Raw genomic sequence first — 72,089 nt, forward strand, 5'->3', positions numbered from 1 at the left:
AACACGTACAAACTCCAAAACACATTTCTAGCATGAACTGAACTTCCAAAGCCGAGCTACTAGATCACTTAAATTACACAATTGAAAGCATGTGTGTATTGTTTGTGTATTTATACACAGGCACTCATATATATATTCAAATAATTTTAAAAAAAAGTTCATTTACCTGTTATTACCACACACCAAATCCGGTCGTTGGTACTTGCTGGCTTGTGTAGCCACAAGATAACAAAGGCTCAACACTGCGCCCAGCATCCTGGAGCACTTCTGTTGTCTTTTGTACGTGTTTTGAGTTTTTATGTGCTTCTGAGTTTTTATATGCTTCTGAGTTTTTACGTGCTTCGGAGTTTGTACGTGTTTTTACGTGTTTTGGAGTTTTTACGTGTTTTGGAGTTTGTACGTGTTTTTACGTGTTTTTGGAGTTTTTACGTGCTTCAGAGTTCGTACGTGATTTGAAGTTTGTATGTGCTTTGTCTCTAGGGGCCACCGTAAATATACTTTTATTTATTCACTCCACATAAAATGTAATAAATAAATCATATAATACAAAAATCAACTATTCACATTTCAACTTTTAACTATTTAAATTTTCAGCTTTTTCCTTTCACAAATTTAAAGTGAAAAGAACACAAAACACTGCAAACCACAACACAATTAAATATAAATTATAATATGAAAACTAAAAGAACATGCATATTCTCTGTCATATGGACCTGCATGAATAAACTTTCTCAATCCTTTATCATCTGCAACCGAAAATAGTTGTGGATGATTACTATACCTTTCTAATGTTGTTGTCCCTGCCTCTCTTTCTCTCTCTCTGGCTCTGTTCCTGTGCTACTGAGTGTAACTACCGCCCCTCCCCCCTCTGCCCAGCATAAAGCACAAGGCTCGCGTGCAGTGTGAAGCGGAAAAAAAGTGCGAGAGAGAGGCTGAGAGAAAGAAAAAAAAAACAAAACCCCACGTGACGGCTCGCGATAAGGAGCCGGCTCGCGTCGTTCACGTCAAAGAGCCGGCTCTAAGAGCCATTTCGTTCGCGAACGACCCATCACTAGTGCGAGAGAGAGGCTGAGAGAAAGAAAGAAAAAAAACCCACGTGACGGCTCGCGTCGTTCACGTCAAAGAGCCGGCTCTAAGAGCCATTTCGTTCGCGAACGACCCATCACTAGTTAGTCAAATGGTCGTTTGCCAAAAGTATCACCGTATCACAGGTCCTCATGTGTCTTGTACCTAGTGTTTCTTTTTAGGTTTGTTATTTTTCAAATTCTATATTTATTAAGTTCTGCAGCTTGTTTGCACAACAAGGCTAAATAATTATATAAACTTTTCTCAATCTAAATATTGTACTTTGGTAGAATTAAAAAATAAGTGTTGTGCAGGTCTATGATGATTTTTAGTGCTACTATCATCTAGTTCTGATTCTGGTTCTGTCTTGGTTAAGTCCTCAGTAGTCCTGATTTTGAACTGTTGTAGTCCTGTTTTAATTCCGGATCAGTTCTGGGTCTGGTTGAATTGGGGTTTAGTCCTCGTGTCTTGATACAGCCCCGACTTTGTTCTGCCTCGCTGCTTAATTAAAAAACTAGTTTAAGGTGTCCTGCACATGTGACATATATTTTTCCCTATATGAAGTCATTCTTTTTTGAACAAAACTCAAAAGGCCCTCCAAGGTTTGGAGGCCTATCTCCCCCTACCACCACTTCCCCTGCCAGTGGCGGACTCCCTCAGACATCGGTGCGTTGGTGGTTCTTTGTGTCCGGGGATGGGCGTCCAGGTACACACCGGCTCACTCCTTGGCGGCCGCTTATCGGGGCCTGGAGCCTGGGGCTCGCTCGGGCCACTTCGGAGGTGGGGTGCCCCCGGCCTCTCGGCCTGGGGCTCGGTCACTCAGGCGCAGCTGGCTGCCGGTGGAGCTCACGGGCGCGTCACTGCAACTCCCCCTGGCTTCTGCTCCGCGGCTGCTGAGTGAGCCCTCATCTGGGACTCTCCTCAGCTCTTTCTGGGACAGTGGCGCGGCTGCCCCTCTGTTGGTCTTCCTTGGTCTCTTGTGTTCTGGGGGCCTCTGGATGTCTGGAGTTTTGATCTCCTCCATACCTGCTTCATGCCCTGGAGGACGGGGCTGTGGCCCCCCCCCCACACCCTCTAGCAGATCATTACATGAAGGAACCTTTTAAAAAACAAAAAACAAGCGCGTCCATGCTCACAGGTGTACACACGGGTGATCACACACACAAACTACACCCTTTTTGGCTCCTACCTCAAAGCACACTGTGTTCTGTTGATCTTATGTGCTGCACAATAATGTTTAACATTTAGTATTTACTGTCATATTCCCATATATCATTGTGATGTTGTTTATTCTATTACTCTTGTTCTCTTCTGCTTGTTTTCTTTTTTCTTTCTCAGCAGGTGACCCAGGTGATTGATATATGCATTTTTTTTTCTTTTTTTCTTCTTTTTTTTCTTTTTCTGATCATTCTGTTGGTTTTTGTCTTTTGCCCTTCTCCCCCGTCCCTCTTCTCAGCTGTTTCTCTTTCCCTCTTTCTTTCTCCCCTTCTTTCCTCCAGTCAAGTCTGTCCCGTATTCAGTAAGTGAAAATAAAATAAACAATAAAAGGTGAATCAAATGGACCATTACGGCAAGGCTGGGATGGTCAATTTGGTAAAGTAAATCTGTTGGGCATCTTTCTTTGCCTTTAGACAATAATTCTGATGCAAAAGAGCCAAACGGGACAGGCCAAAAAAACAAAAAAAAACAAAACTCAAAACAGAGCCAATTAATCTTTCAGTCATTTCTACCCCCCCCCCCCTAAAAAAAAAAAAAATCCCACATGCATACTACCCTTCAGGGCTAAGCCCCGAGTGTTTCAAATGTCTGGCTCCGCCTCTGCTTTAGGGTACCAAAGGCGACCTCCTCCAAGCCTTCACCAAGTCTAATTAGACAGGTGAGAGAGGACAACAATGAGAAAACCATTTGTAGAATATAACCACAGAACTGTTGAGACTATTCATCACAATGCAGGTTTACATACATGGTGGTAATCTTCATTTCCATGTAATGTGATAATCATGTTTTCCATTAAAGGCTGAGGCTGACAGGTGCCCTATACTGGAGGTAATCTCTTTATTTTCCCTTTTATTTAAATTGTTGATGTAACTGAATTAGTAATTATAATCACAGGCAGCACCATCAGGGCAGAAAGAGGCATTATTCAGTAGTGATATCGATTCATTAAAATCCTGAATCGATTTTTTTATATAAATGTATTTTGCCCAAAATTCCAGAATCTCAGGTGAAACGTCACAAAATTTTGACAACCACCAAACATTTAAAACCGTAAATGAGAGCAGGTACACGGCTTCTGCACAAAGACGTAAACACAGAGCGCGGACCCGCAGATCAGAATCAGTGACACGTCGCCTTTCTCACCCGACGGCACGGACACGGTCGGGGCTGAAAGGCGACAGCTCGCTGACTCTGATGTTTCATAAGTTGATTAATGATTTTCTTTTGTTTTTGATGTGCTGCAGAATATTTTTATAAAATCCAGAACAGGAAAACCACCTTCATGTTTTTCTGTGTTTATCTTCAGCTGCTTTGACACAAAGGCCTCTGCTGTGATGCTCACACCTTTGATAAAGTCTCGAGAGTGTTAGCTTCCTTTTTATAGATACAAAAAGATGTAAATGTACTGATCTGAATTATAATATTTCTGACTGTCTGAGGCAAAATTTCCCAGATTCAAATCGAATCGATTCTAGAAATCAGTGACGATACCCAGCCCTAAATGTAATGTATGTTCAGTCCTCATATTTCTGAAACTTGGTGGACAGATTTTGTATTTTCATTATTGTTGCCTGACCCATATTTTACAGTTACCAGCATGTGTCCTCATCGACATATTGGAAGAGGTTGTTCTACACGAAGGGGATACAGCCATCTGCAAACTGGCTCTGGTGTGCTCCATGTTCAGAGACCTTGTGTCTACTGAATATTTCAGAAGACGGGCACACTTCAGGGGGCTTCACAGTAAGGGCTTCAGTAAATTATAAAATCATATGTACATTTTTTTTTGCTGTTGTCACATTTTTTTCACTGGCAGAATGTAAATGTTTGTGTTTTTGTTTTTTGCTTGTGCTTTACACAGGCATCTGCACATGGAGCAGCTTCTCGGAAAAGTACAGAGAACAGTACTTTAACATGTACACAACTGAGATCTGCCTTCAATGTGGAGATCATTACAAACACTGCCCCCGAGGTATACAACACTGTACAATCTTATATTGCTGTCATTACAAACAATGAAAATCTCACTGGTGCATGACATGATGAAAACCATACCTTGGAGCCCTTTCTTCTCTCTGTTTGATTTTTGTTTTTTTGTATTACAGGATATGTTGGTACAGGTAAAAAAGGACAACCACGGGCATTTTATTCGGTGGCCCCTAGAGACAAAGCACGTACAAACTCCAAAGCACATTCCTAGAGTTAACTAAACTTCCAAACAGAGCTATCTAGATCACTTAAATTACACAATTGAAAGCATGTGTGTATTGTTTGTGTATTTATACACAAGCACTCAAATAATTTAAAAAAAAGTTCATTTACCTGTTACTACCACACACCAAATCCGGTCGTTGGTACTTGCTGGCTTGTGTAGCCTCTAGGTAACAAAAGCTCAACACTGCGCCCAGCATCCTGGAGCACTTCTGTTGTGTTTTGTACGTGTTTTGGAGTTTTTACGTGTTTTTACGTGTTTTGAAGTTTGTACGTGCTTCGTCTGTAGGGGCCATCGTAAATATACTTTTATTTATTCACTCCACATAAAATGTAATAAATAAATCATATAATACAAAAACCAGCTATTCACATTTCAACTTTTAACTATTTAAAACTATTTAAACTATTTTTCTGCTTTTTCGTTTTAAACAAATTTAAAGTGAAACACAAAACACTGCAAACCACAACACAATTAAATATAAATTATAATATGAAAACAAAAAGAAGACATATTCTCTGTCATATGGGCCTGCATGAATAAACTTTCTGAATCCTTTATCATCTGCAACTGAAAATAGTTTTGATTTGATTTGATTTTATTGATTAGCATTCAAATATCTCAGTGAAGACAGAACAAAGATCTACCACAAAGCAAGAAAGCACGAGACAAGGCTAATCAAAAGGTATTGGCTGAAGCATTTGCTTATTACGCCAACCCTTTTAACAAAAGATCTTTTTGCATGCAGCTCCTGTACACAGGGCTCGAAGCAAAGAATAAAACAAAGCAAAAACAAAACAAACAAACAAACAAGAAAAACAAAAAAACTTTCCACCTTAGATAAGTAACTACATCAAAGCAAAAGAATCAAGAGTTTGGTTTTTTGTTGTTTGTTTTTTGTGGACGATTACTATACCTTTCTAATGTGACGTTGTTGTCCTTGGCTCTCTTTGTCTCGTCTGTGCTACTGTCAGTGTAACTACCCCCTAACCCTCCCCCCTCTGCCCAGGGCAAAGCAGGGTTTTAATAGTTTTGCAATTTTCATTAGTTTTTATTTTTATTTAGTTTTGACTTCAGATTTTCAATTTTATATCAGTTTTAATTAGTTTTTACCAATTGTTTGCTAGTTTAGTTTTTATTTTTTTGAAAATCCTTAGTTTCAGTTTAGTTTTGATTGTGTTTGCAATAATTAAGTGTAACAAAATCCCAGTTTCATCATATCAGTCATGCTCTTCTGCTTATCCTTGGGTATGTTGCTATTCCAGCTACCATACCCTGCACCCTGCACAGGTCTGTCGCAGGGCTAACACGCAGAGACAGACAACTCACATTCCCACCTATGGGTTCCTTAAATAAATAAATAAATAAACAAAGGCAGATGAACAACCATTGATACCAGGCAACTATAAAATTTATATCTTGGCCCCAATGAGACTATTAACTCTTGCAGCACCGGGTGTTCGTAATTTTGGTTCAAGTGAATTGATAAACTTTGTGAAGGCAATTGACTCACACAGTTATGTAGATGTCCCCGTCCTGTTGTCTCGGGATGCATCACGCTGCCTTGCCTGGGTTAGCTTCTGTTTTCTGGGATGAGGGTTGAGTGTGCTCCCTTACCTTCTGAAGGTAAGCTAGGTTAGCCTTCTTGTGCGAACTTTTCAAGTGCACTTTAAGGTTTGTGGGATTTTTCCCCTTTAGAAATGTCCCTCATAATTTGTCTCTTTCCACTACAAGACACTTGCTTTATCCAAAACACAGTCATATTCAAAGTAATCCCAAATTGGACTCTGGCGCTTTCTCCCGACTTTTCTTGACATGATTCTGCGCGTGGACGGAGCAGCAACACAGACGACTCAACTAACGTGCTGCCACCTGCTGGCATAATTAGACAGCAAGAAAAAATCTGGAAACTAAACTTCATTTTCACCCTTAACTATTGTATGACACGCACACATCAATGAAAACTAAACACATTTTTGCTATAAATTCAGTTAATTTTAGTTAGTTTTGTGAACACTCATTACAGTTTTAGTTAGTTTTCCTTTTTTTGTTTTTATTTTTATTTCCGTTAACGAAAATGTTTTTTCACTTCTAGTTTTCATTATTTCGTTAGTTTTTGTTAACGATAATAACCTTGGCACACAGCACAAGGCTCGCACGCGGAGTGAAGCGGGAAAAAAGTGCGAGAGAGAGGGTGAGAGAAAGAAAAAAAAAAACAACAACCCACGGCTCGCGATAAGGAGCCGGCTCACGTCGTTCACGTCAGAGATCCGGCTCTAAGAGCCATTTCGTTCGCGACCGACACATCACTACAGGAAACTAAACAGCAGTGACGTTTGTAGGGATACTGAAGTTGGGCTAGCTGGTATATAATGATGTGCTATGTGATCGCTAGCGACACAGCTATGTTAGCATAGCATAAACAGTGAAGCTGGAGGATGAAGCTGGATGATTCATCGGGAAACTAGCGGATGATACCGTGGAGACAAAGACTATCACAACGTTTCCCAACCAGAAGCCGTGGGTGGATAAAACTATCCGCGACGCTCTGAGATCCCGCACCGCTGCCTACAACACGGGACTCATGACGGGGGACATGGACCCGTACAAAGCCGCGTCATATAACGTGCGGAGGGCGGTGAAAGAGGCGAAGCAGCGCTACGGGAGGAAACTAGAGTCACAACTCCAACAGAGTGACTCTAGGAGCCTGTGGCGGGGACTAAGGACAATAACGGACTATAAAGCACCAACAACCGGTATGACGAACGCGGCCGTGACTTTGGCAGACGAGCTGAACACTTTCTATGCTCGCTTCGAGGCTGCAGCTAAGGTCTCCAACAATGCTAGTGTTAGCGGCGCTAACGGCTGCAGACAGGAAGATACTGCCAGCACCGGAAACGTGCTCGTCATCTCCGAGCATGAAGTAAGGAGAGCCTTCAAGAGAGTGAAGACCAGGAAAGCAGCAGGACCAGACGGCATCCCAGGTCGTATCCTAAGAGACTGCGCATACCAGCTAGCTCCTGTGTTCACTGAGATATTCAACATCTCTTTATCTCAGTCGGTGATCCCCACATGCTTCAAAGAGTCCATCATTGTTCCTGTCCCGAAGAAACCCCACCCTGCTTCTCTCAATGACTATCGCCCTGTAGCCCTCACCTCAGTAGTGATGAAGTGCTTTGAACGCCTGGTCAGAGACTTCATCATTTCTTCACTACCAGACACACTGGACCCACTACAGTTCGCTTACCGTCCAAATCGTTCCACAGACGATGCCATCTCTCATCTCCTCCACACATCACTCACTCACTTGGACACTAGAAGGGGGAATTATGTTAAAATGCTCTTCATAGACTACAGCTCTGCATTTAACACCATAATTCCCTCCACACTCACCACCAAGCTGGAGCATCTGGGACTCAGCTCATCTATGTGTCTGTGGATCTCCAACTTCCTAACTGGCAGACCACAGGCAGTAAGGATGGGCGGACATGTCTCAGCCTCCACCACTCTCAGCACTGGAGCCCCCCAGGGGTGTGTTCTGAGCCCCCTGCTGTACTCTTTGTACACATATGACTGCGTGGCCACTACCAGCTCCACCACCAGCATCAAGTTTGCTGACGACACCGTCGTGGTGGGCCTGATCTCTGATAACAACGAGACGGCCTACCTGAAGGAGATTAGGAATCTGGAGAACTGGTGCCAGAGGAACAACCTCCTTCTAAACGTCAGTAAGACAAAGGAGCTGATAGTGGACTTCAGCACTAAGCAGGAGAGGAACTACCAGACCCCCGTCATCAACGAGTGCCCAGTGGAGAGAGTGGACAGCTTCAAATACCTCGGAGTTCACATCACGCAGGACCTGTCATGGTCCTGTCACATCAACACCGTGGTGAAAAAGGCCCGACAGCGTCTCTACCACCTCAGACGCTTGAGAGACTTCCAACTGCCCTCCAAGGTGCTCAGGAACTTTTACTCGTGCACCATAGAGAGCATCCTGACGGGAAACATCTTAACCTGGTTCGGGAACAGCACCATGCAGGACAGACGAGCTCTACAGAGGGTTGTGCGGTCAGCTGAGCGCACCATCCGCTCCGAGCTCCCTGACCTGCACTCAATCTACAGCAGGCGGTGCTGGACCAAGGCCAGGAAGATCGTGAAGGACCTCAGCCATCCCAACAACAGACTGTTCTCTCTGCTGAGGTCAGGAAAGCGATTCCGCTCCCTGAAGACCAACACAGAGAGACTGAGGAGGAGCTTCTTCCCGCAGGCGATACGGTCTCTCAATCACACCACCACACAGTACTGACCCACACATATGGTTCTTACACACACTGGACTTTCTGGACTTTGGTTTTGCACAGCACTGGTCACTATATTCTTCATTTCCGGTTAATACTTGTACAGCTGCTGTTATTGTGTATATATTTATTTATATTTAGATTTCTTCATACATTCTTATATAGTTCTATATTGTGTATTGTGTATTTTGTTGTACAGTTATTTTATTTTCAACTTTAATTTATATTTTATTCCTTCCTAGTTAAATTTACCTTTTTTAATTTTTCATATTTATTTCCTATCTTATTCATAGCCTTTTCCTTTTTTGTTCTCTTTAGGTCACGAGCAGTTGTCCAAGCATTTCACTACATATCGTACTGTGTATGACTGTGTACGTGACAAATAAAATTTGAATTTGATTTGAATTTGAATTTGATTTGAATTTGATTTGAATTTGAATTTGATTTGAACGCTAACACTTTTCCACTCGATAAAAGTTAACGTGAAGGTTCCTGATGGTTAGGGACAAATGCAATCGCATGGCAGGATGCTGTAAACGGACCAAACTTCAGTCAGGAGAACAACTGAGATAATCCATCCACAATACGAGGTTAGTCATTAATATACTGCAACAACATGGGAATAGAGCAGCTGTGATAGAATACAGCATTAATGAATCAATGGTACAGAAGTGGAGGAAGCAAGAAGAATGAGTTTAATAAAGTTTGATTTATCTGACTGCTTTGTTTTGCTTAATGTGCCTTATAATCCCGTGCACCTTATAGATAAGATAAGATACCTTTATTAGTCCCACGAGTGGGAAATTTCATTATGGTCCGAAAAATACGTATTTGACTTTTTTATTTGGCACACTGCAGTTTAATGTTGCAAAGCACCTCTTTTTAACTTCAGTGGATATTATACATGGTTATGCTCAGGACATGTCAGCCCATTTCTACTGGAACTGTCAGCAAGGAATTTGCATTTGCACTGTTAAATTTTTATATAGCTTTAATGCACATAAAAAACAGCTGCTTGTTTAAGTGAAAATAAATGGATGATGATGATAGAGTTGTGTTTTGTCTCGCGTCAATTATATCGTCAGTTATATCGTTATCGTAAATTTTCAAATATATATCGTGATAAATATTTTTGACCATATCGCCCTGCTCTAGTTCAGAATGAGAGATTCTGAAGTGTGATGGAAAAACTGGTAATTACAAGAATGGAAAGGCAAATAGAGATCACAAAACGTCCACAGTTCCTTCCAGATCCAGATGAACACAGTGAACAAATTCAGTTTTTAATTTCGTCACAACATGCAGCCAATACACACACAGAAATCCCAGAAACGGCTGCAGCCGTCGCAGACTGCGACAGTCTACGGTGCAGTGCAGCAGAAGTCTGTGTTTGAGAATCTGGGACTGAAAATGAGCTCTGAAGCTCTTAATGTTGACTTAATGCAGAGCAGCACAAACACACTCCCTCCCTCACCACCTCACAGGGTCACACTGATCGTTGTAACAACCACCAACACACGCTCAGTCCGTCCATTTCATATGCACCGGCAGACACAACCCACTCAGGCTGCTTTCGTTTAGTGTTTGGAGATGTCACTCCTGTCGATGGCTGGGCGACTCATTGCACCTGAGACTCACACAGATTTACAGTGTTTCAACAAAACAGAAAAAAAACAACCTTGTGTCTTGGATGTGGAGCAGAAAGTTAGGTATGTCCTCCCTATACGTGGCCAAGACATATTCAAGCATATCCAAAACACACTTCACATTCCCTGTGCTGAGCCACTCTGGCAGCTAAATGAAAGCGTCTAATGCTGTTTCTCGTGTTTGTGCTGCTGGACTTGAGTAAAACTGGGTTGTTTCACATGAGCTTGATGCTCCAAAGTAACACACTGCAGTTCTTCTCAGTTGCCGTACACCAGAAAACTGATTTTTCTATTAAGAAATCTTTCTTGTAAAAGACAAACTGTGAGAAAAATGTCACAACCTGCCTTGAAATTGCCCATTTTGTCAAAACACCTTCAGCAATCTTAAAGAAAATCACTTCAATAAGCAGCAACTACAGCAATGAAGAAGAAATTTGGCTTTTGGCATTTTAACTTGATAAAGAAATAAAAACTTTGCTGATCTATTTGGTCTTTGACTTTCTGTTTGTGTAATAAATACTACCACACATAAAGTTCTCGCATTAGGTCTGAGTCGAGTTTTGGCAGCTGCCATGTCTTTTCTGCTAAAGTTAGAAGTGATCATGTTTGAAGAGCACAGTTATGAAAGCTCAGCTGTTGCAACTTGACTTCTGTTTCAAAAAATCTGTAGACGTACGGAGTGTGTTTCAAAAAAGTTAAAAATGGACATCAGTGACTTGACCCTGCATTCTATCTGAAGGCCACCAGATGGCGATAGCCATGATAGCAAAAAGGCTCGTGGTCCGACCTCTGTAAACACTTTACTGCTGAGTTTATGGTCTCAGTCACTGGTTTCAGTTTGCACTGAATGACGAATAAAGTCTGTTTCATAAATCTGGATCACGCTGTTTTAAAACTGACGAGCTCACCGGACAACAAGGAGTCACACCCTTCCCATCACATCAGATTTTTTTTATACCAAGACAGTAACAGTGAAAATGCTTCATGACGAGACTTCACAGACAAGTCAACAGTAGCTACATCCATCTTTTTATACAGTCGGCCGCCTTATGTTTAAACCTTCTGTGTGCGTGGAGTGGCCAACCAGAACAAAGTGGGCTTAAAGGGAGGTTACCTAAAGCAGCTTGTTTCATAACAGAGTAAATTGAGGCAGATAAATGTGGATTAATTTGACCTACAATAATAAATATTTTGGATAAAATATGGAGGTGGGACCTATATCAGAATAGGTCCCCGTTAAACATGAAAATCTAATTTTCTGTTTGTCAAAATGACTTCATTTTGATACCACCAACCACTAAGTATCATAAAACACCATAACTTGGGAAAACAAAACTCATATCTACATGCATGAGTTCTTATTTTTATAGCACCATACAGTCCACACAGACATCAGCGGTCGGTGTAGTTACAGCAGCGTACTCACTTTCTGTCCTGGCCGAGGTCCCGTCTTCTCCTGAGCGTTTGGGCCGATCATACACAAAACCCCAACACATGTCAGCCCCGCACAGGACTGACAGGGTCCACACAAGCTGAGGACACAAAGTACCGACATCAGTCATTCATACAGTCTACAGGCTGCATCTTCCAGTGGTGCTCAAGCTGGGATTTAAGAGTTACTCTTCTGCTACAGATATTCATGGCAGCCTACATTCACACTCCACCTGCAGTGCTCCGCCTGAGATCTTAGTGAAAGGGTCATGAGGTTTATTCATCAGCGAGCAAACAGTGCAGTGGAACAGCAACATGTCACGTATTTGACTTCAAGCACTTTTCATTTGCAAACCCCGTTTTCACCATTGACTGACTTGTTTGCACTGGCTGCTCATAAACGAGCTTCAGAAGTTTGTGATGCATGAAAGCTTTATTTGAGCTGGTGTAACACAAACTGCAGGTTTCCCCCGTGACCTGCGAACACCGCGGGGTGCTGAGCTCAAAGTGGAGAGAGACCACCCCTCAGCTGCATCACAATCGCCTGATAGTTTGACAGATCTGTGACCTTTCGGAAATGACAGAAGAGTCCACAATTGTTCTGCAAATGCTCATCAGCAGGGAGGACACCGGGGTGTAGAGGTTCCACGCAGAATAACGCAAACTACCAAGAAACACGCGGTCTAACGCGTCACTGCACGGGGATTTACGCACAAAACATGCAGATTTTTCGAAAGTCAGCTGCAGTTAAAACTCTTGCACATGGACTCTTACCAGTTTGTGCAGCAACATGTTCCTCTGTGCGTCCTCGGTGTTGCACCGCGCTGTAGGTCCGTGAGTGACTGATGCTGACTCTCCACACCGAAGGACCACCGGAGAGGAGGACCGTTGAAGAGGAACAGCAGCGAGGGAGGGGGAGGTGACTGAAAGGAGCGGACAGGATTCTGATTGGTGCAGCTGTGGAGGAGGGCTCCGGGCTGAGACAGGAAACGTCTCCACAGCCACTGAGCTGCGGTTAGCTCCGACTGAGAGTATTTACTCACAGGACAGTAAGGTGCTTAACACTAGGAAGGCCCAGGCTTCTACCTTTCTACCTTTAAAACCCGGAGAGCAGCCAAATGGCTGGTAGGCTTTTAGCTAAGCTTTAGCTTCAGGCAAGTGGAAGCTAAATTGGCTAGTCATTCATATGTAAATTGGGTTGTTACCTGGGAATTCTGGAGGGAGGGGAGTGGGGGTGTGTGGATGAGGGGGTGGGGGAGCTGCTAAAAGCGGTGAGCTTCCTTTTGTTTCATCTTGATGCATTCTCAATCATCCAGGGAAACAAATCTCCAAAAGTCACCAACTTGGAGTGTTTCAGTTTGCCATCTTAGGGAGAAATCAACACACATGGGTGTATGTCCTTTGTTGCTGAGATTTATTGATAAAAACAGTACAAAAAATCAACCATTTGTACACATTTTTACAAATAATTATAAAAAGTGAGTGAGTACATTTCAACATTTTCAGCAATCACTCACAATCCTGGCACTGCCATGGTATCTGTAGTCTGCATTTACCTTGGCTTGGCTTCCTGATCAATTGTCCACTACCAAAAGGAAGCCAAGCCCTGTGATCACACCTTGTTTTGTTGTAAAGGGTGGCAGGGCTTGGCTTCCTTTTGGTAGTGGAGCATTGATCAGTCGTCCATTGTGGCATCAATGTGATCACACCTTGTTTTGTTGTAAAGGGTGGCAGGGCTTGGCTTCCTTTTGGTAGTGGAGCATTGATCAGTCGTCCATTGTGGCATCAATGTGATCACACCTTGTTTTGTTGTAAAGGGTGGCAGGGCTTGGCTTCCTTTTGGTAGTGGAGCATTGATCAGTCGTCCATTGTGGCATCAATGTGATCACACCTTGTTTTGTTGTAAAGGGTGGCAGGGCTTGGCTTCCTTTTGGTAGTGGAGCATTGATCAGTCGTCCATTGTGGCATCAATGTGATCACACCTACAAAGTTACAAAGTTTTCAAAGAAGAACTCAAGCCACTTCTTCTATCTTGCTTCAACTGGACTCTGAATCAGGGAATAGCTCCACCATCATGGGGAGAAGCTATTATAACAATCTTACCCAAAGAAGGAAAAAACAAAGAATACTGCAAGTATTGTAGAGGATATCTCAGAGATGGAAAAAATAACACTCAACATTAGACTGATGGGAGGTAAATACGACAGACTATGGAGGAAGTGGAAAACATTCAGAAGTGACACAAATGAAATAACATAATAGGTTTTCTTTTTTTTTCTGCAATGTGATAAATGGAGAAAGATATGTAAACTCCAGACTCTGTTTGTTTATATGTATGTCTGTTTGTTATTTTCTTTACTGTATGTCCACAATGATAAAATAACCTAATAAAAATCAAAGTAAAAAAAAAAAAAAAAAAGGTAGTGGAGCATTGATCAGTCGTCCATTGTGGCATCAATGTGATCACACCTTGTTTTGTTGTAAAGGGTGGCAGGGCTTGGCTTCCTTTTGGTAGTGGAGCATTGATCAGTCGTCCATTGTGGCATCAATGTGATCACACCTACAAAGTTACAAAGTTTTCAAAGAAGAACTCAAGCCACTTCTTCTATCTTGCTTCAACTGGACTCTGAATCAGGGAATAGCTCCACCATCATGGGGAGAAGCTATTATAACAATCTTACCCAAAGAAGGAAAAAACAAAGAATACTGCAAGAATTATAGACCCATTTGTATGTCTGTTTGTTATTTTCTTTACTGTATGTCCACAATGATAAAATAACCTAATAAAAATCAAAGTAAAAAAAAAAAAAAAAAGGTAGTGGAGCATTGATCAGTCGTCCATTGTGGCATCAATGTGATCACACCTTGTTTTGTTGTAAAGGGTGGCAGGGCTTGGCTTCCTTTTGGTAGTGGAGCATTGATCAGTCGTCCATTGTGGCATCAATGTGATCACACCTTGTTTTGTTGTAAAGGGTGGCAGGGCTTGGCTTCCTTTTGGTAGTGGAGCATTGATCAGTCGTCCATTGTGGCATCAATGTGATCACACCTACAAAGTTACAAAGTTTTCAAAGAAGAACTCAAGCCACTTCTTCTATCTTGCTTCAACTGGACTCTGAATCAGGGAATAGCTCCACCATCATGGGGAGAAGCTATTATAACAATCTTACCCAAAGAAGGAAAAAACAAAGAATACTGCAAGAATTATAGACCCATTTGTATGTCTGTTTGTTATTTTCTTTACTGTATGTCCACAATGATAAAATAACCTAATAAAAATCAAAGTAAAAAAAAAAAAAAAAAAGGTAGTGGAGCATTGATCAGTCGTCCATTGTGGCATCAATGTGATCACACCTTGTTTTGTTGTAAAGGGTGGCAGGGCTTGGCTTCCTTTTGGTAGTGGAGCATTGATCAGTCGTCCATTGTGGCATCAATGTGATCACACCTTGTTTTGTTGTAAAGGGTGGCAGGGCTTGGCTTCCTTTTGGTAGTGGAGCATTGATCAGTCGTCCATTGTGGCATCAATGTGATCACACCTTGTTTTGTTGTAAAGGGTGGCAGGGCTTGGCTTCCTTTTGGTAGTGGAGCATTGATCAGTCGTCCATTGTGGCATCAATGTGATCACACCTTGTTTTGTTGTAAAGGGTGGCAGGGCTTGGCTTCCTTTTGGTAGTGGAGCATTGATCAGTCGTCCATTGTGGCATCAATGTGATCACACCTTGTTTTGTTGTAAAGGGTGGCAGGGCTTGGCTTCCTTTTGGTAGTGGAGCATTGATCAGGAAGCCAAGCCCTATATATATGATACAATCTCACTACACTTAGCCTAATCCTTCATTGCCCTGAAGAATTCTGTGGTGTACGGACCTCCTCTCCAAGGAAAGAAAATGCAGAGAAGACTCACCACTCAGCAGGCCTTGGAAATGATCCTGAGGGAAGTCGACCCTTGTGACTCGGATGGAGAAGACCTACAAGTTCAGCCGGATTCGGACTCAGAGCTGTCTGATCAGTCTTCCGGTTAGTTGCATTTCATGTTATTTCCTATTTCATTTCAAATAAGTAAGTGGATGTAGTTTGTAAGTAAGATATTTCAGACATTATTCTGATACAGAGGAGGAGATACTGGACCTTCCCATTGCTCACAATTTGAATTTGTTCACACTGCAGATGAGGAGACTGCTTCTGCACCTAAAAAGAGAGCTTGTTTGGGGACTGAGACAGCGAAAGATGGCACAGTGTGGCGTGAAGAACAGGTGGGGACCTGTCTCCCTTTCACCCCAATAGAAGCGTACGCTGCAGATGGAGAGCCAACGGCTAAGGCCAGGAGAAATATCACGAGTCGCCTTCGGAGCTTCCTGTGTTTCATCACTCTTGACATGCTTCGTAGCATTCAAGAATGGACTGTTCAACATGCACAGCAAACGGAGCATGTTCATTGGTTCATGGACCTCCCTGAACTAATGGCATTTATTGCAATTGTCATCTTGCGGGGGGTTACCAGGGTTCCATCTCTAAATGACTGCTGGTCAGCAAACCTGGGAAACCCACAGATAATTGGAACTATGGCACGAAACCGCTTCAAAGAAATCATGCAACACCTACGCTTTGATGACAAGTCCACCCGCAGTGATCGAGCAAAGACTGATAAGTTCGCTGCAATTTCCAGTTTGTGGGGATCATTTGTCACCAACTGCATCACGTGCTACAACCCTGGTCTACATATCACCGTTGATGAACAGCTTTTCCCATCAAAGACTCGGTGCAGTTTCCTGCAGTATATTGCAAGTAAGCCGGACAAGTTTGGGATCAAGTTTTGGGTGGCTTGCGACCTAAAATCCAAGTACATTTGCAATGTCTTCCCATATCTTGGCAAGGACCCCAGTCGTCCCACTGGGGAGAGACTTTCTGAAAATGTAGTAATGAGGCTGATGGAACCATTCCTAGACAAGGGCAGAAATGTTACCACGGACAATTTTTTCACATCGCTTTCACTTGCGCAAAAACTTCTTAGACGGAAAACCACCATCCTCGGCACAGTCAACAAGATTCGCAGGGAAATTCCTCAATCCACTAGACAGACAGATCGCAATGAATTCACCACTCAGGTATGTTGCAGGTCTTTTCTGGTTCTATGTTTATGTGTTTCATTGTGTGTAAAAGTGCTATGGAAATAACAATTTATCTTATTTCTTAGGTGTTTTCAACCTCTGCTGCCACGCTGACGGCGTATGCGGCCAAACGGAAGAAGACAGTCTATATTCTTAGCAGCATGCACGGCGTGGTTCAGACTGATAACACTACCAAAAGGAAGCCAAACACTGTCACCCTTTACAACAAAACAAAGTGTGGCGTGGATGTGATGGACCAGATGGTTCGGGAGTACACTGTCCGCAGAGGAACACGGCGCTGGCCAGTTGCCGTGTTTTATAACATGATTGACATGGCAGCACTGAATGCACATGTGCTGTATCAAGCATGCTCCGGGACGAAGGAAAGACGGGTGGACTTCCTGGTGGAGCTTGCAAGGGAGTTAGCTCACTCTCATGTAGCTGCGAAGAAGGCAAGAAAAGAACAGTTGCCTTTGACACAACCCTCCACACCGAGCCCTGGAAAAAGAGCCATGTGTCAGGTCAAACACAATTGCAAGAACAATCATGCCACTGTGCGATGTGTTCACTGCAACAGATACACATGTGGTAAATGCAGACTACAGATACCATGGCAGTGCCAGGATTGTGAGTGATTGCTGAAAATGTTGAAATGTACTCACTCACTTTTTATAATTATTTGTAAAAATGTGTACAAATGGTTGATTTTTTGTACTGTTTTTATCAATAAATCTCAGCAACAAAGGACATACACCCATGTGTGTTGATTTCTCCCTAAGATGGCAAACTGAAACACTCCAAGTTGGTGACTTTTGGAGATTTGTTTCCCTGGATGATTGAGAATGCATCAAGATGAAACAAAAGGAAGCTCACCGCTTTTAGCAGCTCCCCCCCCCCCCCATCCACACACCCCCACTCCCCTCCCTCCAGAATTCCCAGGTAACAACCCAATTTACATATGAATGACTAGCCAATTTAGCTTCCACTTGCCTGAAGCTAAAGCTTAGCTAAAAGCCTACCAGCCATTTGGCTGCTCTCCGGGTTTTAAAGGTAGAAAAGCCAAATGGCTGGGCTCTGGGCCTTCCTAGTGTTAAGAAACACGACAATTATTTTTATTTTTTACAGTGTATCAATAATCTCTATCTCTTGGCTGCCGACACTCGTCTATAGCCAAACCGCTTCTGTAAAAGTGAAACTTGACTAAAGTTCGGGCCCTGAAACTGATGCTGGGTCAGTTCCAAGATTTTTACTTGAAATTAGAAATGAATAAAATATACGCCGAAGCCTAAATTTAACCAAAAGTTCATTTATGAATTCATTTATGTTGTCGCGGTTCGAATTTTGAGGAAGAGACATACGACTGAAAGTCCATAGTGGGTCAACACAAATGATTTTATTAAAACACATACATGTGGTGAAAATGGGGTCTGCAAAACATCAGGCTCCATCTCCCGCCTGACAATAGGTGGGTGTGATATTTATACTTATGATGACCAGTAACTCCGTCACCGCAGATGAAAAACAACATGCCTGTTCCAGTAATTCTATGTCAGATATTCTTAAACAGAACAGTTCCTCTCTCAGTTCCTCCACCGCCGCCCAGATGCATCCTGTTATTACACTTTTCTAGACTTAGACAACACTTGCAATCAGTTTACCCAGACAGGCTATGTGTCTGTGTCGTTAAACACCTGAAAGGCCCTGGGGACCTTTTGTGGCTTTTGCATTTTTCGATTCCAAGCCATTTGCACTGTGTTTAATTGAATATAGCCAAATTCTCCAAAAAAAAGTTTGGTATAATTTTATTTCAAAATTCAAGTCTGACTTCCTTAAGCCCTTAAAAAATGCACCCTCTAAAGGCCCTAATGGACCAAAACGTCCACCCCCCAAAAAGTGCAATAAAAAGATTATATATTCATATTTTTTTCCACTTTAAATTGGTCAGTCTTTTAAAACTACTTCTCCCTGAAATATTCATATAAAGTTTTAATTACATTTTCGTTGTTTTAACCCTTTAAATCCCAGGTTTATTACATGAGCGCCCTGTTTTTTTAGGCCCAAAAAACAAAAAAACTTAATATTTTCAAAAAAAAACATTTGAAGTAATATTCGTTTGTTATTATAATTAGGCCTTTGGATGGACTAAAGATTGGCACCAACAGTCATTTCGATCGCCTTTTATTTTTTTTGCAGGAGCGCATTTCATAAAATGCACACACTATCGGTCCTAATCGACCACACCCAAAAAAGTGCTATAAAAATTTTATATATTAATATTTTATTCCACTTTAAATTAGCCAATCTTTTAGACCTACTTCTCCTTGAAATATTCATGTCAAGTTTTAATTACATTTCGCGGATTTTAACCCTTTATATCCCGGTTTCGTCACATGAGCGCACTGCTTTTTTTGCCCCAAAAAACATAAAACTTGAATATTTTCCAAAAAAAACATTTGAGGTAATATTCAATTGTTATTATAATTAGGCCTTTAGATGGACTAAAGATTGGCACCAACAGTCATTTCGATCGCCTTTTCTTTTTTTTTTTCAGGACCAGAAAATGGTCTCCAGACGGCAAATGCTCCTCCTCTAGGCCGAAAAAAGTGCATGTTCCCGGGGTAAGTCGCGACGATGACCGGGGCACGATGACCGGGGACTCCTTTTTCCAGCACACACGTTCGATACCACGTGACAAAAAATACGTCATTTCCTGTTGACTAAAAAAAAAAAAAGCACCCTCTCATGGTCCTAGGGACTGAAAATGGTCCCGCCAGATCAGCGGGCGAAGCCGCTGCAGCACGCCGGAAATGAGGCTTCGTTTCCCGCAGGTCTGTTACGGCAGCCCGCTGTTTTCCAGCCCGGGGTCAAATGTGGAGCAAGGGCGCCACCCGGTGGACAAATAAAAAATTACAACTCTAAGGCCAATAGACCAAAACGAGACGGAGACATAAGTAATCACCAGGACATTAACGGTAATAATTCTGCAGTGAAAAATAGCGTTTATAATGGAAGTCAATGGGACGAAAACGTCCACTAGGGCTCTAAGAGGATGTGTATTGTTAGCTTAGCCACTGAAGCTAATTTAATCTAAGTGCATGACCTCCCTCTAGGTCATCTGTTACCAGGCAAACTCCAGTGCAGCAGGCTGCTAAATGCACACAGGCAACATGTAGTAAATTATACTGTAAACATGTAGGCAACCTTTCAATAGCTGAACTTTGCTCCATTGATCGGCCAGACATCACGCTGCCCGTAGCTTCAAACCATTAATTAACTTAACCGAGCTTCAACCCTTTAATTATGCAATATGTGTGTAACATGATTACAGTTGCACCTGCAATGAAAGATTATGTGCTTATGCTAACACCTGAAATACAGACTTTAATATAACCTCACCAGTTTCAATAAATGTGTCAATGAAATGATAACAATGATAAATCATAAATGATGCAACAATAATAATAAGGATTATGAATAGTAACAGTAAAATAATATTTCATCTCGACAATGTCAACACTCGCTTCAAGGTGCTTTACATGGTGAGGTAGAGGGCTTACGTCCATCTTGCAAACCGCTTTTCAGAGATCTTTGCTCACTTCCAAAGAAATGAACAGTCTCTAAATTTTAAAGTAGTTTCCTTTAAATGGAGAGAGAATGTCAACCACAAATCCAGAAAAAGCGCATTATGTTAAAGTAATGATTTGCATGTTCATCCATCTTCATCCGCTTTATCCGAGGCCGGGTCGCGGGGGCAGCAGCCTAAGCAAAGAGGCCCAGACCTCCCTCTCCCCAGCCACCTCCTCCAAGGCGTTCCCAGGCCAGCCGACAGATATAATCTCTCCAGCGTGTCCTGGGTCTGCCCCGGGGCCTCCTCCCGGTGGGACATGCCTGGAACACCTCACCCAGTAGGCGCCCAGGGGGCATCCTTGTCAGATGCCCGAACCACCTCAGCTGGCTCCTTTCGATGTGGAGCAGCAGCTGCTCTACTCTGAGCCCCTCCTGGATGGCCTAACTTCTCACCCTATCTCTAAGGGAGAGGCCAGCCACCCTTCGGAGGAAGCTCATTTCTGCCGCTTGTATCCGCGATCTCGTTCTTTCGGTCACTACCCACAGCTCGTGGCCATAGGTGAGGGTAGGGACGTAGATCGACCGGTAAATTGAGAGCTTCGCTTTTACACTCAGCTCCCTCTTCACCACGACGGACCGGTGCAGCGTCCGCATTACTGCAGCTGCAGCCCCAATCCGTCTGTCGATCTCCGGCTCCCTTCTCCCATCACTCGCGAACAAGACCCCGAGATACTTGAACTCCTCCACTTGGGGCAGGAACTCATGTTTGCATGTCATTGAGTGAAATAAGTATTTGGTCCTCCGGCAAAACAACACAAACAACACTAACAACTCTTATTGGCAAGCACAGGTTTGCACACATCTCAGGGGGGATTTTGTTCCACTCTACAGAAAATCTTAATCCTTTAGGTTTCTTGGCTGCTGCTTGGCAACTTCAATTCAGTTTTATTTATATAGCACCAAATCACAGCAACAGTTGCCTCAAGGTGCTTTATGTTGTAATGTAAAGACCCCACAGTGCTACAAAGAAAACCCCCAACAGACGAGCCCCTTCAAGCGAGCACATGACTTGAACTCAAAGCTTCCCTCTACAATTTTCTGCAGGACTGAGATCTGGAGAGTCTGGAGCCACTCCGTGACCTTAATGTGCTTCTTTGACCACTCGGAAATATTTTTATATCACTGCTAAGCTGGAAGAACCATTCAAGGCCCATCTTCAGTGTTCTGGCTAAGGGACCGTGGTTTTACGATACACAAGTCCCATCTCTTATCCCCTACAGGGCAACATGAAGTTGTCCTGTGTCCTTAACAGAGAAACAGTCTCAAAGTGTAATGTTTCCACCTCCATGCTTTACTGTGGAGGTGGTGTTTTTGGGATATACTCAGCATTTCTGTTCCTCCAAACACGATGATGCCAAAGAGGTCTGTTTGGTTTCATGTTCCCACAACACTTTCTCCTCTGAATCACATTGTCACGGTCCTGGGTCGTTTCACCCAGCGTTTTGTGTTTAGTATTATTCTTTTATGTTCTAGTTTATTCTGATGTTGGTATCCTGTGTCCTCCCCCGGTGCTCTGTTCGTGTCCCTGACTTTGTCCTGTTTTACTCTGAGGGTCTGTCTCTGTTGTGTCTAATCAGGTTCAGCTGTGTCCTCCTTCAGTGTGTCATTCCCCTCTCTCTCCCTGCATATTATGATTTCAGCTTTACTAGTTTTTTCCAGTTCAGGTTTATCTTAGTTCCTGTCCTCGCCACCTCCGTTGTATTATCTTTATCTGTATTATCGCCTCATGTAAATCAAAGCTCACCCCTCACGTCTATGTCAGTCCCTGCATTTCGGTCCTTTTTTTCACAACACCACACGACTGCTGCTGCAGCTGCGACACACGTTCACTGGTGAACGTAAGATGAGCCTGCGCACCTGCCTCCTCAACAAGCTCCTCTGGTGCAGTTAGTCTGATTCACCACATTTCTCATGATCGTCCTCACACGAGGCAAGATCTTGTAGAAAGCCCCAGACCGAGGCTGATTGATGGTCACTTAGCATTTCTTCCATTTCTGAATAACTGCTCCATTATTATGTCAGTCATCTCACCTGCTCATCGAGCTTTTTTGCTGATGGCATCGTAGCTCATTTCAGCCTCCTGCAGGTCTACGATCTTATCCCGACCTCCAGCTCTTTGGTCCTACCGACGGTGGAGGAGAGGTTGGAATGGCAGAAACTGACTGGACTGGTGCCTTATACACATATCAAGCTGAGATCGGGAATAGCTCTAAGTGATTGCTTGTAATGTGTGTGCAACACAGGCACACAGACCTGGGGAGGAACAAATCCTTATTTCACTCAGTGACATGCAAAACAGTTCAGAACAAAGTCTTTTTTCTTGATGCTTGGCTGATATTCTGGCTCCATTCAAATAAAACTACAATAAAAAATTACACTGATCTCTTATAAAAGTTCATCTTGTAGTTGGTACGCTCTACATTGTGCTGCAGCCCATTTGCATTTGACAGGTTTTGGACTCGTACAACTGTCATTAACTCAATGAAAACACTACAATCCCATCAAGGGAATTTCCAACCTCCTGACAGGCTGAGGAGGAGGCTTCCCACAAACATTCACATGTACACAATGAGGAAAGAACGGCAACATTTGAAGAGTGACACAATCTTTTTCTTTTATTGTTGGATTTCGGCATGGTGAGGTGAACCAGAAGATACAAAAACCGTTTTTGATGACAGAGGGCTCAGCTGTTTATCTAAATGCTGAATGACTTCTGTTCTTCTCATTGGTTAAAACCACCTAATCAAAGCTAAGACATGATGCCAGAGTAAACCCAGCCACGAACGCTGTTTAATGCAGTTACAACGTCTGTGGATACCAAAACATATGCAATTAGGAAGCAAAGTATAAAACACGCACGCGCGCGCACACTACTCGAGTTTCAGTGGTGCAGTGCAGTGAAATCCATCAGTTTAATGTCTCTGCACGCCGTCCATGCAGAATCCACAACACGAGCCGTCACTTCTCCCCTCAGCAGACGCTGAATGCTGGGATTGAGCTGTGGGGTGAGGCTGTTTGTGGAGAGAGGTGTGTGTGGTTGCACGCCCCACACAGCCTGGAAGTGGTGTACGTGTGTGTGGTGTAAGGACACAGGGAGGTCTCGGGAGGGTTTACCTGGATGACATCACAGCCTCAGTGGAAGTTTCCCCGGTGTCTGTGCCGAGGACTTCGGTTCTGAGGCTTACACTGCAACAGCAGAGTTCCTGTTCATAATACTACTGAGGAATCAATGTTGAGTCCAGACATGGAAGCAACGGAGGCAAGTGTGCTGTTGCATGCCACATGCAAGCCGTTAACCCAGCCGGCGCCAACAGCAGCTGGAGAGCGCCAGCCTCTGGACGCTCAGTCGGACAGAGAGGGCGAGCGCAGCGACCTGCCGCTGGCCGGGCTGTTGCTGTAGGTGTGCGAGTTGTCCCGGTCTCGGTCCTTCTCCTTGTCCTTGCTCTCATGTTTGTGCTTGTGCTTGTGCTTGTGCTTATGCTTCTTCTTCTTCTTCTTATGCTCATGGTGATGGTGGTGGTGATGGTGGCCGTGGTCGCCTCCATGCTTAGAGGATGAGGAGGTGGTCTCTTTGGGGAAAGATGGCACGGGTGTGGCAGGCATGGACAGCAGAGCCTGTTCAACAGATGATGGCTCTTTACCTGAGATGAGAAAGACAAGTGTCAGATTTAAAGCTGGGGTGTGTCAAAGGCCTGTTCGTTGCCACGCTCTGATAGCTGGCTACCTTTCTTTGGTCAGGTAGAGCCACTCGTGCATCACTAGCAATACAGCGAAAAGCAGGTTTCTTTTAAAAACAGTGCAGTCAGGCAAACGTGATAACCACTACACGACAGAAACTGCTGTCGGTCTTACGTGCTGCACAATAATATTTAGTGTTTACTGTTATATTCACATAGATCATCGCGATGATGTTGTTTATTATGTTGCTCTTTTTTTGCTTGTTTTCTCTTTTTTCTTTCAGCTGATCCAGGTGATCGATATTTGTGTTTTTTTGTCTGTTTGTTTTGTTGGTTTTTGTTTTTTGCCCTTTATCACCGTCCCTCTTCCCCGCTCTTTTTCTTTCCCTCTTTCTTTCTCCCAGTCATGTCTGTCCCGTGTGGAGCAAGTGAAAATAAGATAAACAATAAAAGGTGAATCAAACAGACCAATACAGCGAGGCTGGGATGGTCCATTTGGTAAAGTAAATCCGGCATCTTTCTTCGCCTTTAGACAATAATTCTGATGACAAAAGAGCCAAACGGGACAGACGGGAAAAAAGAAGAAGAAGAAAAACGTGCAGTCAGTGCTGTGTGCATAGCCCCAAATACACAACAGTGCTTTGACAGTTTTCCTACTGCCGCCATCTTTGGTAACTCGAGGCTGCTGTGGCTGCTTCAAAATCTGAGTTGAGTTACCAGTTTAAAATTCTGACTGGGAACCTGCAAATATTGACCTCATTTGTTACTCACTCCAAGTTTATTTGCAGAGCAAGTTTACTTTCTACAGAAACCCAAAAAGGTCAGGTTTCTGCAGGTTTCTATTCCCTGGCTGGACTCAACCCAAACCAGTGGCCCGAGCTCCCCTTTAGGTTCAGATTAAGGCTCTTCAGCCATCAGTGGATGTGTTTAATAATGCCCCAGATGTCCTGTCGAGGTGGCTCTTCTATGTTCTGCCATGTGTTTATGGAGTGGCTGTTTGGTTCCTCCAGTGTAGAGGGATGAACAGTGAAGGCTTCTACTGCTTGGGTTTGGATTTTGACCCAGGTATCATCCATGTAGCTGTACCAGTGGTTAGGCTCTGTCCCTTTGAAGAGCCCAGAGCTTCACTTTCCACTTCCTCCTTGTGAAGCTTGGCTACAATGGGTGATACTGGAGATCCTGTGGCACAGGCATGTTTTTATCTGGATTCAGCATAACGTTGCAGAGCTTGTTGGAGAAGTTAGTGGAGTGTTTGATGTGATGGGGTGTGTTGCCCACAAGTGAAGCTAGGCTGGTGTTTGCAGAAAGTTGTAGGTGGCTGAGTTTATATTGCTAACGATGGCTCTGAGTGGAACTCCACAAGGGTTGAAATACCTGGTACTCTTCACCGTGTTAGAAATAACGAAGCCTCGTGGATGCGAGGGGAAACGTCTTCAAGACATTTAAGGAAGTCCAGTCACTCTTTCCAAGCGCCTTAGCCTCCTATTCACTTTGTGTTTATACACCACTGCATTTATAATCATTAGTTATTATTAATCGCCCTCACCCCCGACCAGCTGAGGTACTGGTGCGCCTCACTGAGCCTGGTTTTGCTGGTTTCTTCTTGTTGTCAAGTGCTTGCTTGTAGGATGTGACGTGAATGTAATGTCCTCTACAGTGGTGTGTGTGTGTGTTCCTGTCTAGCTATCTTTGTGAGGACCAAAATCTGCATTCTGCTATACTTGTGAGAACCAACAGTCACTTGTGAGGACACACAACCCGGGCCGCACAAGTTTGAAGCCTTTTTGAGGCTCAAAATGTGGTTTTAGTGTCAGCGTTACAATTAGGTTATGTTTAGGTTTAGGGTTAGGCATTCGGCAGTGTGTGTGTGTGTGTGTGTGTGTGTGTGTGTGTGTGTGTGTGTGTACCAGGTGTAGAAGGTCTCTCCAGCAGATTTAGGTGATGGTGAATGAAGGCCTGACTGTCATGAACAGTTTCCATGTCAATGTCTTCATCTTCCATAGTGTTGAACTACAACAGAGCAGAACTTATTTAGAGATAGTGAATCGTTCAGTTTCAATGAAAGCAGTTTTTATGGATCATAATGCTTTTGTGAGCCACTATAAAGAGGAGACGTTTCTTAACGTGTTATTCCAGATTTCAGTGGAACAGCCCATCGAGTATAAACTGCACAACAGTTTTGTTTAACAGACTTGACATGTTGGAAAGTTTTACTGTGAACAGAGACATTGTTAAGCAGTTTTGTTTTTCAGATTTGGTGGACAGCTTAACAGAGGTATAAAGCATCAGCAGTTGTCCAGCTGATCTGAAGTTACTACGGCTACAGTAGTGATGGCTTCTTGTTTAAATGTCCTGCATCACCACTATCACCTGCCGTCACCATCAAGAGACGTTGGTGTTTGGTGCAGATTATATTGTTCTTTTCTGTTTAGTGTTTTAAAAATATGGGTGATGAATTTTCCTTTAGTGTGTCATTAGCGTCTTACTCTGATCTTGTAGCGTGCTCCCCTTCCATCATCATCCTGCTGCTGCAGTACCTGTCCTGGCTCTGGAGGAGATCCCAGTGGGGTGTCAGCCTTCCTCTTCAGGCCCTGAGGGGGCTGGCCTACGCCACACACACCCAGTGAGACAGGATCTGGCTCGTCGTCCACCTGACAGACACAAAGAAAGAAATCAGAATGAGCAGCAGCTCCAGCTCTGACAGCAGGACAGGGCAGTAAAGTAGCTACAGCAATAGAATACACACTTTATTAGAGAACTGTTATAATTGCTATTAACATTTAAGCTAAATCAGCTCACCAAGTATCACAAATAGCAAATCCAGCTACACAAGGACTTGAAACTTGGTTGAAAATGAGCAGTTATGATTAGATTGAAGCATCTATGGGCCTCTGCCTGTGCATACATACCTAGCTCACATTACTGTTAGAGTCCACGTGTTTTTCAACACTGCCACTGTCCATCCAACAGTACGTGACTACAACAAGTACAGCTGAGTGGGAGCTAAGCAGTCCTACAATGCTACCACGTCAGGGCTTTAGTGCTAACTGCTTTGGCTGATGCTAGCTTGCACACAGAGGTTGAGCATTTGAAATGTGTCTCCAGTTCACTTTAGGCCTGCAGAGGCGATTTTGGAGTGTGAGGCTTTTATTTAAAAAGATTAACACCGTCTTAAAATGTAACATGTGCACGTTTCGCCATACTCGCTTTTCCAACGGTCATTTTAAGGTGTGGGGCCAACGTGTTGGTAGAAAAACTGGGGTTAAGGGAAGTGAAGAGGACCGAGCCCTAAAATTCTGGGCACTTCATGTTAAACAGAGTCATGACACACTTTACATGGTTTCAATCATATCTTTGAGAACCTGCAGACTTCTGAGTGTGCGCTGCAGTTAGCGTGTGTAATGGAGTGGTTCAATCAACCGCCGCAGAGATTTTGATCATGAACAAACAAGCAGAAGGCTGTTCTGTTTGGTGATTCTGGCTGACGCAGTGACGATGGGGTACAGCCAAATACTGCTGGCAGCATTATCCTGTAGTAGCCATAATTACACAGGGTCCAACCAAAAATAATACCGCTTTTATGAGGCAGCTTCTACGTGTGCGCCGTGTGAACGTTTCAGTGTGGCACACGTAAATCAAAAACGACTGAAGGAAAAGAAACGACCGCCGAGCAGTTAGTTGCTGACATCACCGCTGGAGTTAAAAACGAGTGAAACCCGACACGATAACTCATCACACCGTCGTAAGGCTGCTGGAGACACTTAAACCGCCAACATTTACTCCGCTCCAAGTTCAACTTAAGTTCTCAGGTTGGTCTTTGGACGCCTCGTCGTCTGTTTGGGAGCCATGCTTCAGAATATTCACTCACTCTCATCCTTAAGACACCAGTGTGCAGTGACCCGAGGTTTGTCACGCTGTGTGTTATCCTGCTGGAAACAGCTGTCAGAACATGGTACATAAAGACAGTGTGGGCATAAAGGATTTGGACATGGTCAGCAACAATACTCGAGTACGCTTGGGTGTTGAAACGATGCTCAGCTGGTACTACGGGAGAAGAAAGTGCCTGTACCGTGGTTATAAAGCAGGATGGATCCATGTTTTCTGATCCTACTATCTAACTGTCAAAGCAGAAACTCAAACCAAGCAACATTCCTCCAGTTCATCGGGGATCTGCTGTAGAGGATTACAGTCAGTGATCAAACGGTATGAGCGCTGAGCAACAGCTGCTTGGTTTAGGGGTCTGACAGAAAACTGTCCAGTCAGACACGTGGAAGTGGGAAGTTATTTATCGCCGTCTTTTATCAACCAGACCAAAAGTGATCGGTTTCATGTCGTTGTGGTGATGAGAGGATTATAAACTGCAGTTATTATGCTTGATAGAAATAGGTCTTCACAGCCTCCTGCCAACATGGAATAATAAACAAACTCTGAATAAGCAGCAACGAAGTCTTTAAATATGATCTGGAAAACACCGTATATGGACCAGTAAACTACTTTTCCTGAGATCCCTGAAAGTACAAGAACCCACAGTCCTCCTGCATGCTCACTGAGTGGGGGTAAAGGCAGCTTGTGGAGACGCCCTGGTGGCTCCAGCCTTCATGTCATACTGAGGATTTCGGCTAAAAACACAATCCAGTCTCAGTTTGCTGTTCTTAGCAGCCAGTGTGTCCTTTGCTGCTATCGCCCATCTGCTTCAAGCTGTGACGTGTTCTGTGTTCACAGACGACCAGGTTGGATATCTGCATTAACAAGCAGTTGAACCGATGTACATAATAAAGTGGGGAGTGAGGATCCAGCTTTCGAGGTCAAATACTTGATGGTTTTTACTTCCTGTTAGCTTCTTGGTAGCTGTGTAGCAGCTAGAATCCTGGGTTTGACTCCACTGGCCAGCCGAGGCCTTCCTGTGTGGAGTTTGCATGTTCTCTGGTTCCTGTGTGGGTTCTCACCAGACACTCCAGCTTCCGCCCACAGTCCAAAGACATGGATGCTAGGCTAACTGGTGACTTGACTGTGGTTGTCTGTCAGCCCTATGATAGGCTACAACCTGTCCAGAGTCTGCATCGCCTTTCGCACCATGACGGCGTGGACGGATGGAGTTTTGCTTTTAAAAACAACAACATTGGCAATGAAGTGACTGCCCAACACTTACTGTTGCATAGCTCATGCCCACACCGTGGATGCCTATGCTGGCAGGCGTGTCCATAACAGCACCGACTCCCAGCTCAGGCTTGATGGTGGGATTAAGTACTGCTTTCTTCTCCTTCAGGTTGAGTACCAGGCCCAGTTCTGGCAGCGGAAGGCACGAGGGCCGAGTCAGACCAAACAACATGTAGTAGAGATTGACAGCATCGCAGCGCAGCCGCCAGTCATGGGACGTACCTGAGAAAGAAGAGGATATATTACATCTCCTGAGCCTGCTGTCGTACTCTCTAACACGGCAGCTTTGAGTGCAGTCGTTTGGAAATCTACAAGCATGTTACGTTTTTTTCAACGAGTACATGCCCGCATTTAATCCTGCATACTGCTCGACCACACGCTTTATTTGACATCCCCGGAGAGACAATCCCAACACTACTAAATACAGATAATAGGCTCTCAGTGACAGCAAGCCTGAATGTCTCATTATGTGAGTCATTTGAGTAGTTTGGATTTGGCATGAAGTAAACTCCAAATCTTGCTGAAGCCAGCAAACCAAAGGCCAGAGGCTGGCCTGTGGTTTTAGAAGATGATTGAAAAAACGACTAACAGCAGCAGAACGTCCTCTTAGTTTGTGTTCCCTGACCTTCAGTCAGTGAAACACCATCCTGTGTGAGTGTGCTGGTTTAACACACGGGGGGCTATGGAGAAAAAGGATTATAAAATGACCAACACGCTATCAGAACATGGTATTTAAGGTTACCACACGCCGGGCAGCTCGGGTTTCAACTGGCAGCCGCTCACACTAACCAGAACGGCAAACAGACATCGTCTGGAAACAATGATCATTAATATTTATGTCCATGCCTCAAACTTGTAAATCTATAAATTTAATAACATGTTGGAATAAAAGCCCAGAAGAACATGAAACTGTGAACATATACTTGTAATTGGCTTCTGACATGGAGTGTATTTTGTTTGGCAGACTAAACCTTTGGCTGAAAGACAGGACCCCCTGGAAGAGAAAGAAATAATGAAAACTGAGGACACAATAGAAAGCAGAGCTTTGGGTTTGTATATAAGCGCTGCACCAAGATGTAGACCATAACTAGTCAAAGGACCTACAGAAATCACATCCATGAAGACCTTTTAACTCTCACAGTTGCCAATATTGTTTGGTTTAAATTTGTACAGTTAGCTTCTTCTGAAGACATCAAAAGATGGCAGCTAGCACTAAAACACAGAAAAACAATGTTATTCATACAGCGCCCAATCACAGTCACCTCATGGTGTTCTATACTGTAAGGTCGACCCTACAATAATACATACAGAGAAAAACCCAACAATCATATGACCTCCTATGAGCAGCACTTTGGTGACAGTGGGAAGGAAAAACTCCCTTTTAACAGGAAGAAACCTCCGACAGAACCAGGCTCAGGGAGGGGCGGGGCCATCTGCTGCGACTGGCAGCTAACAACAACTACACAGCAAAGTCAGAAGGACAGCTAACTACACAAAGTCTAATGTAATCCAATGGAAGCAGGAAGCAGGATGGTAATGAGCGGCCACATGCTAATATGTTTGGAAGGGTTGCCAGGAGAAAACCTCTTGTCTCTAAAGACAACGTGGTGGCACAGAGCAAGTTTGCAAAGATAATTCTGGACAAACCTCTGATCATCATGCACAGCAGCATGTTTGGAGACCCTGAAGCTGATGATTTGCATCATCTTCAGCTTCCTCTCTGTATGACATTTGTGTCATCCCACTGGAAAATCCTATATTTTCTTTACTTAACTTCCTCTCACACTGAATACACTGAATATTAGTTTTAAATAAATCATTCATAATAAACAGAAAGATTTATCCATACTGAAACTGATGGTTTACTACAGCCACACTGAGTTGCAGAGCCACACCGCTCTCGAGAGAACCTCATGAAACTCCGCCTATTCACTTATTCTCTCTGTAGTGGACACACAAATCACAAAAAAAGGTTGAACTGAAGGATTATTTTTCCCCCTCGGTTCTCAACAGGATGTCCGTGTGGCTGTATCATTCAGGGTGTCAGATCTGCAGACACCTGTGTGGAGCTAAAGGTGTGTAGAAGGAATTAAACCAAGGCTCAAGGTCATTCTGGAGCAGAGAATATGCATCTGCAGTTTAATGCCACTTTACTTTAGTGCTGATTCATGCAAACTGGCAAAAGCTGAAGGTTTTCTCATTTTCTGGAAACCAGCTGACTGAGAGACTCAAGTGTTGCATTACCAGTTTGAAAGCACAAAGACAGAACCAAGTCTTTTGCTGTGATCTGCTGTAGAGGATTACAGTCAGTATCCTGTATGAGAGCTGAGCAACAGCTGCTTGGTTTAGGTTCTGACAGAAGTCTGTCCAGTCAGACACGTGGAAGTTATTTATCGCAGCTTCATGTTGTTGTGGTGATGAGATGATTATAAGCTGCAGTTATTATGCTTGATAGAAATAAGTCAGTTGATGGTTGCACTTCACAGCCTCCTGCCAACAATAATAAACAAACTCAATGAGAAGGCCTTCAAACATTTGGAAAACACTGTAAATGGACCAGTAAACGACTTTTCTGAAAGAACCCCGCGTCCTCCTGCATGCTCACTGAGGGGGTTAAAGGCAGCATGTGAAGGGGCCTTGGTGGGGCATGCTGAGAACAACACAATACAGAGAGTCTGGGTTTTGAAACCATTCAGAGAGCAGGTCTCCTCAGTGCAGATGTAACGACCAGAAGAGAAGTGGTAAAAGTCTGGTGCTTTTTAAGTTCTTCAGTCCAAATACAATAATTTCTTTCAACTTAAACTTCCAAGCCTCTGCTGGCCGTGGCTCCGTGTACAGAGAGGAAACTTTTTAGCTCAAGTGACTTTCCTGGAATTGTGTCCCAGAGAAATTAAAGACAGCATGCTGTGAAGAAAACATGTTCTTGGTTCTGGTACATACAGTGTATATTAGCTGTGGGCGCAGTTCTTGCAAGAACAACTGAGTGAGCATTAGCTGACCTCGCCATCAGTGTAATTTGCCCTGCCTGTGGTTCATGGGTAGAGCCCACATCGTGAGAGGAGAAGGAAAAGCTACGTTGTAATTTGTTCCCGAGGAACAAAAGCCGTACGGCAGCAGACCAAAACTTAAAACTCATTAATCAGACACACTGCTGTGAACCTGAGGAGACAGCTGTGCAGCCACAGAGCGAGACTGACAGCAGTGTGAGGCTGTCACGAGACAGGATCGGGTCCTGTGTTCAGTCTGGAAGCTGTGTGCCTACTCCAGCAGCTATTGTGCTTTCTTTCTGTCACACGTATACCGTTCCAGTAAAACAGGTTCACATTAAACATGTGTTCAAATAAGAGTTGTGCTTATGTGCAAGTGCTCCTTGTTAGTCTGCTCTAAAGTTTCATGCCATTTTTTCTGTGTGATGTCACAGAGTAGCTATTTATTTCTCCGTCATGGTGAGAATCAGGTTACGGACTTAAGGTTCTTCTCTGGTTCTCTCCGGTTAGACTAAATGAAACTCTCATCATGCTTGTCAGAGACCTGACTGCTGTTTCAAAGTTCTACAATGATTTTTAATGGCATCTGTTGCAGGTAATTGGTTTGTACCCATTGTTGGTATCTCTGACTCGGCACTTCACTGGTTTTCCTCCTGTTTATCTGAAGGACGTCCTCTGTTGGAGGAAGCGATTTCTCCTTTTACACATGGAGTTCCACAAGGCGTAATCCTGGTTGTTATTTTCTGTTCACATGCTTCCTTTAGCCGGTATCATTCTTTTTTTTGGCATTTCTTATTATTTCTATGCTGATGACATTCAGGTTTATGTGGCGTTTGAGTCACATGATGAGCTGGATAGGCTCTGAACTTTGACTCATATATAAAACTATACCAAGTTCCCATTTCTTTAATTTGAGGAATATTTCTAAATCGTGAGCTATATTCTCGTCCTCTGAGCTAGACAAAATTGTTCATCCATTTGTGTCATCGCACCTAGAGTGTATCAACGTGCAGATTTTACTTCTGATGCTTTACACTGGGGCTGGGTTTTGATGATCGATTTATCGATTAAAATCGATTCTCGCTTGGATAACGTGATATTGATTCATTAAAATCCTGATTTTTTTAATATGAATTTATTTTTCCTGAAACACCAGAATCTCAGGTGAAACCTCACAAAATATCAACAACCACCAAACATTTAAGACAGTAAATGAGAGCAGGAGCACGGACTCTGCACAGAGACGTGAACACAAAGCTCGACCCGCCGACGGATCAGAATCAGTGAGCTGTGACTTTCTCACCGACGCCACGGACACGGTTGGGGCTGAAAGCTCGCTGACTCTGATGTGTCGGCGGGTCGAGCTTTATGTTCACGCCCTTTTTGCGCTGATTCAGAAGCTGTTAGTTTATCTCTCTCCAAACAACATTGATCCAAACTAAGCTTCACATAAACATCGTCATGGATTCACTCTGACTTTTGCTGTTTTGCTTCCACCAGGATAAAATTCGCTTGCTTGTTACGCACAAGTCTACGTTGTTTACAGGCTGTCGGCCGCTGTTTTTTCCTTTTACTAAGAAAACCTAATTTCTGCCGTTCAACAGGCTTCTGAACAAATTTAAACTTTTTAAAATTATACAAAATGCAAAACGCCGTGTCTCTAATCAAACCGCTGTAACGTCAGAGGTGATGTTCATTGTTCATTAATGGTTTTCTTTCGTTTTTGATCGACTGCAGAATATTTTTATAAAATCCCAGAACAGGAAAATCTCCTTCATGTGTTTCTGTTTTATCTTCAGCTGCTTTGACACAAAGGCCTCTGCTGTGACGCTCACACCTTTGATAAAGTCTGGAAAGTGTCAGCTTCCTTTTTATAGATACAAAAAGATGTAAATGTGCTGATCTGAGTTATAATATTTCTGACTGTCTGAGGCAAAATTTCCCAGATTCAAATCGAATTGATTCTAGAAATCAGGGACGATACCCAGCCCTACTTTACACGTCTTCATCCAGGCAGCAGAGAAAAGAGGAGTCTGTACAATCACAGTTTCAAGATGACCACTGTAGAGTGTGTTACAATTCAGTGTATGAAAAAGTGTGTAGTATTGTACTATTGTTCTACTGAGGAACCGTGTCGGACAATGATGGACAGAGAAGTGTTTTAGCTGAGCTTCTTCTTGTCAGAGCAAAGAGAGACACTATAATGTCATCACTTTACATTTGATTACGGGTGGGCAATAGAAACGATATAAATTTGGCCAACGATAGAGATTTTGACTATATCGCTCTATCGCTGTGTTGGTGTTGGCCAGAGGGGCCGATGGCGCGAAATGGCAGCCTGGCTTCTGTCAGTCTGCCCCAGGGCAGCTGTGGCTACACCTGTAGCTGCCTCCACCAGTGTGTGAATGTGAGAGAGAATGAATAGTGGCATTGTAAAGCGCTTTGGGTGCCTTGAAAAGCGCTATATAAATCCAATCCATTATTATTATTATTATTATTATCGCGTATGTTGATGATGTCATCAAGCTGCGCCTGTTTTGGTCGAAAGCATCGCAGCGGCTACAACCATTATCATCTCCAAATTATGGCGGGCGACAGTCACAGCAAAGAGATGAAGCACTTTTGAAATATGGGGAAAGCCAAAACCTGCGCTTCCTCCACTTCCGTAACATTGATTCATTAATGCTGAATTCTCTCGCAGCTGCTCTGTTCCCATGTTGTTTCAGTATATTAATAACTAACCTCGTATTGTGGATGAATGATCTCAGTTGTTCTCCTGACTGAAGTTTGGCCCGTGTACAGCATCCTGCTATGCGATTGCATTTGTCCCTGACCACCAGAATCCCTCACGTTAACTTTTATTGAGTGGAAGAAAAGTTGGCGTTCATCCTCCAGCTAATGTTATGCTAACATAGCTGTTAGCTAGCAATCACGTAGCACAACATTATAAACCAGGTAGTCCAACTTCAGTAACCTGCAAACGCCACTGCTGTTTAGTTTTCTGTCTTCATTTATGTTGGAAGTGGTAGCAGAGCTGTACGTTTGAATTAGTTTCAAAAATCTCTCAGTCAGAACATGGTAGGTCATGTTTAGGTGGAAACTAGCGAGCTAACTTCCTGTTAACTTCTAACTCCGTTAAATTTAATAAATTCTGTTTTCATGGATGTAAAACTTAATTGTTACACCTGGTAAAGCAGCAACGCTGATGATTTAATTAAAGATGAAAGAATTTAGACCGTTTTTAACTCTTAGTGTTCGTTTGACTTTGGGACCTGAAGCTGACGGAGTTTTGGACCCAGATTACTCCGCGAAGCTCCTCACTACGGCAGCCGTAATGCTCTGACGATCCATCAAGCAGTGCGGCTTACCAAAGTTGTACTAAAACATTTTTTAACAGATTTCTGCCCAAATCGGTTCGAGGTCAGTAAGCACAACCAGAATTCATACATAAGGCACACTCTCAATTTTTGAGAAAATTAAAGGATTTTAAGTCTTTATAGTGTGGAAAATACGTTATACAGAAGAAAAGAATATATTGTGATATATATCGTTACAGCACATGCTTCAAATTATACCGCGATGTGGATTTTAGGCCATATCGCCCAGCCCTACATTTTATCACTTCATCATATTAGATACTTGTATCATTAAACTCTAATCAGTTCATTCAGGAGTTGAAATTTGCCCTGAAACACTGCACTCAAGAACAAACAGCTAAAATTTAAACTTACAACAAGAGACTGCATTTGGATTCAATAAAGAGCCATGAACTAAAACCCTGAAGTTTGGGCACAGCAGAGGCCTGCACAGCAGGGGGCCACTAGCAATGTTTGTCTCCTGTGTTTCTTACCAGAGTTCATGAACTTCCACAGCTGGTCGACCAGCGCTTCGTTACACAGAGCCGAGTCTGTTGTCTTGGTGAATGGTGGATTCTTACAGAGCATACCCAGGATCTTATGTCTGTAGGTCAAGAACAGAAACAGATTTAATAATTCTACATATCAGGTACTCGTGCTCATTCCCAAAATTCCTGAAACGTGCCTGCTGTAAGTTACGCTCAGGAGTACACTACGCTGAATGGGACACATAAAACAAATGTAGAGGAAGAACTTAAGATTGTATTCACAGAGGGATGATGATCGTGAAATCAACAGAATTTAGGGATATATTAAGTCTGTATTAAAAGCATCATTATTAATGGCAAAGTTTCAGCCTTAACCCACTAGTTATGGAAGAGATATGATACACACAGACATATATGCATACATATGCTGCACTCATAGTAACACATAATGATAACAACGTATAGCTCTAAACAAAATGAGCAAAAAGTGTCTTCCTCACTTGTGATGTGTGAATTCACAGTTTTGCTCTAAACAAAAACTTTACAGTCACTCTGTTCCCACAAGAAGCAGAGAAAATTGTGACTGGCTTTGTTGTTGTTGTTGTTGTTGTTGTTGTTGTTGTTGTTGTTGTTGTTGTTGTCCAGGGGCTAAAGGAACTACAACCTCAGATTTTTATTTATAGCACAAAGTTGATAAAAATCTCAAAATCCAGAAAAGGCATTTTTATGATATGAGACCTTTAAGTAGAAGGAATTTTAAAGGCTTTTTTCACAGCCACAGATACCCTGACTTTATTATCACGTCAGGCGCAGCAGCTGCTTCACTATCAACACTGACTCAATCTCTCATCATATAAAGAAACGCAACAACAAACACTCAAAGAGTGTGAATTTGTTTCAAACATTTTAAGGTGAGGGTGAGTGATGTCTGACCTGACATAGTGAACTGGGTCATTCTGAGCCATGCTGAGCAGCCACTGCAGCTCCGCTGAACTCCGCTCCACTGCAGCACAAACACTCAAAATCACACAGGAATCATATCTGTGCTCAGGCTGTGTCAACAACAACATTCAAATTTGCATTACTTAATAGTGTGTCCTTTACCATGCCTCTACATTACGTTCTTGTCCTTTGGTGCAATAAACATAAAGGTAACGTCCATATTTGCACTCCTCAAAGGTTATGGATCACTAACATTTTCCAAACATGTCTTAAATGAACACTGAAGTCATTTTGTGTTGCACTGTGAACAATGGTGTTATAGAGGAACAGTTTATTCATATAGCACCAATTCACAAAAACAGTCCTGCAATATTAGAGAGAAAACCTTAAACTAGCAGACGATCCACCAACAAATACGTCAGAGAGAAGCAGGCTGATCTGCACCAATCAGCCGTCTTATTGCTCTGTTTGATTAAGATGTGAAGAAACCCCGGTCATTCTTACAGCCTCAGTAGAAATGCTGACAGGGGACCACAGGTATCATACTGATGCTGCCAAATGATGGGTTGCCCCCCAGCAAACGTGTATTATTCCTCCTACCTCTAGTGTAGTCCACCAGAGCTTCCAGTGCAGCGATGCGAAGGTCGACAAAGTGTCCGTACTGAGCGTAGGACTTAAAGAGCGACGGGTCACTTGGTATGTGGCCGTTCTTCTGAAGCTGACGGATCGCTCTCAGACAGCTAGAGACGACAGAGAGAAGGAGTGTGACAAGTTAACAGAGAGGATGCAAGCTTCTCTGTATCTAAGTAACACAAAACGCTCTTTTCTTTTGTTACACTGACGTTGGACTGCTTTGTGTCAGACACATGAGAACTATTCAGGCATGTAAAGATGAATATGGACTTTCTGACATCCCCACACGATCTTGTTCTTTTTGCAGAGGGCTAAAAAGCTGCGTTTTGTATATTTCACTAACAACTTTGTGTTGTAGCGCTGAAACACAAGGACACACTCGGCGTGGTACCTGATAGTGATGGTGTTTCGGAAGCTTGGCAGCAACTTCTCCATATTTAGGAATCGTGTGATCTCCTCCAAGATGAGACGGACATCAGCATTTAAATTGTCCACCGTGCGCACTTCATTGTTGATGCTCATGGCGGGAGTCAGGGAGTTGGTAAGGGCCTCGATCAGATCTGCTCGGTAGTAGTTATCGGAAAACTGGAGAGGAGTGAAAGGATGGGAAAAAGGAGAATGATGAAGAATGTTTATGGATACATGGTTTGGAGGGGTTTGTGAGAGTCGCGTGTGATTAAATCAAATTCAAACGTAGCTGCTAATCATCTGTCTACAGTTTTGTTCCTTATCTTTTTTTTCTAGATGAATCTTTGACAAAAACACCGACCTCTTTATCTGTTCATATGTCGATATCAGTCAGCAGTTAGTTATTACATTTGGCTCGTCATGAAAATCCCAAAATGGTCATCTCACAGCAGACACAACAGATGTACCAGACTCAGCTCCTCTTTATGCCCACTCACTCGACCAGTCAGCAGCTGACAATGCAAACAAAGAGTAAACACATCACTATGACTGGATTTACCTTGTTTTTCCTGTTGTCGTTATACTTGATCAGATCGAGTATAAAGTTGAGGACGTCTTTGGGACAGATGTTCTGCCCATCTCGGAGTAACGCCATGGCAACCGGCATCGTCTGGCATGAGAAACACAAAACAGGCGTGATGATAGCTTTATACTCGATGGGCTGTTCTACTGAAATCTGGAGTTACATGTTAAGAAACGGCTCCTCTTTATAGCGGCTCACAAAATATATGATATTTCTAATTAAGTTCTGCTCTGTTGTAGTTCAACACTATGGATGATGAAGGTATTGATATGGAAACTGTTCATGACAGTCAGGCCTTCATTCACCATCACCTAAATCTGCTGGAGAGACGTTCCACACCTGGTACACACACACACGCGCGCGCGGACACACACACACACGCGCGCACACACACACACGCACGCGCGCACACACACACACACACGCGAGCGCACACACACGTGCACACACACGCGCACACACACACACACACACACACACGCGCACACACACACACGCGCACACACACACACGCACGCACGCGCGCGCACACACACACACACACACGCGCGCACACACACACACACGCGCGCACACACACCATTATTTGTGCATATTTTATTTACAAAGTCTACAGGACAGAGAACATATTCATGTTTTCATCTTCAATGCAATAAATGTATCTTCTTCTTATTATTTTATTCTTCACAAAGTATCTAATTAAGTCATTACGACTGACCACATGACCACTAAAATCCAAAGAAGGCTGTTTCTTCCACCTGCAGTCATTCGTATTTGGTGGTGTGGCTCTGATTTTGGCACACCGGCTTACCCGTACTCATGTGAAGCTGGGGTTGAGGTGGGTTACAAAGCAGCTTACAGATGAAAGCAAATGTGAGAAGGCTAAAGTGGATTAAACAGGATACCTACATTAGATTTGCCAGTTAGCTGACACTCTTTTACACAGCTGACTGTGAATTCATAGTCTGCAAGTCACTAACGCTGTGCTCAAGATAAAGACTATTTGTTCAGAGCAGTTATTTATGTGTTAACGATTAAAACCTCATGATGTGACAGCACTTATCGTAAGAATAAGCTTCAAGCTTTTTAATCGGACCATTTAGCTCTGCTTCTTGGCTGTACCTTTTGGAGGAAGTAGCTCTGGAAGTTGATGAAGTTGTTGGTCTTGACGATGTTTGGGCAGCTCTTGCAGCAGAACATTCTGGTGAACAGGGACTTCATAGCTGGTGGACCCTGCCATGTGCTCACCATGGCGTTGGCTATCTGTAAGAGTCACAGCGTAACAAAACAAACCACAAGTTACTTTATTACACTTTTAAACGCCTGATTGTGCAGAACTGCATCCATCAGCTCCCCTCTGTCTGCTGCCGTCACAGTAAAACAACAAAGAGAAAAGCGAAACATTTCAGATTCCAGCAGAGTGCAGGGAATGAAGAATGTACGGCGAAGTATAATAGCTACAGCAGGAATTTGAGAAACACGAATGACAAGTGAAGAATGTTCTCGCTTGTATAACAATGCTTTGTCTGTCTGTTGCACTTCGTGTGGTGAGAGCTGAGCTACAAAGTCAACAGCAAATGCACACACGAACAGCTCGTGTGGTTTCCACAGGTATGAACAGCGGCCCCACTGGTCTATACGCTCCAACAGGATATTGGGGAATTTATGTTAATGTGGTAAAATGCGGGCAAGGGTCACTCATGCAGGATGTTGTCATTTGGTTAGCTGGATAAGGGGGAGGTGGGCTGTCGGATGTGGGGATGCATTCATGGACTGTATCACTGTGTTCGAAGCGTGCTTCCCACATTTTCTACCAACAACACACAACTGATCCCGACCAATCGCAATGCAGCCAAGTCCAGAGAGGAATGTAAAGCCTGCCATACTGCAGTCTGTGGTCAGTGTGAGTGTGGATGCCTGAGTGTGCGTGAGCTTTGTGTATACCAAAAGCCATTATCACAGAGTCTGCTGGGGGCACTGTGGCCAAACGCAGCGAGCTAGTGAAAGAAGTGAAGTGCTGCCATTTCATCCTCCACTCATGCTGTGAAAATATTGGTTCAGGTGGAACCTGAAGGATGGAAATCCAGTGGGGTGAAAGTTAGAACAGACCAAATCCAGAGAACAGAGAATTTCCTGGAGCCACAGAATTATTCAGTCAACTGAGCTGAAGTGCAGCAACATTTAAAGTGGTGGGTGGCCTCGCTAGCTTGGAAGCGATGGCCTGTACTGCTGCTGCAGCTCTTTTGTAATAGTTACAATCAGTTACATTTTTTTAGTACTAATATACTAAGTGACCACTGACGTAAATGCAGAAGAAACAGAGGAAAGGCCCCTGTTTTTGTCATCTTTGATTAAAAAGAAAAGCAGAGTCACACTGTGAAGCTACAGGCTGAAACTGTTCGTTGCTATGTGGATCCTTCAGTCCGCCCAAAACTTTATTCTTAAAACTGTCTCACCTGTTAACACGTTTTCTTTTATACTACTCCCAGAATACCACCCTCCAGTTTCTGTCTGCTGCTAGCAATGCGCCGTTTCAAACAGTGACATGTGGAGCCGAACTCAGCATGACCACATCGCTTTGCCATATTAACAACATTGCAGGCAAATTATGCTTGCCGTTGTTATTCTGGCTGATGCCGATGACCACCAAAAGTGATGTCATGACTGCTGGCACATAGTGTTGCATACATTAGTGTTGCCTCAGTCTGTAGTTGTGTAACCTGGCTCCTTCCTTGTGCTGGGTTTAGCAGGCCTCTCACTAAGTCTGCGGCAAGAGGAATAAATCTGTGACTGCTTTGTGTCCCGTCTCTTCTGTAGTGTTGTGAAGAGGTGACGTAGCTAGCTTTATAGTAACCTCTAACAGATTCAAGGAGTCTAAACTGATATGTAAGCCCACATTAGCCATTTGGTAACATCGATATTGGCATTTATGATGGCTGATAAATAATTAAGAGTCAGGAGAAACACCATTCAACCATGTTGTGTTGATGCTGGAGGGTTTGTCCACCAGAGGGCGCTTTGACGCTCCCTGCTGACAGCACGTGTGTCCCAGCGCTCGCAGACTCGGCCTTAGCGTAAATGAGGAATCCACAACTTGTTGTGAGATTAAAAAACCAACGCCGCACATCAGCAACTCTGTAACTGGAGTTATTAAGGTGGTTCTGTTTGAAGTTACTTTGACGATTTAAACTCCAGGTGAAATCACAAACACACGAACACGAAGGGTTAGAAAATGTGGCCGTGCTGGATCCCACATCCATCTGATTTTAGACGGTGTAAGAAGGGCGCACCTCGTTGCTCAGAGCCGCTGACAGAACCAAACAGCGCTAACTTAACCCTCGGATGGTCATAGTCAAAAAAGGGACCCTTTTGGGTCCCTTTTTTGACTATGACCATCCGAGGGTTAATCTCACTGGACAGTGGAGCTCAGGTGGATGCTGACAGATGAGGGAAGACTAATTAACAGACGGATGGATGTTTGGGAGTGCCATCATCTCTATGGTTGTGGCTTACATATTGTATTCAACAGATTGTGGAAGAAGCTGAAGCCTTCAAAACCTTTTCATTGTGCTGTTACTGAATCACACACCAACACAGTGACACGTACCTTAGCCAAACAGAAGCACGCTTGCATGCGAACTTTGTAGAAACACTGTTCCTGCTCGAGGATGTCAGTCAGAGCCAGCCTGGAGGCAGGAGTTGGGAATTTTTCAAGTGCTGAGATGGCCTCCTCCTAACAGAGAGATCATTGTTCAATCAGACTTTACACACAAGAAAAAGATGAACATTTACTAAAAACTTGCAGTAGTACGAACAGTAACTTTAACTATGCTAACGTTGCAGTTTTTGTAGCTGCATAACTAAGCAGAACACATGGCAAAAAACACATTTAATTAAACCATAAAACCGACATTTAAATGAAAGATTGTCCAAACACTTCAAGTTCCTAAAAGACACCTGCAACCCGCATCCCGGCTGTGGCCTCAAAAAAGATTTCTCCACAGGGACGGTTGTGATTTATGCCAGAGTTGGATTCACAGGCAGAGAAGTCAGGAACAAAACCATCATTACAGACTAGAGGACGCGTGACAGCAAGCAAGGATCAGAGGCCTCATTCTTTACCACAAAGCAACATGCAAATGACTTTCTGCATGAAACAAAAACCAGAAAGCTGAGCTCTGTTGCATGGAGAGAAGATTAATTACTGAGCAAACAGCACGCCAACCGTCAGGACTGGACGGTGCCTTGATGCTACAGGAACTGGAGAACTTGAAAAATATCAGGAATCTGATTGTTGTTTTTCATTTCATCTGTACACTCACAGTGAAAGCAGTGTGGCTGTAAATAACAGCAGAGCAGTGAAGACTCTCTCCGACACACGGACACGAGTGCAAGCAAACGTTGTGACAAATAAACACTTTCTTGAAATCTGATGCATCCTGGTCCCATTGACACCGTTTAATATGTTTAAGTCTTGTCTGACGTTACATATACAGAATTACTCACAGTCTCTTCCTTAGACTGATGGATACAGTCTGAATGCTTAAACACTGGGCACTCGCTACCTGTTAGACACAGTGATACAATAATGTTCCGATGCACTGGTGTCATAGTGGAAGTGGAAAAAGCTGCACATGTGCATCACTGTGCAGCAGAATGAAGACACAGAACATTAGTGAGCTGTGATTTAAGCAAATAAAGGGATTCCTTTATCAAATCATTGTGGAAATGACAACTCATTAGAACTACAGGCTCATCTAACACACAGGGGACTGCTCTTTAAGGCCGGTGTGGAGCCCTGCATGCTTACTGTTAGCCCACCTGTGCAACAACATCCCTCTCATAGCGCAGCTGATACTGCCACATGAAGTCAGCCTGCTCAAACTCCACCTTCCTCAGGATGGACATGTCCGGGTCGATTCGGATCCACAGGAGGGGAGAGTCAGCACTGCAGAGGAATGAACAGGCACGGACACCGTGCACCGTATATGTTAGACAGATGTAAGCATTAACTTGGCAAGACAATACTCTAAGGCTGCGTTCACACTGCAGGCGAAAGCGCATCAAATCCGATGTTTTTGACCCTCTGCGACCATCTATCTGATCATGGTGACAGTGTGAACGGCACAAATCTGATATTTTCAAATCCGATCTGGGTCACTTTCGTATGTGGTGCTGAATGCGATACATATCTGATGTTTCAGAAAGCGACTGCTGTTTGATGGTCAGGTCGCATTGAATCCGTCTTTTACGTCACTGACACAAGACAGACGCCAAATATCAGCGCCGGAGAAGACGACGTGAACGCTTCCTGGCCATCCAGTGAAACTGTTGGGAAGACAACGTTGGAGAAACGTGAACATTTTCTTTGTCCTGTATAATCTGCAGATTCTGACAGAAACTATCCTTTGAAGCAGCGCTCCTCTAAAACAGCAGTAAGGATCATTATTAGGTTATTTACATCATTATGTAAATAACAGAATAACTTAAAGCAAAAATTGGGAAACGTAAAGTCTTTATATTAAGGCCATCAGTCACACATACTGTTGCTCTGGGTCTAAACTGAGCGTGTTGTGTGTGACGTCTTCTTTTGTGCATGCGCCGCTTTGAGCGTTCACACTAGAGCGCGTTTGCTGTCGCATTTTATTTGTAGTGTGAACGAGCAGACAAAAAAATCGGATTTGATCAAAAAAATCGGAATTGAGCATCAAGACCTGCAGAGTGAACGTAGCCTTAGTCACATAGCAGCAATGCATCACAGCAGTAATGTCTTACTCCATTGCAGATAAATCCATGTCAACTTCCTCTCCATTCATCAGAGGGATCTTCTTTTTCTTGTTTCTGCAAACAGAAATCACATCAGTGACACCAAACACTCCCAGCCTGATATGACAGACGCTCTCGCTGAGGAGAGAAACAAAGAATCAGAACAAAGACTGGAAACATTCGTATATATTAGGAGGAAACAGTGAAGCCACAACCTTCTTCTAAGTAACATCAAATGGTGCATCTGAAAAGTATCCACACGCTTCACTTGTTCCACCTTAATTTGACCTCAAAAGTCTACAAAGTGAATAAAGTTTGTTTAAATTCTTGCAAATGTATTAAAAATAAAACAACAAAAATTAAACACATATAAGATTTTACAGCCTTTCCAGTGACACTCAAAACTGAGATCAGGTGCGTCCTGTTTCTACTGATCAAGAGCTTCTACAACCTGACTGGAGCCCAACTGTGGTAAATTCAGCTGAGCATGGTTTGGAAAGGCACACAGCACAAAGCAAGCCATGAAATCCACAGAAGGCACAGAAACATTTCTGCAGCATTGAATATTTAACTATCCAATCAGACATATGTGGCAGAGCGGCCAAACAGACGGCACTCCTTAGTAAAGTCCCGAAGGACTCTCAGACCGCGAGAAACAAAATTCTCTGGTCTGATGAAACAAAGATTAAATTGTCGAGCGTCATGTCGAGCAAAACCAGGCTTTGCTCATCACGATCCTACAGTGGTGCCAGCATCACGTTGTGGCGATGCTTCTTGGCAGCAGGAACTGGGAAACTAGTCAGGGTCGAGGTAAAGATGAATGCAGTGATGTACGGAGACATCATTAACCTTCAGAGAGCTCTGCTTCTCAGACTGGGGTGAAGGTTCATCTTATGACTCCAGGCCTCGAGGGCCGGTGTCCTGCAGGTTTTAGATGTGTCCTTGATCCAACACAGCTGATTCAAAGGGCTGAATGACCTCCTCAACATGTGTTGAAGTTCTCCAGAGGCCTGGGAATGAACTCATCATTTGATTCAGGTGTGTTGACCCAGGTATCTAAAACCTGCAGGACACCGGCCCTCGAGGCCTGGAGTTGCCCACCCCTGTTCTAACAGGACAATTACCCTAAACACTGAGTCAAGATGACCAAGGAGGGGCACCCAACCAGAGTCCAGACTTGAAATAGATTACACATTTCTCAAAAGATTTGAAAATGGCTGTACACCATCAAACCTGATGGAGGGTTTGCAAAGAAAATAGGAGAAACATGTGCCAAGCTTGTAGCATCAAGCACTGGCAATACTTTCTGGATGCACTGTAGCACATCTCAGTGTTAGCAATGCATGATTTTCAGGCGCTATAACAGCAATAATGTAAGTGCCCATTGTAATACACAAGCCCGGCAGAGGAGAGTGACGCAGCGTCCGGTACCTTCTGCTCTTTGAGTGGCAGGGAATGTCGTGTTTCAGGCTGTTCTCTTCTATCTGCAGCATGTGGTTGAAGGAGCCGTCCAGCTCTTGTACGGTCACCTTGATTGGACCCTGCAAGGAAACAGAGCAAAGAACGTAGCAAAAAAAGTCCGACAATTTAAGCCTGCTTGGGTCCTGACAGAGTGACAAGGCACAGGGCTATAAGACTCACCACATATTTCTGAGTTCCAGATGATGTGTAGTCCTGACGGATCTCCAGCTCCAGCACGTTCCTCTTTCTGTTGAAGGCAAAACTGCCGAAGAATTTCACCACACTGCTCTGATCTCTGCATATGAACGGTTAAGACTAAAACCCTCCAAGGAGGTGTCAGACCCAGTGGATAAAGACTCAATATTTGAATGTTTTTATTTGACTGTAATCAGTTTCACATGATGCTGCTATACGCCTTTCATATTTGGTTATTTTCTTTCTTATTTACTGTTTCCAACACTGCAACCTCCACCATCCCTGCCTCCATCTGCAAACACAGATCTGATTGCGATAAAGGATACACCCACTGTTTGATGAGGGGGCCTATGTCTTTGCCAGAGACGTTGGAGATGGATTTGAGGAAGGCATGAGTGGACAGAAGCATCTGGCTCCACATGTGACTCTGGTACTTCTGAGACGAGGCTGTACTGGCCAGACTCAGGAGCTTGTTGAAAACCTAAACAATAACAAAAGGTTAATGAGCTAAAAGAGAGAACATGTTTGAATATGAAGCCCAACTGAAAATACTGGCACACACACAAAAGGACCCAGCTGACCTGCAACATGAACTCCATGCTGATCCTGTTTTCTATCAGCCTCATCACCAGGTGTGCCTTACACTGGAACATCTTGTAATACTCCCAAGACAGTGTGTGGGGGTGTTTAATGGAGAAGTGAAGGTGGGGAGTTGGACTAAGAAGAGAAGAAAGTTCAAAATCCAACAAATGATCTGGGATTTATACTCGGAGGATTATGACTAAACACGACACTGCTTACACTTCTTAGAATCTAATATCTTACTTGTCTTTCTCTTTCCCTCCACTGAAGGTGGGGTGCAACAAGACTCCTCCCATTTTCAGCTCATACTCCACAATCTTGTCCAGCTCCTGTGGGCAAAAACAAAAGGTATGTTTTCTGTATCAGAAAGAGATGATAATGAGATTTATTATCAACACCAACATTATTCGATCTGAGCATGTTTGACGTTCCATCAGGTTCCACCAAAGTTTAAAAATGTAATCAAACTTTCTAGATATAGTAAGGCAGCACAGTTAAATCAAACACTCAGTATGTGACTGAAGCTTTAACTGTATTATCTGATGAGGAAGCAGCTTTTACAGGGGAAGATTTATGAAGCGCTCACCTCTTTGATCCAGTGCCGATACTCATTGACTCCAAAGGTCTTCTTCAGGTAGAGACCGTAGATGTACCCTGAGATTCCTTTCAGCACCCACTCGTCAGCCCTACAGAACACAGAACATCTCAGCTCTAAGCTCACAAAACATCCCAACTTTCTTCCAACGTTACTGTGAATGAATCATAGTGAAATTCCAGCATTTAGATACAGCAACGATATTAGTGACAATTCAATTCAGTTTTATCACTGCAGCTGCAGCCACCTCAAAGCGCTTTGTATTGTAAGACACAGACCTTACAGTAATACAGAGAAAATCCCAGCAATCATACGACCCCCTGTGAGCAAGTACTTGGCAAAGTGGGAAGGAAAAACTCCCTTTAACCAGGCTGGGAGAGGGGCGGCCATCTGCCGTGACCTGTGGGGGTGAGGGCTCTTCTTCCATCCTTCCTCCCTCACTGATATGCGCTCTTTCATCATGCCCAAGCATGATAAATCATTTAAGACCACACTTGTTGCTTCTTCACATTTTAATAGTAACTTTTACAATCAGGGCACTTCAAGGATGGAACCTGGCCCCACACACTGCTCTCATTAATTTATCAGCTTGGATTTATTAGCTTGTTAAAAAAGAAAGAGAGACACAATACACTTATTCAGCCTCGGCGGTTTCCCTGCTTGACACTGAGCTAAGTCCAGCCTGGCACACACGGCACAGATGACTTCATCGCTGTATGTCCTGGAGTCAACAGTACACTGTGTGTTTTCTTAAGTATTTTCTTTTTAAGTTGGGTCATGCTCAGGGCGATAATCAAGTCCTAAGTTTGGATTACCTTCCTTTCATCCTCATAGCTGTAAGACACCTTTCTTCAAGAGGAGTCCCAAAAACAGCACAACAGACAGTTTCATTTCTCAGGAAGTCTAAGGAGGATCATCCGGTGCACACACGGAGCAGCGACACATCAGAAAAGGTCGTGTTTTTCCAAAATGCATAACCAGTTTAACCAATACCTTTCATGTGCCTTGTATGTCTGATGGGCTGCTTAGCTTAGCCTGTTCTCAATTACAGCCCTCAGTTAACCCCCTGCTCGGATTAATTGCTAGCAGGCCGCCATGCTTTGTTAAAATCAAAGAGATCGGACTTTTTGTGAGGTTTTTCCTTACACAACAGCAGCCAGCTAGCCCAACAACATAAGCAGATCAAGGCCCCACATCTGATGTGTGTTTGGAGGTCAGTGAGGAGAAGGCAAAGTATGGACGGTGAATGGAAGATGGCCTGTAGGGTAAAGGAGGGACACACAGGGGTAGACACAGCACAAGGTGCACCTGAGACTGTTGAGGCCTTTCTGACGGGCCTCTTAACATAATCAAGCCCCTCAGAATCCCTCAGTCTCTCACGGACACTGACCGCACTGGCAGAGCTGCCGAGCGGCGCAGCGATCCATCATGCTGGAGGATACAGTTGTTCAGGCCAGGACCGGCCCAACTTCTGACTCTTGGTACTGACAGAACAGCCTTGTTCTGCTGTAAATCTCTCATCAGCAGGCAGCCTTACGAGAAGAGGTCTGAGGACTAACTGTTACCACACGTTTCTAAAAGCCCAGAGAGCCGAGGGAAGCACTGCTGAGATCTGTTCATAGCGGTTTGTGTGAGAGCGCTTCCAAACAACACTGACGCTTCTTTTCCATTACACAACTCTCTGGCCTTTGAGCCCAATCGCAGCCTGTTTGTAGCTGAACTTGTAGTGCATCTTCTCAGTGCCTTTTCTTACAGCGTCCAAAAGCAAGCTCCACATATTCAGGATACCTTTTCATTACCTGGATCTGCTTATTCTAGCATCACCAGTCAGGCCAAGTAAAGGTTTTCCACATCAATATTTTCCAAGTTAGCTTTTGGGAAACCAAAACTATGTTCAGATAAAAGAGGAGGTGTTTAAAGCCATTGACCAATACTAACCGTAAGGAAAACGTCGGCAGCTAGTCTTGGTTTGTTGTTCGCAGACTATCTCGGTACATAAACATTTACACAAATATACAACTGCTCAAATTGTAGACGTTCTCAATAACTATAGATCTTTTTACTGCTAGCCTACAGATTGACTGTTTTCTGGAGAACTCATTGGTCAGCATATATGAACATTACACCTTCTAAATACAAGAACGCCACATTAAATGGGGCGGTCGTGGTTTTAGAGTTGGCAGTTCGTCTTGCAATCAGAAGATTGCCAGTTCGAGACCCGTTGCCTACTGGTGGTGGTCAGAGGGCCCGGTGGCGCCAGTGTCCGGCAGCCTCGCCTCTGTCAGTGCGCCCCAGGGCAGCTGAGGCTACAATGTAGCTGCCATCACCAGTGTGTGAATGTGTGTGTGACTGAATGTAGTGTAAACCCATATGGAAAAGATATATATAAATCTTATAAAGTTTTTATCTGTCTTGTATGAAACTTGTATGAAAAGCATACAAGAGTGGAAACACGTATAAGATCCCTTGAAAAATTATATAATGAAACTTGTATGTTTTGTATACTTACTAAAAAAATATATGAAAGTAATGAGAAAGTGGCCACTTTCATGAGTAAATCATATGTTTTTACTATTTCTTTTCCATATGGGAAGCGCTTTGGGGTCCATAGGGACTGAGTAAAGCGATATACAAATGCAGGCCATTCACCACTTACATGTTCCAAATCCTGCACAGGCCTCTGTTTCACAGGAAAAAGGGGTTTAATACGATGTCACCTGAACATTTACGTGCACACACTACGTTGTTTCTTTGTTGTGGACACTGCTTGCTGGACGATGGGAACAATAAGAGTCGGTCACATTAAAGTGGGCCGTAGTTGTGAGGAGGTTAGAAATGACTGTGTTGTGCAGAGCAAACTACACGTATAACTACAAACAACAACCCAAAGGGAACAGACTCAATGGTGTTACACAAGCTATGCATTTTATAGAAACATCTCACGCTGCTGAAGGTTCTTATCTATATCAGATATTAGGCTGACGGATGTTTTTGGAGACTAATTTCTTGGTCGACAATATGAGGGGAGAAATTTGACTGACTAGTCTAACACTAACACACGCAATTATCAAGAAACATTTGAGTACTGTTTAATTGTGTAAACAAAGGTATCTGAACCATTAATCATATTAATCATCGTACTTGCTGTCTAAATCTGTGACACCTTCCACGAAGAAAGAAAAAAAAAGCACTTAAACTGATGTAAAACATGATGTGAAAACATGTTGCTACAAACGATGGTTACGTGTTAGTAAAAAGAAACAAATGTATCAATTAAGACGGAAAAGTGTGGTGCATTGTGACAGAGTCAACATTGTCTTACAGATCATGACAAGCCCAGCCCTCCCTGTGCCCAGCCACCTCCTCCAGCTCATCTGAAGTTCTCCCAGGACAATCAGGTCTCACCAGCGTGTCCTGGGTCTACCCTGTAACCTCCTCCCCGCAGCACATGCCCAGAGCAACTCACACAGGAGGGATCCACCTTAACTGGCTCCTTTGATGTGGAGAAGCAGGAGCTCTACTACCGAACGACAGGACTCCTCATCCTCTTTCTAAGTCTTAGACTTTGGAGACTAGAACTTGTGTCTCAGATTTTGGCTTTACTTCACCATCCCATGTTAACACTCACCAGGACATCCTGGAAATAAAACAGCCGAAGAACTGCTGAGCCAACGCCTGAGCCAGACAGCGGCGAGTCTGGGGAGTCTGGTCAATGATCATAGCGCTGTGGAGCAAGTTGGTACTGAAACAGAGGCAGCAGTTGAATGAGAGGAATAACGCCTTCAACAGCAATCTATTTGTGTTTTACATTTGCTGATTTCTTCTATCATCCTGCCAAAAAGGACCAGTGAACTCTGATATCACGACCTACCTGAAGATGCTCATAGAAGCATAGGAGGATACTTGAACGTACGCCTCATCCACAAACACAGTTTTGAAACAGGAGTAAGGATAGCGGCACGTCAGGATTTCCTCGTAGAACTCAAAAATCTCGTGCAGGTACGACATTGAGTGTTTGAGAAGAGGGAGCAGCTGCGGCAGGCAGAAATGTGTCACCTGACAGGAAACAAAGACGTGCGCGCTTCAGTGGTATTTCAAAGATTATGTGACGAGAGCCGATGTATTCTTCTTTATTTACACCGTTTACCTTCAAAAGACACTTAAGTAAGTGGCCATCAAAAAACACTACAGGACAAAGCTCCATTTAAACCACTTTAAAGGCATTTTAGGATAAAAATGATATAAAAAGCTGGACTAATCTCATCTGTCTGGATTATTCGACGACTGCATTCTGCATCTGTCGTTGCAGAACTTATTCCAAGCCAGGTGATCTAAAAGCTGTACAGCTGAGGGTAAAGTTTACACAAACACTTCATGGACATGACTTTTAACCACAGCCCAGTACATTTTTTACTGGTTTGGGGTCAGTGAGTCCAATTAAAGTGGTAGCCTGATTTATCTGTTTCAGAGCAGTTTGTGTATTTGTGGTAAGGATCCTTTCCTGCAACTATGAACATGTTTGATGTCAGTTTGTATAAATACCTGCAGGAGGAAATAACTGCAACATTTATTTAAACTCCACGCAGAAAGAACAGAGAACGAGGACCCACCTCGTGCATGTAGGGGTCCACAAGGATTTCAAAGGGGCCCACAGCCAGGGAGATGTTGGGAGCTGCTGTTGGGATGGGAAGGACGTAATGGAAAGTCTTCTTTCTCATGTCATGAGTGTAAATGGTCTCCACCAGATCCCCACATGATACAGCCACCATAGATGCATCCACAGTGAACTCCAGCTTCCATGTGCACAGCTCTGAGTAAGAGTCCACGCAAGGGAACCAGAATCTGTGACAGGAGAAGATTTTCATTTTTCCATCACAACTTCCAAAGCTGGAACATCCAAAACAAAAAGTCACTTCTACATATTGTATCTGTCAATATGGAGCCAAGGAATGCGGTTTTTATTTATTCATCTACTACGGATGAGAAGATTGTTTGTTTGCAGACCTTGTGGAGTTCTGGTACCCAAAGGAGAACACATGGGCTCCTCTCTCCGCCATGCTCCCCTCCACATCAGGAACAACAAAGTGGAGGCCGCCTTTGGGCTGGTCCAGAGAAAACTCTATGTACACCTTCAACACTTTCAGATCTGGATACAAAAAACAAAACATAAAAACATCCATTTTTATTTATGTTCATTCAACAAAAGGCAAAAACCTTATTTTAGTGAACTGGATACAATCAACAGACAAGTAACCAGGTGATGGCTTTTCAAAATAAAATGTCATTTGAAAAAAATTAAAAGAGATGGTAAAGATTATGCTGGCCTTAAACGGGCAAATCATTTATTTTTCTGCTTATTATTTGTTGAAAACAATAACTTTAGCCATACGTGTCAACACGTCTCTAAGCTAGCCACAAACCTTTAGTGTTGCCCCTCAGAGATGTCATCATGAATTGGTATTTCTTTTTATAGTTACACTGACGCTAAGACAAATTTCAGAAGAAGTAGGAGCAAATGTTAACTTTTCTGTTAAATTCAACCTGGTGAGCTCACTCTGAGCCACAACACAGGAGACCCAGTTTGACCTCCAAACGTTTTAACACTTCTCCTCTCCGTTCTTGAGCGTTTCTGTCTCTGAATGACACGGAGAAACTCACGTTCACATCCATATTCAGGCAGCCTTCAGTTGTTTGTATGGTCTATTTTTTTGGTACAACATGCTAATATTAGGTTGGACCCTCTTTGTGCAGTGAACTCATCATGACTGGAGTTCGACGGTGTGTAAACCTGCTGGAAGCAGCCATCAGAAGATGGCTACACTAACCATAAGCAGTTGGTCAGCACCAACACTCAGGTAGTGTGTTTATACCAAACTTTGACCCTACATAATGTCACAGAGGGAATGCGATCTTTATTGTATTGTGCAGCCCCAGCTGACAGGAGTGCAGCCTCTCGGTCTTCTGCAGCTATAGTGCATCTATGTTAAACTTTGATAGGGTGTGTTTGCAGGTGCCCTCCTGCTGTAATGAGTAATTATCTGAGCAGCTGTCGTCTTCCTGTTCAAAGCAGTCTGTGCGTTCTCCTCTGACGTCGTCTGAAAAGCTCAGACCGAGCGCCCACGCTATGTTCAAAGTCACTGAAAGCACCGTTCCTCCACCATTCTCTTGCTTGATTTCAGCAGGTTGTCTTGATCATGTCTACATGCCCACGTGCAGTTGGGTTGAGTTGCCGCCATCTGATTGGCAGATTTTTGGAACAGCCGAACAGCTGCTCGAGTCTTTACAGTGTATATAGCCATTACAGCCCCTCAGCTCACCTGACATGCATCTGCTAGTTGGTCCAGGTATAAAACGAAAAACTGTGTGGGCACTATTTAGCTTAAATGATCAGAGCGGCTGTAACAGTGAGCCGGGGAGCAGCTGAAGTGTTGAACTATCGAACCTGAAACTTAACGTCTGCCTCTTTAACCAGGCTTTGGGAGACAATGCTGCAGTTCTATTCAGCTGTTACAGTGTTTCTTTATTTTACTGCATTTCATACAGTTTTACTTTGCATGCTTTTAGTTTACCAACAGGTTTGGAGTTTATTGTGTTTTTTTAATTTCATTTTAATTCTTCTTTCAGTTTACTTGCACATTTTATTGCACTTTATCTCAATTAGATAAATATGTTTATTTTATTCGAATGTTTTCAGTTGTGTTTTGTTTACATTTGTTCTTATTATCGGCTTCATCGATATCAAAGTAAAAGCACTAATCTGCATGAAAGGTGCTACACAAAACACTTGACAGACGACTCCATTACCATCCCCTTGTTTCCAGAGCTCAGAGGGTACTTTGATGACCAGCTCGCCGTGCCCTGCGTCCGGGTCCACGGCACTCACTGCGGCAGTGTAGGCGCTGGAGAAATAGTTGAGGTTCCTCCTGTGTGGACACGCAGTAAGCATTCATTGCTGTTCTTTAAGTATGCAGTTGATGATAATCACAGCCACCCACTCCGATGGACACAAATCTTAATGTGACAAGATAAGTAAATGACATAAATAAATCTGTGTTCTCAAATCTATTATTTTTGCATGTGTGTTGTTGCTGCCTGTGTTTAACTGAGTCATTTCTGTAACTGTGACACACTTGCTGCTGCCTATCAATGGGATCTTCCTGGTTAAATAAAGGTTAATCAATAAAATCTTATTTATATAACTTCTTCTCATTCTTGTAGTCACAACCAAATATTTTCCAAACAGTTCAAATGATCAGACAGCTCTGCTAGTTTAAGCTAATTCAGTAAATTAAACACACGACCAATCACAGCAGTTCATCGTTCCACTAAGTTTATTTGGCTCCAAATGCAACCACGAGCAATAAAGGCCCCGACATGCCAGCCTTCCCTCGCTGAGCTTCTTTTCTAATTCAAAGGGGGTTTTTCCTCCCTACTGTTGCCAACTGCTAGTTCATGCGGCCTGTCCAACTGTTGGGACTCCCTCTCTAGTCTTATAAATGAGCCTAAATTTCTTTTGACTATTTTCCACAGTGTAGAAAAACCTCAACGTTATGAATAACAGGGATTTATGATGCAAAGATCAGAGTGTAAATAACGCCAAATATGCAACATTAGAATTTCTTAAAGCTGCTTAATTCTGCTTCAATAACAGCTTTGCACTCTTTACTCTTGAAACTGCTCCAGCAGTCTTGAAGCAGCTGCCACACATGTTGAACACTTGTTGGCTGCAGTCCCTAACCATCTCACTTGAGTTTATGTCTGTAGCTTTTGGAGACCAGGTCATGTAATGCGGCACTCCATCACTCTGTTTCTTGGTCAAACAGTGCTTACAGCAGGGTTTTTCCAGGCTCACAGATGGTTTTTGGGGTAAACAGGGGTGCACAGTAAAGACAATGAGTCTGTGTTACCTTCTTTGAGTCACCATTTGATAAAAATGAGTCCATATTATGCGGGAGAAATGAAACCTCGATTAACAAAACAGATTTTTAAAAATCATTTCATTACACTAGTGCGGACTTTCCTTTGGCTCTGGCTAAAACCGCCGATGCTCCCATCAGCCCTTCACGGTTTCTCACAAACACGACAGCTGAATCCAAACACAACCTGGTTTTTCCCTCTCTATTTTTGATCCAAGCAGCTCTCTTCTTCTTATCAGCCTCCCTCACTTAGTGTGTCTTTGCAGCAGTTCCAGCATGAAGCCCTGTTTCCCTCCCTGACTGATGGTCTCTACCTGACTGAGGACTCATGCTTCACCGGGAAATTTACACCGTACCTATGCCGTAACTGCAAACCCCTCCGAAACCCTACAGTGTAACATTTGAGGTAATCTGACGTTCACCTCTCTAGAAATGTTATTATACGTGGGGTTGACACCGCCCACAACCATTGTGATTGGCCTGTTCAGCACCATCGATTCCTCCTGGGTATTTCCAACAAGTTTTTCACTGCAGCTTTGAATTTATAAGTATAAAGAATAGTAATGATAGCAAGGACTCACAGATGTGAGAGATTTCTGAAACTATGGGAATTAATGCGACGGAACTTACAAAGAAGTGAAAAAAGGAGCAAATATGTTTACACCCAAGGACCCTGCCCACAACAAAGAGCCCAGGAGGACCCAGGAGAGAAAAAGTTCCAGCATTTTGTTTGTTACTTGCAGTAACGACAGGCTGTTCCTGCACTAGTTAAACAGCTGTTTGCAGAACACCTGCACCGCCTCTGTACAACACAAAAGACTGCTTCAATATTAAGACAGTCAATTTAACTATTAAACTTCTGATAACTGTTGACTGAAGGACAAACTTCCTTCATCTGGTTAAGATAGCTTCCAGTATAATTCCACATGTGTTATAACCATAGAATCTAAATTTAAAAAGAAAATCAGTGACACTTTCAGATGTACTTTTGTAGACTAACACATATTCTGAGGTCCAAAATAACTAGAATGTGGATCTACTCACTGCTTGGACTCATGGTGGCACACTTCCAGAGTGGGGTCATTGTAGAGGAACGGGGCTTCGAGATCGTTTACTCGGACCCTGTAGATGCGACACTGTTTACTGTTTAGCTTGATCCTGTTCAGGTTGACCACGGTGGGGAAGATGGTGAGCTCAACATAGCCCTGAAGTATACAGAGGCAAGGAAGACATCAGCAAAATATAACAACATGTATTTGAAGCATGAAAAAATGAACTTGTAAACAGAATGTGAAGAAAAAACACCTTCACCACGACAGTGATGGTAAAAGAACCCTAATAACTAAACCTCAATGAAATGAGATGAAGCAGAGGGGGAGGAGGAGTGGGCCAAAGCTCCTCTCAAGCAATGTGAGGCTGATAAAGTCACACAGAAAGCCATTATTTCCACTTACTGCTGCTAAGGTGGGTTTACAAGCTATTGAACCACGAAGTGTACTTAGTTTTTGCACACCCTGCTTCTGTATTTTGATTTATGACACAGGTAATACATCATGTGTTGTCGTTCCTCTGAATCTGTAATAACATCATTTTAAACTTCATATTGCTCAGATGATTTCTGTTATTATCTCCTGACAGATCAAACCTTAGAAATAACAGAGGATGGGCACCAGTTTAGTTTATCTACGCTGTCTCTATCTATGCCAGCTCCAAGTCTGTGCAGAATTCATGTTACTGTGATTCTTATCCAGTTACAGAGGCTTCTTTTTCAAACAAAATATTAAATTAGGTAGAAGTCGTCTTAGAAACAAAAGACTATGATGCGTGTAAAACAGTCACATTTCTGGGAAAATGCTACCACCGTGTGGTAAAGATCTTCATTAAACATTATTTAGCACTTCTTTTTTAATAAAAGCGATTCTTGCTAAAATTACTTTTAAGATTGACACGTAATTTTGCTTAATGCTGAGAAATAATAATGATGAATATTAACACGAGACTGCAGGCGTATATTACAGTAAGTAACACTCTTTTAAGCAGTAATGCACCCTTCATAAATGCCGGTGTTGTGCCAAAAAGTGATTGTCTGCCAAAAACTGATTTCCGGTATTTGCCAAAAAGCGATTGCTCATATTTAAAGTGCTATAAGTAACTTGTTGGGCTATAATATGTTAAACATATGTCAAATGCATCCCTTATGGATGACATAAAGTCATCTTGAGCCACAAACAACATTCGTGTAGCAAGATACAAGCCGCAATCAGTTTTTGGCAGCGACTTTTATATAACCTTTATTTATGCAGTAAAAAAAATCTCATTAACATTAAAAATGTATTTTGTAAGAGTAAGTTGGCCAAGAGCACAGCAGAAATGGCAGCAAATATTACAATAGTTCTGTAAAAATATGTTAAGTGGGGATAAAGGACCAGATATGGTTATAATGTAAGTACAAGTTGTAAAGATACTTAAAAAACAGATAATTTTTTAATTCTTTATGTAACCCCTTTGTATCCCCTGTTCACCGAAGTCTATTTACGAACATACGTAAAGATATTACACATAAAAAATACACAGAAACACTGGAAATCACTTTTTGGCAGACAATCACTTTTTGGCACAACACCGGTAATGTGTGATTAGAGGAACCAAAACAAGAGAGCGCTGCCGTCTCGGCAGATCGCTAACTGAGTATCTGCTGTCCAACGGTGAGCAGATGAGCCATTATGTGTGCAAGTGCTGTACTTACGATGACAGACTTCCTCTGGAAGTTGATGTTGTTGATGCACACCACCTGGTGGGTCGTAAAAGCAGTGACACAACGAAACAGTTAACGTTTAATTTATGAATGTAGCTACCTAAACCCTCTCTGTCGTAGCCAGGTACAAAGTGTAGCTAAAGCTAAAGCGCTATTTACTTCGGTCTTGACTTTCCCCACGTTAAGCTAGGGTTAACTTTGCTTCTGTTACTATAGAACATGACAACAACCAGCAAGAAAGTGATTCTGCTCAGATACTTATAATTTAAAGGGCCGCGGGCTCTCGAAGCCTTTGTCCTTCTTCCTGTTCATCGCTGCTTCTCGCTGTGCTTTGCTGAACTTTTAAGGTGCCATAACTCCGCTCGGTGATGCTTCCCTTGCCTCAGCCGCACTGAGCTGCTCTTCAGGCTCACAATTCAAAGCCCCCTGCATTCACCAGACTCGTACACGTTTACAGGGTGCTCGTCAGTTCTCCCAAAGCACTATATGTTAGCAGTCGGAATGTTTAAACTATCACTGTGTCAGGCTGTCGATGAGTCTTTGGTTTGTATCGCCCGGAGCCCGCTGTGCACTGTTTTCCATGCAAACCACGCCGACGCATCCACGAATATACATCAGCCACGAGCAGCAATAAGTTGTTCTGTTTCCTTATTAAAAAATAAGTAGTTTACTCCACAAATGCTCCACTCGACGCGCATCAAAGCATCCAAATATCCCCTTCTCTGCTCGGCAGCTCATAGTATTGTGACGCCCGCTCCAGCGTGTTCGGCCATTTTGTTAGTAACCTTTGACCTCCCGCGTAAAAATGATAATTATATTTTTCCCAGAGCGGTCGATTGAAAAAAAAATAAAACATTTGTATTAAAATGAATGTGTGTGCGTTAATAATGTAAATACCGTAAAGTCTAATTTAATTAAACAATACAAATTTCACGTCACGTGAGGGGCGGAGACTGCGTGTCTGCGAAGAAGTGCACGAGATCCGCACAGCTCATTGGTTTATCCCTGTGACGTTCTCTGTCTTTTGCGGGACCAACAATGTTTTTTACAGGCACACATCATTTGTAGGGCATCTTATTGCGAGTCCTGATTGTTCTCTCGTTTTAATTTTAGTAATATTTTTAAATGGTTGTACAAAATGTAAAAAAAAAACCGGCAGGTGCATTGGCTGCATTTTTAGATGAATAGTATATGTTTCCAAATGTGTGCATACGTTTTCAAAATGTACAAATTATATTTGCATTTTAAGTTATATAAATAATTTATTCAACATGTCTGTAGCTGTGTTCAAGGTTCAAGGTTCAAGGCTCTTTATTTGTCACATGCATAGTTATACAAGTATAACACACAGTGAAATGTAGCCTGACACGCTCCTCGACATGTGCAAAAATTAGGGGGGGGGTGTAGAGGAAGAACATTATATATATATATATATATATATATATATATATATATATATATATACATATAGTATATACACTGGGTGAATGTGCAGTAGTAGCAGCAAGCAGGTGAATTCTGTACATTAATACATTACATTAATATGAATACATTAATACATTAATATGAATAGACATCTGACAGCTATGTCCCAAAACGTCGGCTGCATCCTTCGGAGGACCCGGCCTTCGCGGTCTACATGGGCCGGCTCGGCTCGGCCTCAGCTATCACCTTCACTGTGACGGCCTACCATCGCTCGCTGCGCTCCTTCCTGCCTGCCAAAGAAAACCAGAACATAACCTCATCAGTCATCTACTTCATCTGGAACCTGGTACTCATCTCTTCTCGTCTCACTGCCCTTGCTCTTTTGGCCTTCGTGCTGACCTGCTTCATCTTCCCCCACTTCATCTGCACTTGGCTGGTTTTATTCTCCTTCGCATGGCGATCCAAGACGAACTTCATGGAAAGTCCTTGTGGAGAATGGCTTCATCGAGCCACATCTTCCTTTGGTATTTCGACTGGTTTAATGTTGCTGAGGGGAAGACGCGGTACAGGACTGTGTTCTAGCACAGGTTTATACTGACTGATCTTTGCATCCTCTGTGCTGTGTGGTGCTGGAAGATGAGCACACATCCTCCTGATTTTGTGATAGAGCCCATATCAGCTTTAATTATAGCTGCCTGTGTTGTTGCAGTTTACGTCCTATGTCTAATACTTAAATGTATTTATTATAGAGTCTTTCATCCAAATATGAGCTGAAAGGGGCCAACACAGAGCAGCGACCTGAAGATGAGGTGGGATTTTGTATGTTTGTCCCTGCACCAAAGATTGCAGACCACCCTCCATCCTCCCCATCAGCACGCTGCAATAAAAGAATGAGAAAGCTGGCTGAGAACATCTACTGCTGACGTGCACTTGACATCCACAGGACGACTAGAAAGAGACCGAGTCATGCAGAATGTTTTCATCTAGATCGCGTGGCTGTGTTTTGTAGCACTCTGACCTTTGTCTGATTTAGCCACAGATATAATGTCTCAAAGCATTACTCATCTTAATGTGGAGATGAAACTGAATATGCACTTTCTGCTGTGCATTAAATCATTTCAAGATATCAGTCATTAAATTAAATGAGAGGCTTTAATTATTAAATCTGTATTAAATAGTTGTTGTTTACATGTGAAGAGATCCTTTTTCAAAGGCTATTTCACTGGATCATCTTTTCTAAAGAATCTAACAGGTTAAATGAGGATAAAATGATTGTCAGCAGTGACTGAGTCTGCCATCCCACCTACCAGAAACTAGGTTTATATGACTGTCCATGAGGTCAGTCTCACTGTGATTAGCACTGGATTAGCTTACTGCTACTAAACACTGAGCGTGTCAACAAAAGAGACATTTATAGCAATGTTTCCTCTTCACACAGTTAGCTGGTAGATGGCAGGCATCTGACTGTGGGGTAAACTGCTGTATATGTGTCACAGTACTGGATGTGCGACCCAGTGTTTTGTCTATTTTAGGGGTTTTTTGTTGATAACTATTTTTCTCCATGTTTCTGTTTTAATTTGAAAGAGTCTGATGCAATCTTGTTCGTTGGTGTTAGTTTGACTTTCCCTGTGACGTCATGTTTCATTTCAGTCAGCTGTTTTCCTCATGTGTTTTCACTTCCCCTGAACACATCCAGTGTGTTCATAGTTGATTATAGTTTTTCACAGTCTGTCTTAGTTGTACCTAGTTTTTCATGGTTTCATGTTACTGCTACCATCAGCCAAAATAAAGGCTTTTTCTTTTACCTGCATCTCCTCTCTCTGCATCTGCTTCTGCGTCCTGTTCACGACCCATCAACATGTGGCCATGCAATAAAGACCTTCCTTACCCATGTCAGTAAAGGGGCTCTGTAGCTTCATGATTAGTTTGCGGTTTTTCTTCCTTCACTTTGATTTGTGTTTGTGGACATATAATGTGTGTAACAGGGCGTGGTTGGTGGCACGGTTGCGAAGGGAGGCTGACACAGCGGAGCTCCATCAGTTCAGTTGTGTTGTTGTTGTGTGTGTGCAGCTGGGGCTGAGGGCTGGAAGAGACAAAAACTGAGTAAAAAGTGTAGTAAAGTGCGATCTGTGTGGTCGGGTCCGTCATTCATTGTCACTATGTGCAATGTACACTTTCCATTAATCTCACAGTGGAAAATTCCTGGAAATCAAAGTCAAATGTTTATCAGTAGAAGAATCAGACTCCTGTTAAACATTATATTTGTACTAAATGTGTGTGTAAATATGGTGTCTGTAGATTTGTGACGGTGTTTCTGTTGTAGTTTATTCCTGTATGAATATTAAAAACTTGACTGAAAGTATTAAAAATGTATTTGCATTGCTTTACAGAAAAAGGGAAAAATGGTAGGACTGTGGGGGAAAGCGTGATCACCTCAGTTAAACAACTGGTGTAATTCTATTAGGTTCATCTTTAAGGAACTCTGCATGTCTCCAAATAGCTTTGAATGTCTTTGAAATGAGAAGAATACAAATAGAAAAAGACAAAAAGTGGACACATGCAGACAAAGTAAAGAGATGAATATTCAGTAAGCTATAAAGATCCAAAGCTCTCTCAGTTTTTCTCAAATGTGTGTGAGGACTGCTTGTTTGTGTTCTTGGATGCACTTAGTAAATCCAACAGCTCAGCTATTTGTTGTTTGTTGTTTGTAAAAGTTGCAGGAAGAACAAACTTCTTAAACAGGAAATGAAACAAAGCACAAATTCAAAGTTGTTTTTTTTCATTTTATTTTTGTTTTTTAACTCAAAATGTCCTGTTGTAACTGGACTTTTTGAGTTAAGAAACAGAACAAATCCCAACAACACTTCCCTCATGGTGCTTTATATTGTAAAGTCAGACCCTACAATAATGCACAAAGACTCCAACCCCCTAGAGCAGGCACTTTGGCGACAGTGGGAAGGAAAAACTCACTTATAAAGAGAGAAACCTCCGGCAGACCCAGGCTCTGGGATGGGGTGGCCATCTGCCTCGGCCAGTTGGTGATGAGGGAAGGAAGTTGGGAAAAAAGAGTAGTTATTTTTAACCACTCTGGTTTCAAAATGACATTTAGAAAGCCCAATTGAAATGAATATTTGAAGCCAATTTAAGAGTTTTCTCACATAATCACATGCACGTGTTGGTTAGACTTTAGCGTGCACATGAGAAAGCCCTAAAGATGATGTTTTGGCTCCTCAATTTTGCATGTTTTTTGAAGCTGCTGACGATTGCTTCATCCATTACTGGGTTTCTTGACCACATTAAGAGTACTGGAGAATCCCACCTGTCATGGAGTTCATTGTATATTGTCAGGGCGAGTTCTCCAATGTTCTCCAAGGACATTTTGTACTTTTTTGACAAGATTTTGTTCCAGATCTTCTGGAAAAGCCTCTCTGCAATGAACTCGGATGCTACTGGATTCATTGTCATCGTCTCATTTCCTTCGCTGATGGCGTGCATTACCAGATCTTTGGTCACATTTTTTACAACTTCCTTGTACTCTTGCCTGTCTTTAGAGACACTGAGTACTCTTGCTGGTAATGCCAACAGGTGTTTGGTGAAGATTGAGACGGTAATATTGTCAAGCTGTTCCCTCAGATTAAAGATCAAAAGGTTTTCTTTGCAGTTGTGTGTTTTGCAAAGATCTTTGAGAATGGCCTTGCCCACTTTGAAAATGCTGTTGTGGGATAAATTCAAGTGTTTCTCCTCAACTTCAGGCCAGATTTTCTCAATCAGACGACGGCTGATGCAGTTAGGAGTGAGGCGCTCTGTGAAGATCTTGTATTTGGAGGAGACTTTTTCTTTGGCCAGTAAAACCACCAACTGAACAACCCAGTTGACGCGCACCTTTTTCTGCAGCTTCAGTGTCTTTTCCAAAGCTGATACTTCAGCCTGGTTGGTCTCATCTTTGAATACAAACTGCACTTCTTCTAACACTTGTTTTTCCTGTCCAGTTTGTTTCTTTGCGTCCTCTACCATTGTCTTCTCCTCTGACAGGACTTTCTTATTTTCTTCCTCCTCGACCTCCAGGTCGCCCAGTGTACTCTTTGGCAGAGTGCACACTAATTCTGGTTTTGCTTGTTGGTCACTCGTGTTTGACATTTAAGCTACGATGTTACAATGAGTCAGACATTCAAATGTGACTGAGGGTAGCAGAACAAAATCTCATCCAGTGAATCGCTCGTGACTATAAGAAACGCGCTGGTCCAGTGTGGGTTTCACCTGCAATTTATAGACCTGAGTTGACTGTGACGTCACGGCCTGGTTCTTTTGCCTTTCATCTTTGAATCAGGCCCCGCCCACAACAACGTTCCCTATTGGCTCTTTGAAAATAGGTAACGCCCATAAAGAACGGGCTGTCGGAGTTTCTGACGTCATGGCCCGATTCTCTCTCCTTTAATGTTTGAAACAGGCCCGAAAATACGGTGGCCCCGAGAGGCCAAACGGACTGCAACTTCAGAAAACACTTGCAAAAAGAAAAATGCTGCAAAAAGAAAAATGCTGCAGAAAGAAAAACGCTGCAAAAGCACACACAGCACAACGGAAATGTTTCTGGGGAGACAATAACCAGACGGACCAGTTGCACGAACCAAAACATGCTAACAAGTGCACTGGGACTGGGAGACACTTCAAAGAAGTGGAGCAGCCAAAGAGTAAACTTTCAAAAGTAAGTTCTGAATATTATGTCACTTATTTATGTGCAAATGTTTAATAATGAGGAACATTAAAACTAGTGATGGGCAGATGAAGCTTCATGAAGCACTGAAGCTTGGTTCACCCCAGCGCAAAGCTTCTTGAAGCTTCATTTGCTCTAGCAGGACACCTACTGGACGTAAAAATATTAGTTGGCATGAATTTAAAGAGTGTGGCCTTTTGCACACAGCCTGTAAATGTCAACAACAAAAGGAGTGTGTAAAACATGTATATTGTAGTGATGGCAGTATACTGTGTATATTTATACTGGCAGTATGGAAAATGATTATTTGGACATGCTTAAAATGGAAATGATCATTTACTGTGAGGTGAGGTGTGGTTGGGGTGTGGACAGCTACAGTCCTGCCTGTTCACATTTTATTCTGTAAAAACTAAATTTTCACTGCTTTTATGACCTTTTAGTGGGGAGAACATAGCTGGGATTTAATGATTTAACAAATCTTTTGAATCCTTTGTCCTCCACAATGCTAAATGGCTGGGAGTCCTCAATCACCAAATTCAAATTCAAATTTTATTTGTCACGTACACAGTCATACACAGTACAATATGTAGTGAAATGCTTGGACAACTGCTCGTGACCTAAAGAAAAAACAAAAAAGGAAAAGGCTATGAATAAGATAGGAAATAAATATGAAAAATTAAAAAGGGTAAATTTAACTAGGAAGGAATAAAATATAAATTAAGGTTAAAAATGAAATAACTGTACAACACAAATTAGAATGAAGGGTAAATTTAACTGGGAAGAATAAGATAAAATATATAAATTAAATAACTGTACAACAAAATACACAATATAGAACTATATAAGAATGTATGAAGAAATATAAATAAATATATACACAATAACAGCAGCTGTGCAAGTATTAACTGGAAATGAAGAATATAGTGACCAGTGTTGTGCAATCCACATTATGTCTTGTGCAGTGCAAATATGCTTAAAGTGATTTAAGTAATGAAGTGAAAACAAAGTCCAGAAAGTCCAGTGTGTGTGTAAGAACCATATGTGTGGGTCAGTACTGTGTGGTGGTGTGATTGAGAGACCGTATCGCCTGCGGGAAGAAGCTCCTCCTCAGTCTCTCTGTGTTGGTCTTCAGGGAGGGGAATCGCTTTCCTGACCTCAGCAGAGAGAACAGTCTGTTGTTGGGATGGCTGAGGTCCTTCACGATCTTCCTGGCCTTGGTCCAGCACCGCCTGCTGTAGATTGAGTGCAGGTCAGGGAGCTCGGAGCGGATGGTGCGCTCAGCTGACCGCACAACCCTCTGTAGAGCTCGTCTGTCCTGCATGGTGCTGTTCCCGAACCAGGTTAAGATGTTTCCCGTCAGGATGCTCTCTATGGTGCACGAGTAAAAGCTCCTGAGCACCTTGGAGGGCAGTTGGAAGTCTCTCAAGCGTCTGAGGTGGTAGATTAGATTAGATTAGATTAGATTAGATAGAACTTTATTAATCCCTCGGGTGGGTTCCTCTGGGAAATTCGATTTCCAAAAAAGCACAGCACCGACAGAAGTTACAGAGTTACAGAATATTATATATAAAAACACCCAGCACGCCCCTGCGGGCGGTTTATCCTTCAAGCTCGGGTCCACTACCAGAGGCCTGGGAGCTTGAGGGTCCTGCGCAGTATCTTAGCTGTTCCCAGGACTGCGCTCTTCTGGACAGAGATCTCCGATGTTGTTCCTGGGATCTGCTGGAGCCACTCGCCTAGCTTGGGAGTCACCGCACCTAGTGCTCCGATTACCACGGGGACCACCGTTACCTTCACCCTCCACATCCTCTCGAGCTCTTCTCTGAGCCCTTGGTATTTCTCCAGCTTCTCGTGTTCCTTCTTCCTGATATTGCTGTCATTCGGAACCGCATATATATATATATATATATATATATATATATATATATATACATATATACACACTCACACACATATATATAAATACAGAGACAATATAAATAAAATATACAAAGGGGATAAATAGAATAAATAGGAATAAAAAATAAAAATACAAGTGAATTGCACATTTCAAGTATTGAGCCTATTGCACTGACTATTTACAAAAGTATTGCACAAGGTATTGCACAGTGAGGTGCAGAGGCACTACAGCTTAGTTGTTCCCCCCTCCTTTGTCCTCCTGTTTCCCCTCCCTCTCCCCTCCAGAGAGGAGTTAAACAGTTTGATGGCGTGTGGGACAAAGGAGTTTTTAAGTCTGTTAGTTCTTGTCTTGGGGAGAAGCAACCTGTCACTGAACAGACTCTTCTGATTGTTTATGGCCGTGTGCAGAGGATGCCCAGCATTGTTCATAATGTCCATCAGTTTCTTTAATATCCTTTTCTCTGCCACTGTCACCAGAGTGTCCAGCTTCATGCCGACCACAGAGCTAGCCTTCCTGATCAGTTTCTCCAGCCTGGATGAGTCCTTCTTTGCTGTGCTGCTCCCCCAGCACACCACAGCATAGAAAAGTACTCCAGCAACCACCGACTGGTAAAACATCCTCAGGAGCTTCCTGCAGATGTTAAAAGACCTCAGCCTCCTGAGGAAGTACAGTCGGCTTTGGGCTTTTTTATACAGGTACTCTGTGTTGCATGACCAGTCCAGTTTATTGTCCACCCACAGCCCGAGGTACTTGTACTTGTTGACCACCTCCACCTCCTCCCCCTCTATCTGAACCGGCAGTGGACCTTCTCTGGACCTCCCGAAGTCCACAACCAGTTCCTTAGTCTTTGAGGTGTTGAGTTGCAGGTGGTTTGTGTGACTCCATGCGACAAAGTTCCTCACCAGACTTCTGTACTCCTCTTCCTGATCATCCCAGATACACCCCATGATGGCCGTGTCGTCTGCAAACTTCTGAATGTGGCATAATTCAGAGTTGTAGCAGAAGTCAGAGGTGTACAGGGTGAAGAGAAGAGGGGACAGCACAGTTCCCTGTGGTGCTCCTGTGCTGCTGACCACTGTGTCAGACGTGATGTCCTTCAGCCTGACGTACTGTGGTCTGTCGGTGAGGTAGTCGGAGATCCAAGCCACCAGGCAGGGGTCCACCTCCATCCTGTTCAGAGACGCTGTCGGGCCTTTTTCACCACGGTGTTGATGTGACAGGACCATGACAGGTCCTGCGTGATGTGAACTCCGAGGTATTTGAAGCTGTCCACTCTCTCCACTGGGCACTCGTTGATGACGGGGGTCTGGTAGTTCCTCTCCTGCTTAGTGCTGAAGTCCACTATCAGCTCCTTTGTCTTACTGACGTTTAGAAGGAGGTTGTTCCTCTGGCACCAGTTCTCCAGATTCCTAATCTCCTTCAGGTAGGCCGTCTCGTTGTTATCAGAGATCAGGCCCACCACGACGGTGTCGTCAGCAAACTTGATGATGGTGGTGGAGCTGGTAGTGGCCACACAGTCATATGTGTACAAAGAGTACAGCAGGGGGCTCAGAACACACCCCTGGGGGGCTCCAGTGCTGAGAGTGGTGGAGGCTGAGACATGTCCGCCCATCCTTACTGCCTGTGGTCTGCCAGTTAGGAAGTTGGAGATCCACAGACACATAGATGAGCTGAGTCCCAGATGCTCCAGCTTGGTGGTGAGTGTGGAGGGAATTATGGTGTTAAATGCAGAGCTGTAGTCTATGAAGAGCATTTTAACATAATTCCCCCTTCTAGTGTCCAAGTGAGTGAGTGATGTGTGGAGGAGATGAGAGATGGCATCGTCTGTGGAACGATTTGGACGGTAAGCGAACTGTAGTGGGTCCAGTGTGTCTGGTAGTGAAGAAATGATGAAGTCTCTGACCAGGCGTTCAAAGCACTTCATCACTACTGAGGTGAGGGCTACAGGGCGATAGTCATTGAGAGAAGCAGGGTGGGGTTTCTTCGGGACAGGAACAATGATGGACTCTTTGAAGCATGTGGGGATCACCGACTGAGATAAAGAGATGTTGAATATCTCAGTGAACACAGGAGCTAGCTGGTATGCGCAGTCTCTGAGGATACGACCTGGGATGCCGTCTGGTCCTGCTGCTTTCCTGGTGTTCACTCTCTTGAAGGCTCTCCTTACTTCATGCTCGGAGATGACGAGCACGTTTCCGGTGCTGGCAGTATCTTCCTGTCTGCAGCCGTTAGCGCCGCTAGCACTAGCATTGTTGCTAACCAGGTCTTCATCTATTGGAGATTGTTCTCCTGAGGAAAGACAATAAAGACAAAGCTCAGATATAAATATCACACACGTCACTTATTACAGTTGTATAATATTGTTATATCATTTAGTAACATTACTGCATGCTATATTATCATGGCATTTGATGGCTCACCTGGTCTTGCTCCACAATCGGTGTCCCCCTTATTCTCATGCAAAGCTCTGTAGTGCCTAAGCATGGATGAGGTGTTGTTATATCCCAGCTGCCTGGCACATAGCAAACACTTCACCTTGTACAAAAGTACAGACAGCTCAACATAAATTGTATTGCACCATCAGTATCATGAAAATACATCTTCTGTAGAAATTTACATACCTTGTTGGGAGGAATAAGATCAAAATGTTCCCACACAGGGGAGGACATCCTCCTCTTCTTAGCTGGCTCCATTCTCTCCTGACTTTCTCTCCTCACTCTCATAAACCTCCAAACTGTCTCCAAACTCTCACTAACAACTCTCCATCAAACACCCACATTTTGAATGAAGTCTGAGGGTTTATATCGCTGTCATATCTCGCGGCAAAGTTCAAACCACTTCATGAACCAGTCACGTGGTACAGCCGGGCAGCGAGGCTTCGGACGTCATCATTTTCAGCTCCTCCCATAAATGAAGCAAGCCTCGATACGCGCATCGCGGAAACGCCCCCTCCATTACTCGACACAAGCTTCAAAGCCTCGATACAGAACGTCCCATCACTAATTAAAACATTGCTGTTGGCCACATGTCGGCAAAGTTATGTGACATTAGTGACGTTTGTACTAACTTGGTTTTAAAGCCTTTACTTCAAAATATCCACCGTTCAATAGTTGACTTTAATCTTACAGAGAATCTGATGATTTATGGATAATTAAAGTCAGTCATATATCCACAAACACAACAGGCTGAAAGTCAGTGATGCTGCTCGGTTTGCAGTCCTGAATATGACGGCACAAGCAGGATCCACTGCACTGTTAATGTTAGCTGTGTTATATTGCTGCCTCTGTTCGCTGGTGTCGAGCCAAACGGACTTTAACGTGTGTTTGAACGAGCTGACGGTTCACTCGTTAAGCTGAAAGAAAGATGCTTTAATCACAGCAGTCACACATGTGTCCACTGCACCATCTGGAACTCTTCTTGTTTACACTCGTAATAACACAAACACTAAATCCTCCTGTTTGTAGCAGTGTGTACACCTGAGACTGTCACCTGTCTGTCTGTCCTGCACTCTCTCTCTGTTTCTTTCTCTCTGATTGTGGAATAAAAGTATGAACATGTGTTTATAAGTCACACTTGTGTTTGAATCCTGCAGCTTATCACACATTTGATTTCCATGTGTGACGACTGCAAGTGTCCAGAGTGAGGACAGACTGAGGGACCCACTGCTGCACATCATCTGTGAGGCTTTGCAGCCCTGATGATCCACCAGGACAAACTCAGCAGTGTGTGAGGAAGAGGAGGAGGAAGAGCCAGCAGCAGCTGACAGATGGAGAGAATAGACAGACTGTTCCCTGTTTGTGAAGGACTGCTAGGAAAGTTTAACATAACTGTCTGTGCTGAATCAGTCTTATTAGGTAATGTTCACATAATGTTATCATCCCAGTGTTTCCAGTGTGGGAGAAAGTACTCAGAGTACTCAGGGCCTTCAAGTTACACACTATGAAAGGCAGCAACAAGTTTAATGTTCAGAAACCTAAAGTCTGTATCAGCAGCAGAATGGAGCTAAAATAAATGTTGGTTTCAGTTCTATGAAGCTTTGAGTATTTTGGATCAGTAGCTGCTGTGTTTGTTGCATCATATTGCTGTAACTGTTTATATGCTTTATATATTCTGAGCTAAGTTGATCTATAGTGTTACATCATATTCTATAAGGATGTTATGTGTTTGTAGACTTTCTGCCCAGTTTGACCCATTTAGCAGAAGTCAGCCTGTTTAAGGCTCTGATGTCTATTCTGTGTGACTTACAGCAGTTATGACATGGTCTGATTTTCTCACCCAATAAAGGAATATTTCATATATCAGTCTACTCTTCATTCTATCAGACACAGTTATCACAGCTCCTACATTTTCCTTTTTACACATGTATGTAAGCATTGAGCCAAATTTAGTAATGCCAACATATTAAAAGAACAATATTTGTCTCTTATATATATAATACATCTATATATACACTGTCACAGATACTTGTGTTTAAGTGAAGATTTAAGGTGACAGGAAATACAAATAACTGCAACTTGAATCTTTACTGAAGCTCAGTGTTTGGCACAGAGTTCAAGTTCACTGCTGTAATAACTAATAATGATTAATATAATATTGGCCATATTATATTTACATTACCACAGTGAGATGACTTTAGTCTCATGAACAACATCAGCTAATTGTTGTTTACTAGCTGATCTTAAATGACTGTTCAGGGGCCCGTTCTTCGTACGTCGCTTACTACATCCAAGATCAAATGACACATCCAAGATCAAATCATCGCGCTAACCGTGAGCTCGCTAATCCGGTTCCCCGAACACACCTGCTGTTGACGATTACTACAGCTGGACGCAGGAATGTGACATCACTGGGCGTCGTAAAAGGGGCTACGCATCGATAGTAGAAACATTGATCGGCAACCCGCTGATTGGTCGGCGAAAATGTCGAAGGGGCGTGCTCGGTATTTTCCGGCAGCAGAGCAAGAACTCTTGAGTGAGGGATTTCAGGAGTTTCAGAGTTTAATTAAAACGCAAGAGAACACTGCAAAGGCTGCAAAAGCAAGGAGAGAGGGCTGGCAGAAAGTTGCTGACAAATCAAACTCGTAGGTAATTTAATAATAATAATAATAATGGATTGGATTTATATAGCGCTTTCCAAGGCACCCAAAGCGCTTTACGATACCACTATTCATTCACTCCCACATTCACACACTGGTGGAGGCAGCTACGGTTGTAGCCAGGCTGCCATATCGCGCCATCGGCCCCTCTGGCCAACACCAGTAGGCGGTAGGGTAGATCTATCATATGACACTATATTGTCCAATATCATATGGCATTATATTATATTATAATATGTTATATTATATCCCCTTTCACATTAGAGCCACAACAGGACCCACAAGAAAATGGGAACAAGTAAAAGTGGAATACAGGAGTATTCTACAGAATGGTAATATTTATCTCTTAGATTGCTTTGCGTCTCTTGGCAAGGTAATACTGGCCTGTAATACTCTGTTAGTTTGTTCATAACAGCAACCAAGAAAAGGGCAGAGGAAAAAAAGACAGGTGGTGGTCCTGCACCCCCTCGTCAACAAGTTGGTTAAGTAAATAATACCCTCACGGGAAAATCGATATCTCTCTATGAGCACACTGTCGCGCTGAGCTAAAGGATCCTGTCTATCCCACAATATACGCTGAATTCTGAGGACTCTCCTTATCAATCTTGCACCTTCCGCAATGGGCTGCTCGCGTATACGGACAGGACATGGCTGCGACAGACTTCCCAAATCCACCTTCGCTTTTATAGCCGTGGTCTCTCATCTTGATTACACGAAGTAATTTACAATTACTACTCTGAAATATGAATTACATCTGTAATAATCACATACATGTAATAGAATGTTAATAGTACATTTCCCTTTTTTAGGAAATGACCTGTATGTATCTGTGTGAAATCAATAAATGGATCAGGTGCT

General features: G+C 43.1%; 2 protein-coding genes and 1 pseudogene across 3 annotated transcripts in view; 1 reads left to right on the forward strand and 2 right to left on the reverse strand.

Annotated features, from left to right (window-relative positions):
* Window positions 1–12,755, reverse strand: part of enpp2 (ectonucleotide pyrophosphatase/phosphodiesterase 2) — a 70,835-nt gene extending 58,080 nt beyond the window's left edge. The window contains exons 1-2 of one of the 2 annotated variants that reach the window (XM_026183795.1): window positions 12,645–12,755; window positions 11,866–11,971 (exon numbers count right to left, since the gene is read on the reverse strand). In XM_026183795.1, the coding sequence (XP_026039580.1) occupies window positions 11,866–11,971; window positions 12,645–12,662 (124 nt within the window). In that variant the 5' untranslated portion in view covers window positions 12,663–12,755. The remainder of the gene's footprint in view (window positions 1–11,865; window positions 11,972–12,644) is intronic. The other variant, XM_026183796.1, reaches the window with a different exon arrangement.
* Window positions 12,756–23,187: 10,432 nt separating this feature from the next.
* taf2 (TAF2 RNA polymerase II, TATA box binding protein (TBP)-associated factor) lies at window positions 23,188–58,910 on the reverse strand. The gene is made up of 27 exons (XM_026183901.1): window positions 58,363–58,910; window positions 58,092–58,146; window positions 56,390–56,550; window positions 54,234–54,352; window positions 52,434–52,575; window positions 52,040–52,271; window positions 51,301–51,485; window positions 51,058–51,171; window positions 47,421–47,520; window positions 47,078–47,163; window positions 46,834–46,969; window positions 46,579–46,733; window positions 46,238–46,352; window positions 46,028–46,137; window positions 44,606–44,671; window positions 43,652–43,778; window positions 42,438–42,563; window positions 39,953–40,093; window positions 38,807–38,917; window positions 38,231–38,424; window positions 37,807–37,946; window positions 37,198–37,267; window positions 36,271–36,380; window positions 29,426–29,655; window positions 26,763–26,927; window positions 26,184–26,286; window positions 23,188–24,240 (listed from the first exon to the last, which is right to left on the reverse strand). The coding sequence occupies exons 1-27, from the start codon at window positions 58,410–58,412 to the stop codon at window positions 23,942–23,944; spliced, it is 3,642 nt and encodes a 1,213-aa protein (XP_026039686.1). The 5' UTR covers window positions 58,413–58,910; the 3' UTR covers window positions 23,188–23,941.
* Window positions 58,911–59,696: 786 nt separating this feature from the next.
* Window positions 59,697–60,545, forward strand: LOC113032785 (XK-related protein 8-like; annotated as a pseudogene).
* The last annotated feature ends 11,544 nt before the right edge of the window (window positions 60,546–72,089 follow it).

Source organism: Astatotilapia calliptera, chromosome 11, assembly GCF_900246225.1.
Source record: "Astatotilapia calliptera chromosome 11, fAstCal1.2, whole genome shotgun sequence".
Lineage (NCBI taxonomy): Eukaryota > Metazoa > Chordata > Actinopteri > Cichliformes > Cichlidae > Astatotilapia > Astatotilapia calliptera.

What these genes read in the sequence shown, in the direction of transcription:
- taf2 (XM_026183901.1), bottom strand. Translation starts at nt 58,412, where the DNA reads ATGAACAGGAAGAAGGACAAAGGCTTCGAGAGCCCGCGGCCCTTTAAA. An exon ending in AGCCCGCGGCCCTTTAAATT is followed by an intron (nt 58,147 to 58,362) that starts ATAAGTATCTGA and finishes CACTGCTTTTAC; the next exon opens with GACCCACCAGGTGGTGTGCA. An exon ending in AGAGCTACTTCCTCCAAAAG is followed by an intron (nt 38,918 to 39,952) that starts GTACAGCCAAGA and finishes TTCTCATGCCAG; the next exon opens with ACGATGCCGGTTGCCATGGC.